This window comes from Barbatula barbatula, assembly GCF_947034865.1.
Source record: "Barbatula barbatula genome assembly, chromosome: 7".
Taxonomy (NCBI): Eukaryota; Metazoa; Chordata; class Actinopteri; order Cypriniformes; family Nemacheilidae; genus Barbatula; species Barbatula barbatula.
Window position 1 is genome coordinate 1,794,362 of NC_136770.1, and position 60,948 is coordinate 1,855,309.

At 40.2% G+C, this 60,948-nt stretch overlaps 6 protein-coding genes across 9 annotated transcripts in view; 3 read left to right on the top strand and 3 right to left on the bottom strand.

Moving 5' to 3' along the window:
- The window catches only part of abcc4 (ATP binding cassette subfamily C member 4 (PEL blood group)), a 20,861-nt gene extending 4,111 nt beyond the window's left edge, over positions 1 to 16,750 (bottom strand). Inside the window, exons 1-22 of the mRNA XM_079460073.1 lie at positions 16,517 to 16,750; positions 15,056 to 15,166; positions 12,966 to 13,086; positions 12,067 to 12,291; positions 11,749 to 11,838; positions 10,899 to 11,062; positions 10,531 to 10,656; positions 9,254 to 9,503; positions 8,697 to 8,801; positions 7,999 to 8,088; positions 7,716 to 7,907; positions 6,879 to 6,973; positions 6,431 to 6,517; positions 5,521 to 5,617; positions 4,888 to 5,094; positions 4,507 to 4,644; positions 4,382 to 4,419; positions 4,173 to 4,279; positions 3,948 to 4,094; positions 1,203 to 1,282; positions 255 to 405; positions 1 to 37 (exon numbers count right to left, since the gene is read on the bottom strand). The exon at positions 1 to 37 is cut by the window's left edge and continues 83 nt beyond it. Of these exons, the coding sequence (XP_079316199.1) occupies positions 1 to 37; positions 255 to 405; positions 1,203 to 1,282; positions 3,948 to 4,094; positions 4,173 to 4,279; positions 4,382 to 4,419; positions 4,507 to 4,644; positions 4,888 to 5,094; positions 5,521 to 5,617; positions 6,431 to 6,517; positions 6,879 to 6,973; positions 7,716 to 7,907; positions 7,999 to 8,088; positions 8,697 to 8,801; positions 9,254 to 9,503; positions 10,531 to 10,656; positions 10,899 to 11,062; positions 11,749 to 11,838; positions 12,067 to 12,291; positions 12,966 to 13,086; positions 15,056 to 15,166; positions 16,517 to 16,590 (2,732 nt within the window). The 5' untranslated portion in view covers positions 16,591 to 16,750. The remainder of the gene's footprint in view (positions 38 to 254; positions 406 to 1,202; positions 1,283 to 3,947; positions 4,095 to 4,172; positions 4,280 to 4,381; positions 4,420 to 4,506; positions 4,645 to 4,887; positions 5,095 to 5,520; positions 5,618 to 6,430; positions 6,518 to 6,878; positions 6,974 to 7,715; positions 7,908 to 7,998; positions 8,089 to 8,696; positions 8,802 to 9,253; positions 9,504 to 10,530; positions 10,657 to 10,898; positions 11,063 to 11,748; positions 11,839 to 12,066; positions 12,292 to 12,965; positions 13,087 to 15,055; positions 15,167 to 16,516) is intronic.
- Positions 16,751 to 29,509: 12,759 nt separating this feature from the next.
- Positions 29,510 to 32,710, top strand: cldn10a (claudin 10a). The gene is made up of 5 exons (XM_079461140.1): positions 29,510 to 29,835; positions 30,918 to 31,079; positions 31,410 to 31,491; positions 31,574 to 31,678; positions 31,775 to 32,710. Exons 1-5 carry the CDS (start codon positions 29,616 to 29,618, stop codon positions 31,920 to 31,922), a joined length of 717 nt encoding a protein of 238 aa, XP_079317266.1. The 5' UTR covers positions 29,510 to 29,615; the 3' UTR covers positions 31,923 to 32,710.
- A 2,249-nt stretch (positions 32,711 to 34,959) lies between these two features.
- cldn10e (claudin 10e) lies at positions 34,960 to 38,107 on the top strand. The gene is made up of 5 exons (XM_079461394.1): positions 34,960 to 35,308; positions 35,505 to 35,666; positions 36,225 to 36,306; positions 36,439 to 36,552; positions 36,965 to 38,107. Exons 1-5 carry the CDS (start codon positions 35,077 to 35,079, stop codon positions 37,320 to 37,322), a joined length of 948 nt encoding a protein of 315 aa, XP_079317520.1. The 5' UTR covers positions 34,960 to 35,076; the 3' UTR covers positions 37,323 to 38,107.
- A 2,500-nt stretch (positions 38,108 to 40,607) lies between these two features.
- On the top strand, positions 40,608 to 43,223 carry LOC306896136 (claudin-10-like). The gene is made up of 5 exons (XM_079459833.1): positions 40,608 to 40,938; positions 41,799 to 41,960; positions 42,045 to 42,126; positions 42,206 to 42,313; positions 42,390 to 43,223. The coding sequence occupies exons 1-5, from the start codon at positions 40,707 to 40,709 to the stop codon at positions 42,604 to 42,606; spliced, it is 801 nt and encodes a 266-aa protein (XP_079315959.1). The 5' UTR covers positions 40,608 to 40,706; the 3' UTR covers positions 42,607 to 43,223.
- Positions 43,224 to 44,252: 1,029 nt separating this feature from the next.
- On the bottom strand, positions 44,253 to 55,655 carry dzip1 (DAZ interacting zinc finger protein 1). Of its 4 annotated transcripts, none has more exons than XM_079459680.1 (18): positions 55,456 to 55,655; positions 54,383 to 54,507; positions 53,512 to 54,123; positions 50,663 to 50,747; positions 50,454 to 50,584; positions 49,529 to 49,687; positions 49,290 to 49,418; positions 49,002 to 49,064; positions 48,777 to 48,905; positions 48,456 to 48,501; positions 48,111 to 48,158; positions 46,664 to 46,812; positions 46,406 to 46,592; positions 45,988 to 46,141; positions 45,343 to 45,641; positions 45,108 to 45,250; positions 44,814 to 44,982; positions 44,253 to 44,659 (listed from the first exon to the last, which is right to left on the bottom strand). In XM_079459680.1, the coding sequence occupies exons 2-18, from the start codon at positions 54,383 to 54,385 to the stop codon at positions 44,577 to 44,579; spliced, it is 2,589 nt and encodes an 862-aa protein (XP_079315806.1). In that variant the 5' UTR covers positions 54,386 to 54,507; positions 55,456 to 55,655; the 3' UTR covers positions 44,253 to 44,576. The 4 variants fall into 4 exon arrangements, with proteins under 4 accessions (XP_079315806.1, XP_079315804.1, XP_079315807.1 ...); XM_079459678.1 differs by having other exon boundaries at positions 45,343 to 45,644; XM_079459681.1 differs by having other exon boundaries at positions 55,383 to 55,633.
- A 454-nt stretch (positions 55,656 to 56,109) lies between these two features.
- Positions 56,110 to 58,208, bottom strand: cldn10d (claudin 10d). The gene is made up of 5 exons (XM_079461222.1): positions 57,974 to 58,208; positions 57,722 to 57,883; positions 57,432 to 57,513; positions 57,230 to 57,337; positions 56,110 to 57,151 (listed from the first exon to the last, which is right to left on the bottom strand). Exons 1-5 carry the CDS (start codon positions 58,200 to 58,202, stop codon positions 56,920 to 56,922), a joined length of 813 nt encoding a protein of 270 aa, XP_079317348.1. The 5' UTR covers positions 58,203 to 58,208; the 3' UTR covers positions 56,110 to 56,919.
- Positions 58,209 to 60,948: the final 2,740 nt, after the last annotated feature.

Genomic DNA, 60,948 nt, shown 5'->3' on the forward strand with positions numbered 1-60,948 from the left:
AGAGAGGACGACAGGTGGGAGAACACTGGACTACGGGCTATGGAGACACAAATATACAGACGTCAACACTGGACTTTGAAAGAAGAATTTTAATAACAGAAAACCTTTACAGGACGTTAACGATACGATACACAAGGTTTTACAATGTCATTCTATATTTTTGTAATGTAAAAGATTGGTTTTCCAAAACATTAACAATTTTCAAAAAAGTTTTTTTGTACAACAGAATTGCCAAAATTGAAGGTTTAACATACTTGTGGATTCGAGGCGCTTGACATCACGTGAGGTCCGCAGGAAGTAACGCCGCAGGAACAGGAAGCAAATCAACAGAGGCAGCACGGGAATCAGAATCCATGGTATTACTGAAGATGCCACAGCGATGACGCCGATGATCTGCAGAAACACCTGATGGGGGATAATGTTAAAGAAAGGAAGTTAGCTGAGGACATACTGCGTCACGACGGTTGACTGCGGGGGTCATTAAAAGCACTTTGTGGTTTAGGTCGCTCCTTTTAACCACGAGCGTTTATCAAAGAGCGCAGGGAAAAACAGTAAGCTTGCTCTGAAAGTGCCGCATCATGCTGTCACTACGAGACCTCTTTCAAATTACCCATAATGCCCAGCTCTTCATCATCACCACGTTAACAACTTAAGGTTACTGTGGGAATAACCACAGACTTTGGAGGAACACAAACTGACAAAAGCACTTCTGTTTCATCAGGTCCTCACCGTTCAGGAGAATAAAATAACGTCAGAGCGAGGTCTCGCTGCTCAAAACTCACCTTAGGGCGGCAACATCAGACAACACGATGTTTATGTTTGGAAAAAATATTAGCGTATTAGCATACAGCCAAAAAAACTGCTTAAAAATGAGAAAGTGGTCACAATTGACCAAAGACTCGAGTTTTCTCATAATAAGAGAGACCAAATGAAGATCCTCCAGATCTAAAGAACGACTGAAAGACTATTCACACGGTCACGTTTGAGACAATAGCCTTCTGAGCTCTTCAAGTGACGCCTGTCACCCACATATTGACCACATTGTCATTTGTCTGGAGAAAAGCCACAATATGTTGTTGCTCCAAAACACTTGGTCTACCAAAGCGAATAATGCACGTCGGCACAAGTAAAGGCTATTCTAATATACCCGAGTCAGCGACATATTTCATGGGGTTTAACAGACACAGAACTACACAACGTACCTGCAAAAAATCCACAAACGTCCAAGGAAGCAATGAGTCAAGCTGCCCGATGTCTTTGGAGAACCGGTTGAGAATTCTTCCTGAAAATACAAGTGAGGAAGACAGTAAACTTTAAACAGTTTTTTATGTAGCAACATATATACATCGTGCCACAATATATCATTACACCCACAATAATAGCGTAATATTTAAAATTTTTGTATGACAGTGCTTTGCATCACAACCAATTATGGTCATTTCAACATTTTATGGCAACTGTTTTATATGTTAAAGGAATAGTTCACGCAAAAATGTAAATGTTGTCATTATTTGCTCACCCTCCTTTTGTTACAAACCTCTATTCACTTCTTTTTTGTGCTGTACACAAATTGAAGATATTTTAATGAAAGTTTGTAAGTAAGTTGTTTTGGGTCACCATTGACTCCAATAGTATGAAAAAAGAATACCATGAAAGTCAATGGTGACCCAAAACGGCTTGCTTACAAACTTTCCTAAAAAAGAAAATCTTCGTGTTCAAAGGAACAAAGAAATGTATAAACGTTTGTAACAACTGGAGGGTGAGAAAACGATGACATTTTGGGGTAAAATATTCCTTTAATGTGGCTGAATATAAGGTGATTTGTTAACGGTCACACGACGTGCCAAGTTTTCAGCCGCATTATTTTATCAATAACAATCACATATTTCCATTTACTTCTTATCTCACTGGTTATAATAATAGCAGCCATAAAGGCCTTTTAACCCATGTCTTGAGTGATCGGCAGGACAATAAATGAGATTAAACACAAATAAAGCAAACAAAAGAGAGCGTGCTAGATTGACACTGGCACCGCATTGGGTATCAGTTTGTCATTTGTCAGAAGCGTTTATGGCTTCTAATGTTGAGATTACCAGGAACGAAGAAATAAAAAGCATTAGGACCAGTCTTTATTACAATTATCAAAGAATCGGTGAATGCAACATATGGATTAACAGTCGTTTCACATCACAGCCATATCACATTCGTACCATTAAAAAAAACATTTCTGTGACTTTCACAAAGTATCAGATTTGTGTCTCTCGCTGTAATTGTGCTTCGTGCTGCTGATAACTGTACCACGGTAAAATGACTCCACCTGACGCGTTCAGAGTCATAAAACTATCTATTAGACTTTTGAGACTTGTAAATGCTCTTTCGCTCACGTTATCAACAGGAACACCCCGATAAGCAGCTCTCAGTGAAAAACAACACACACGGGCTGTTTGCTCTTAAAGTCACCACACGGCGTCCAAAAACTATAACATATTGGGTATACAATAGGCATATCAGCTGTCGTATACAAACTTTGTACTGTACATTATGGCACAAACAACAATTATCAGTGCTTTTTGTGCCAGTCAGCAGAGGTAATTACAGATTATATGTGTATTATTCACGAACATCTGACTGCACGTGATAATAAACGAAACGAACAGAAAATGTTATTAAAATGTAAAGAATTCTCTGAGAGCGAGATGAGAACTTTAAATCACATTACATTTAATCTCTAATCGCCTGACATGACATGCACGTGGATAGCAAAAGCAAAACAGTTTAGGAAAAACCGTAAGTCAAAAAATCTCAGTATTCATTTATCTAGAAAAAAAAGCTTTATTTATAATTAAATACTAAGCACCATTTCACATGACAACTAGTCAAGAGACATGATTGAAACAGATTTTAAGATGCGATTGTGTTGCTAAATTAGCTGCAAATATTATATAGTTTTCTTTTGTTTCATTTCAATAGTCATTTGGATTATTTTAATGATGTTTTTTGGAGCATCAGCATCTTCTGACCTGTGTGTTTACTATATAGGTGTGTTTCTTTTACAAAAACACGTGTAAACCCTTGGCCCATAAACTGTAAATGTATGAGTGTGCATGCAATTAAATAAAATACATTTTAATCGAATTCTGGAAAATTCAAATCACGTTCTCATGAGTTCAGGTTTTAAATCACTATTAAATAGGTGAAATTTGATCTTAAAAGGTGGTATATCAAAAACCAGAGAGTTATAAAGCTCATGAAAGCCTTGAATTTGAGATTATTTAGAGAATGCTATAACCTTGCACAGACTAGAAAAGAATGAACATATCCAGTCAAACAGCCAATAAGAGCTCCCATAGAAACCAACCCAAAGTTTTCCTCCTTACACCCGCATGGTTTAAACACTTCACATCAAACATACGCAATTCCCGACCAAGGGCCTCGGATGATGCCGTTTACTCTACGCTGCAATGTAAACACTGAAATCTAAAGTAAATATGATGACAACACTTCGTCCAGCTTTACTATCTGCTAGTGGACATCACTTCCAGATACTTAAAAACCACCTGAGAGAGTGTAAATGTTCTTATGTACACTACAGTTTAAACGTTTAGGGTCACTTGAGTAAAATCGATCTCTTGACCTCACACATTTTTTGATCTAGGCTAAAACGTCTGAAAATATAAACGTGCCAACATATTAGTTTTAAGCAATTAAAATGTCATTCTTCTCCATAAAAATCTTCGCAGACACCAACAAAAGTATTAAAAAGGATCCCCCTACAGCTGGTTTTAAAGTACAACTAACATTGATCAAGAACTTGTTTCGTAGTAGGAACCATCTTCTAGTACAACTACAACTTTACCTGAGACAGAGACATATTGACAAGACATGCTGCCATGTGCTGCCCTCTGCTGGTCACGTTCAGCACTGGGAGGAAGTGCTGTTCTACTCACCAATGGGATTGATGTCGAAGAACCGGACGGGTGTCCTGAGGATGCAGTTGAACATGCGGGTGTGTAGCATCTGCGCTGAGCTCACCAGACCTTTAAACATGATCAAACTGCGCAAAAAGCCGAAGATGATGGTGGCCACCGTTAAACCTGCCATTTGAAGATGATCAAAATGAGAAAAAAAGTCCCGAAATAGTGAGAGACACAAATATATGGTTCTGATCATACCTCCGTAAATTCCGAGATAGAAGTTCAGGTCCAGCTCCTGAGTGATGTTAGCATTCATCCCACTGGTGGTGTTAGAAGGGGTGTTGAGCTTCTCTTGTTCTGTGGCCCTGTCAATCATAGTTCCTTTAGTGTCAAATTTACATGATCTGCTGCGTGTCAAATAAGAAATGACATGCAAAGTGCAAAAAAACAACACACAGATCACTCACCAGTATGCAAGCCACCAGTCCTGAAGAATGTAAGAAACCTGTGGAGCAGAAGACATTGATAACATCATTGAGTGACAAGAAATTCAGTGTAAACCTCTGTGATGCACAACTGCTGCCTCTCGTACCTGAGCGAGGAGGTTTAGGAGGAAAATGAAGATCAGCATTGCGACGTTGGCTCCGGCTCTGAAGTATTTCCAGTACATACTGAAGCCGATGGTTCCTTCGGATCGACTTTCTTCTGCCATGGTTTGAACATGCTCCACCTTGCACAAAAACACAAATACATTAAACTGAGCGTACATGTACACAAAGCGGCTAAACTTTTTTTGGCATAGTTATCGTCCCTGGCGAGCCTAGCGTCTGGTGTAGAGCTCATTTATCTTAAGGAGGTGTTTTGTCATGACGACACTGTTGCAGGTGAAAGTCACACTCGTCCGCTAGATGGAGCCACTAACCCATTTAACATTTGGTGCGGTATTTTGTTCACAAGTCAACCCAACACTTACCGGAAGCTGATCAGTTTCATCTTTAACAGACAGAACCGACGACGTCTGTGAACGGACGGAGTTCTGAGATAAGGTTCGGCTGCGGGGGGAGCGGGGAGCTTCTTTCTCGCCCGAGGTCTCATCCTCCTCATCCTTCTTCAACAAAGAGGTGAAATCCACTCCCGAGCGCTGAAGCTCAGAAAACGTACCGTGTGCCACCGTGTGTCCCTGAGAAAGTAAGAGACGGTTCGGTAGTTCATTTTGGAATGAACTCTTTCCCCACACATACTTTGAAATGAATGCATTTAAACATCGTGCGAATGAATATAAAGGGAATTTGTTGTTTTTTAGAAAATCGTGTTTGACATATTGAAACCAAGATTTGATGAGAATCAGCCAATTAGAATGCTAATGACCTGCGCTATTTAATAAAAATGGTGCATTTTTACGTTTAAGAGGTGATAGTGAAAGATCCAATGAAGATTTTCGCTAAAAGCAGAGTCTCTGTTCTTTCATTTGGTATATTGTTTCGTCCCTATATTTATTAAAGAAAATGTACTGATAGCCATTCAATTTGAGTGAAGTTTACTTTTTTTAGTCTGACGGGGAAAGAGTTGAAGATCGAAGATTGAAGTGTGCAGTGCCACGGCTCACCTCTTTCAAAACAAGGATCTGATCTGCGGCCTTCAGGTACTGCAGCTGGTGAGTAACTAAGATTCTGGGTTTCGCCTTTAGAATTCCACAAATACACCTGCAGGAATATAAAAACAGATATTAGCAGCTTATCACTTATTCTAAACACTTTTAAATCTTGTTTGAACTGATATCTGTGTGTCAGGAGTGTGTGAACAGAACCACCCTAGAAGTGCAGTTGAAGTCAATTTACACCGAGATGCTTCACAAACGCATGCAAGTACAATTCTGAGTTCATAATGGGTCATGTTTTTAGTTTTTAAACATATGATGCGTTTGTCCTGTAAATTGTCACTTATCAAAAACAGTGTGCAGATTGTAAAGACATAACATGTTTGTGCATTCACTCATAGGAGCATTTTCTCATTTTTTGACGAGCAATAGGAAGACCAGCTTATCAAGATTGGCTGTGGTGTGGGCATGCAGCTTCAGCTCTTTACTTTTGCGATATTGAGAAGTTGTGTGTTTGTTTGTTCACAGCATTTCAGTGATGGATGTTGTATAAACAGAGATATAACGCTGGATTTGAAGATCGTTTGAAACTGATAGATGGCGCGGTCCAGGTGCTAAAAGATGCCGGACATGAAAGTCAAACAAAGTCATATGCCTGTTTTATATATGTGCATTATGTAAAAATCCCAAAGGGATTAATGCGATGATGTATAGTTTGCTCGTGCTGTAGTTCCGTCCCCCTGCCTGCCTCCAGCAGCTCGTATTCGTACAGCTGTATCTTCCTTTTATAAATTTGATCAAACTAAATACTGTTGGAAGATACAACTTATGCAATACTACTGTATAGGTACTCAAGATTCATATGAGATTGGCAGAAACTGTGTGTGTTATCCGATCTTTAATGAGAGGACAGACTCACTGTTCAAACAGGTGACGACCCACTTCCGCGTCCACAGCACTCAACGGATCATCCAGCAGGTAAATATCAGCATCCTGATAGACAGCCCTGAAACACAGTGATGATTCGCTTGTGAATACATTTGTGTTTTATTCTTTTAAGTAGATAATGTTCATTATTTACTCCTATACTCATAGGGTTAGTTCATCAAAGTTTTTTAAATCTATTTACATTTATTTGACCATTACTGTTATTCATTACATTAAACCTAATACAAGCTATTTCAAAAGATTCTGTGACTTAAAATGCCATCCACTTACACACAGTAATTTATTAGAAGGAATTTCATTCAAATTAAAGTTTCAAGTTAGATCATATTTGGTTTCTAGAAACAGTGTTTGTGTCACCAGTTTATAGCTTAAATGGAAAGGATTTATGATCGACTTGAGGATAAGAGGAATTAAAATACCTGGCCAGGTTGACCCGAGCTTTCTGGCCTCCGCTGAGAGTCGCTCCTCTGTCTCCGATCACTGTCAGGTCTCCTTCAGGAAGCAGCTCCATGTCCTAAAGCACATAATTCAAGCCGCATTCTTACTATATCAAAAGTTACAATAACAATTACCAGCCCATATTATTAAGATTAATACTTATATAATTGTTTGAAAAACAGTAATAATTATAATAGTTAAAGGGGTGATTTAACGCAGTTTCATGCACAGTTATGCAGGGATAATGCGATGATGTATTGTGTGCTTTTGATTTAGTCCCCCCCAAGCACAGCCCCATGAGGTCGTCTGTGTTCAGAAATAACGGTAAAGCTCTATCTTAATATAAATGTGATTAAACTAAATACTCCTTAAAGATACAAAGTATGCAAAACTACACTAAAGGTACTCAAGATTAATATGAGAATGGCAGAAACAGCACGTTCTACCGGACCTTTAATAATAGCTGTATTCTGTATGTCAATGTAAATGCAAACTGTATGGTTATGGAACAGAATATTAAAACAAACAAACAAATTTACTCTTGAAAAAAAAAATGGATGAGAGAATATCATAAAAATACAATGCATTCAAATGTAGTGTATTAATATTTGAGTCCAGTCAACAAACATATGGAAGGAGGAAAAAAATGGGTTTGTGTCTGTGAAAGTGATGGATGACGGGCGTGTTCTATAGAAACAGGCCTATACAAATTTATATCAAATACATTATCATTGTTCGTTCACTTGGAATCAAACCCAGAACCGCTGTTTTGCGAGCGTCATGCTCTAGGAGCTGAACTATAGGAACAGGTGTCTCACCCTCTTGAGAGCACAGGCTCTAAGGACCTTTTCATATCTCTTGGGCTCCAGCTCTTTGCCAAACAAGATGTTGCTTCGAATGGTCCCCGGAAAGACCCAGGGCTGCTGTGAAGCGTATGTCAGCTCACCTTTGGTCTTTATTACGCCCTTCTCAACCGGAAGTTCCCCTAAAACCGTGCTGAGCAGAGACGACTGGATAGAGAAGCAACATGGCAGTCAAAATGATAGTCATTTTGTATTTCCGAATATTATGAAATCATAGGGCGAAATAAATGGGACTGACCTTGCCAGCGCCGACAGGACCAATAACAGCCAATAGCTGACCCGTCTTTACAGTGAAAGACACATTTTGGAGGGTTGGAGAGTCCAGAGTCTGCAAAGTAGTGAGCAAATATATTATACTACATTATTATTTGAATTTATATACATGACGAAAAATATTAAAGCTGATGACTTTAATCTTTAATCTGTGACTTTTGCGGTTAAGAATGAACCTAAATCAGTTACTGAGTAAGTACATGAAAAAAATCGAAACTTTCAACTTTCTCATCACAACAGTAAGCTAATAGTTATGAGTTACAGTCTGATTAATCCGACTTTGCATGGAAATCTGCTTGACGTCATATAAGGTAAAATTAAGTTTGTAAAATAACTGTAATTTTATGTTTCAAATGGAGATAGAAGATAAGAGGCAAACAGATAAAGTTACAGAATGCAGCTTTAAATCAACAAATAAATGAAATGAAATAAAATAAGAGGGATTTAAGAGTTCACAATTATCATTAATAATAAAATAAATAATAATACAAGTTATTAGATATATAAATTGTGTTATATTGAATATTAGAAATGTATAAGGTAACGTCAAAAAACTATGACAGAGTTCTGGATAAAAATTTCTCACGCACACTACAGCAGCTCGAATTTGAGCCTTTTTGTGTGGCGTGTGCACTTTTCATGACCATGTGACGCTTATCTCACCTGGTCCCAGTAACATACGACATCCTGCATGTCCACAGATGCATCCTTCTCCTCGTGAGAAATGGAACCTTGTGTTTTCACCAGCTCATCCAGCAGGAGAAACTTCTGCAATAAGAGACCACAGATCTGCTGTAGTAACATTTTTACAGTCAAAGACAGCGTATGTATTGCAGAACTTCCGAGTTTCTGTGGTTGCAGTAGGAACGTGGGTTCAATGAGAGGTCAGAGCAGGAAATAAATTATCTGCTTTGCTCATTACTACTGTCTACCATAAGCAGACAGTCCTGGCTTGCGCAACATCAGATGCGTCAGTGGGAACGTTGAGGCAAATCTAAAATTAACTAACTTTGAAATCGACACCGGAATCATTGCAGCAGAGCCAGAGAGAGCAAAGTTTGCCACACATAACATGAAAATTACTGGAAGAATTTCCCAGGTGTCTGACTGTAAACTCTCATCTCCAAAACTGTCACTTTACAGAAAACTGCATTTTTCCAATAATTAAACACTGTGTTGTCAAAGCAACTATATCAAGCCCATCTGACAGTGAAGTTCACCTTGATTCTCCTGATGCTGACGGCCGCCTCAGACAACTTCTCAACAGCAGAAGGAAAGAACAGAGTAACGGTGAGGCGAACAGCGGTGTACAGCGCCACGGTCACAAACACGCGACTGGCCGAGATGGTGTTTCCCACCAGCACGTACACGAGGAACGTCACAAACAGAATGATTTTACTCGCTACAAAGAACGAGCCCATGTTCAGTCCACGGAGATAAGAGCTACTCATGATTTTCGAGATCTCCTTCCTGAAAGAAACACAACATTAGTCAGAGCTTTTTAAGACGTTCCAAGCAAAGAAAAACAAAGCAGTCTTTTACTTTCCAAATCAACCTTGAGAAGTTATGTCTAAAGAATTAAAAGAAACGCACAGATAAGATTGAAGGAATGGTTCGTTGTTTGTATTGCATAAAATATTTCCAGCATCGCAAGGCTGAGTGTAAAATGAGATAAACTTCTATAAGGAAAGAGTTCACCTGAAAATGAAACTTGCTCATCGTGTTGTTTGCAACCTTTATGACTTTATGAACAGAACAGGAGAATTGTTGACATCATGTATAATGAAAACAAATAGTCACCAATTTATTTCATTGTCAGCGTCAATAGCTTTCCTGTAGCTCAGTAGTTAGAGCACGGAGCTAGCAACGCCAATGTCATGGGTCGATCCCAGGGATTGCACATAATGAAAAACAAATGTATAGTATAATGCAATGCAAGTCGCTTTGGATGAAAGCATCGGCCAAGTGCATCAATGTAATATTCTTTAACATCTCACTTTGTGCGTTTTACCAAATGAAAAGTCATGAGGTGGGAATAAAATGAGGGTGATGAAATAATAAGACAGTCTCATGTACATGTAACTCCCGCCGTCTCAAACTGGGGGCCCCCAAAATGGATTCAGGTGGCTTTTGTGGCCTTATATGAAATGTTGACATTTATCATAAATTTGATGTATTTAAACATCAGAAAAATAAGACCACCAATCAAAAGTATTGACGTTCCAGCTTCGTATAACAGAATTTGTTTTTGGTTTAATCAAATTCTAAGTTTAAGATTACATGTTTTTATAATGGGTGGGCCGCAAAGCGATGCACTCTACAAAAAGGGTGCCGTACAACGGACAAGTTTCAGAACCACTGCTATAGAATATACTACGACTCTACGAAACTAATACTCATAATACCACACGAAACCTTCCAGCATTGGAAAAGCATTTCGCTGACTGTGTCATAGTATTCATAGTATGACCATACGCAGGCCTATAGTTTCATTTACCTTCGTACGTCATTAACCAGCGCTGCAAACGGCTTTTCCCATGCATACATCTTAATTATACGTATGCCAGACACCACCTCATTCATGGTGCGGATCCTATTGTCTGTGTGGGCTGCAGTCTCAGCCCTGAGAAAGACACAGAGGAAGAGATACAAGATAGGATTTCAACTTCAATACATGAAGATTCTTCAAATTCTGAAAAGTGAAGCCTCTTCATACAAGGTTTTAGAAACATTGTAACTTACTGTCCTAGAATAATGATACAAAAAACATTATCTTGATCAGCCTTAACCCATAGCTCTTCCAAAAAGTACTTTCATCTCCCCTTTTATCTAACTCTTCATATAAGAGTAATTCAGAGAACATACCTGAACTTAGAAAACAGTTTACCAAACAAGGTCTGGAGCGGCATAAGAAAAACTAGAACTGCCATCCCTGCGAGGCACGATGGTCCAATCTCTTGCCAAAGCAGGCCAACCACAGCAGCAGCCTGGAGCGGCCCGACCCACAAAAAGTGCAGAAAAATTGTCAACTGAGAAAAAAATATAGAGAACATGAAAAGAATGGTGGACACCCGAGAATGAGTCAGGCTACAGTTTAAGCAAGCTTTGGCGTATAAAAACCATTTTTGTGCATAAAAAATATTTATGTGCATGAATGATTTTTCTGTACACAGCTTGAGATTTTGAGTTTTTTTCTGGAATCCAAGGTACTTGACATTCAAAGTTCTAATTTCGGCTAAACTCGGCCGTTTTCTATATAAAACATGCACTTCCTCTAATTCTTCACAGGATCCCTTTGATGTCTGCTGGGTAAATACAGGAACGTGACATTTCTACCTCCTTTAGAATTACTGGGCTAACTTAAAAAACCTTTAAAAGAGCTGACCTGTTTGAACAGGTCTACCCGTCTTCATTGGTATTAAAACAATTCCAATTTGCCCAAAATGTTAAGTTAACCTGCTGGGCTCCTTGCTTGTCGTTCTATACATGTTGCCAATGTGTTACACAGCAACAAAAGTCCTTTTGGTCCCTTTAAACGTCGCAATATGGGCAGCTTTTGACTCATAACCTAAAGTGAATGATACTTCGTATCCAAACAAATGCTCGGAAAAGCACTGGTTAAAAATAGAAAAGTAGAAACTCTGGTTAAAAAAGGAAACGTGCATCTGTGACCGTGCCATAACAGGAAGGTGAAAAAGTTGGGGAAAACTCCTACCTCATCAAACTTGTTGACATCATTGGACAAGAGATTAACAATTTGCCCTGTGGTTGTCTGGCCCATCGCTGTGGCACTGAGGCACAACGCCTGAAAGAAAACATTCCCCAAAAGTTTGTTAAAAATATTGTGACAACAACTTTAGTGTTGTACAAAACCACACAAGTAGTAAGTATTCTCTTAAGATCTTTGAATTCCAATAAAAATGTAATTTGGAACTAACATTATGATCACTTTGGGTCTCAAATTTATTATTTGATACAGGTACTCCCACAGTACTTATTCAGATTAAGATCATTTTTTGGGGGAAAGTCTGACCTTCTTGTAGATCATGTGGCACATTGCGATGCGGATTTTCATTCCAGCTCTTTGTACGTGGTAAAAGTAGCGGTGGTGCGTTAATGTCAGACACAGGACGCAGAGAGAGACGCCCGCTGCGTATCCATAAGCCTCGTTCAACGCTGCCGTGTCATTGCGGTCATAGCGCTCAAAAAACTGAATGAGTTTTCCCAAAAACACTGGTTGCACCACCTTAATAGTCTCCTATAAAAGACGACAAAAGAGAGAAGAAAATTAGATATTGTGCACATTTTGTACCTGTGATTAAACTGAACAGATTTGACTTCTCATTTTGTAGTAGTTTCATTCACCCGCATTTAATAAACCAATTTTAAATGAAACACAGAATGTCCACACAACTCATTACCAGATGTTCTTCAACGAAGAACTCTTGCTCTCGACTCGGGTGCAAAAAGCACAAGAGAAAAGTACAAAACATTACCAGCCTTTTAAAGCTTTTCAGTTTCAGGGGATTTTTGTCATTCTTCATCATGTGGAATAATGGAAAAGAGCTGCTTGGACGTTTTGCAAAACATCTTCATCCAAAAATGTATTTAGGTTTGGAAAAATAGAGAATAGTAAATAATTGTTCAAATCATTCCTGTACCTTCAGTGTAATGGATGTGTGAGAAAACATTAGTTTATATGCAGTTTCACACAGACCTCTATGCTCTATTTATGAAAATAACCCACGTGCAACACTTTTGTTCGACCACATCAGATGTGTGACTCATTAAGACAGAGTTTACAGGATTGTACTGTGTCATTAAACATTAGTCAGAGATATATTTGTTAAATAGTGAAACTAAACATGGTGTAGACATGCAGACTGTCACAAAGAAAGCTTCGCTGCCTTAGTTTAGTAAAACACAACGCACCTCTGTAAAAGTAAAAATGCCCAGTAATGCATACGGCTTCCAGTAGCACCTGATAATAGCTTTGCTTAGTTTGGGTGTCCTCAGTTCTTTTTTGGCTTTCTCCACTTCTTTCTCCCAGTATCTGTCAATATCAAATCAAAAACACAGACAGACCCACTCCATGAAAATAACGTGGCTTTAAAATATTTTGCAATTTATTACACAACAAGATAAAAAAGGATGACATCAACATTTCTGGACCACAAGGGTCACCTGGTGAAGGGGTCACGTGAGTGTAAATTACACAGGCCACGTGAAGAGTGTCATATATGTTATACAGCACAAAATGTCATCAGGCACAAGACATAAAACGCTTCTTACAGGATTTGCTATTGTTGTTTTAGAGAAGGTAAAAGAAGCAAGGAAATATCGTAAGCTAAGCTATCTTCAGAGTTCAGCCAGAGCAGACGTACACTCGACATCTTCAAGGCAGAACATTTGTGTTTATGCTTTGGCCCCATGGCTTCACCACGCTGTGGATGGCAATAAAGCCTCACTAATGAGTGTCACAGACCAAAGCTCTGTGTTAAATGAACCAGAACTGATCCATTTTAAAGCTCATCATCTGAAGCCGGAGAAAAACTGTCCATGGCGGTGTTGTTTTAATGAAAGGCAGTTTCCACAAGAGAAAAAAAAATGCTTGTGGTTTTCATAACTGCTTAGTGAATGATTTATCTGCTTATCTGTTTTCACGTAATAAACCTCAAGGTGAAAAACTCTAAATTGATAGTAAAGTGAATAAAATCTCAGTTAAACAGCGAACTTTGTGAACGGTTCATAAAATACTCAAATCTGCATTAAAAGAACAAATACCAAACGACAGATACCCTTAAACATTAACGTCAATATAACACGGTTGACCATCGGGCGACCCGGATTCGATTCCAGTCTCGTGCTCCTTTCCCGATCCCACCCCCTTCTCTCTCTCCTACTTCCCTTCCTGTCCTCTCTATCACTGAAAAAAACGCTTCACTTGCAAACATCGGACAAGACGAGTCTGACATCAAATTTGTCTTATTTTCTATATTTAATACATGTTTTTGGTATACAAGTGCCCAAAGAAAAGTGTCTTCATAATCTAATAGACTATGAAATAACTTGATCTCCCACACATTATGCAAACTGGGTTTTCAAATTGGGTTTAACTGCCAAGTGCCAACCAAAAAATTATTGCTATTGAATTTTGTATTCATAAATCCCTCTCTGTGTAGCATTATCCATCAGCGCACATAACAATGTAATGTCAGCCAAAAAGGTAAGACAAAAGGTTTCGAAAGGTGAAGCAAGTTATAAGATTCTGATGAAAGATTAATAGGACAAACAATGTTCTATGAAATAACATGAATCTGGCACTATAGTGTGTATATAGAGTAAACTGGGTAAATTTAGTCTTTTTGCTGACTTGCAAAGTTTTTGGCATAATTAAATAAGCCTCCCCGTCAACTCATGGTGTATAATTAAACCCAGCAGGGCATTAACTTTACACATCCATCACGTCCTGTTCTCCGTTCCTTATGCCAAGACCTCTGCTTCTTTAATAGAAACAGATGACCCTTCCAAATCCTGTGCCCTTCTATCATGGCATACAGCTGCGAAAATTATTAGAAGTGCTGGCTAAAACATGCAGCATCCTTATTATCAAACTAAGGGTGAAATATAATAAAAACACGAAGCCATTTGTTTAGCAGAACAATATGGAAGATTATCAAATCTCACCCCCCATTGACTCCCATAATATTTATTTCCCCCAGTATGGCATAAAATGGTGGGTGAGACCTGACATCCTTCCGAACTTCTTCCTCGGTGTTCAGTAAAACAAAGAAATGAACGCAGGTTTGAAACAATCTAACGGTGAGTAATGACAGAATTTTCCTTTTTGGTTGAAGTATCCCTTTAAAGAATGAACCAACCAATGGGGCCAATCGCCATCCCAACGCTGCTTAATGGGAACCACCCCGGCTTGGCTTTTTCACATTTCACACAAAGGTTTCAGGGGTCTGTTTAGAACCCCCTGTTGTACGGTCACGTGTTATTCCCAGCGGCTCACTCACCTCTGTAGTTCCTCCCCAAGTCTTTCAGACCGATCTTCCGGAAGCACGTTGTACATATCATCTTCTTCCAGTCGTCGCTTAGATCCGATGCGGAAAAGAGGGTTCAGCCAGCTGATGTCAAAACAGAGAACGTGAACACTGAAAGATGCTGAATTATGAGTTATGACAGAAGCAAACGGCGTGCTTCACAACAGTGAAAGCAGTCATTCTACAAAAACAAGGCAAGCACTTTAAAATGACATTATTACACGGCACGTTGGAATGCTTGATTCTGATTGGCCAGTCGAGACTTTTGCAGGTTCATTATTCCCAGATAACAACCTCTCGAAACTAATAACACACAGTAACCAAAGTTTTTTTTTTTATGTAAATATATCTTTAAATAACATTATATTAACAAATGATAAAACCAAACGTCGTTTCACGCCTTGTTAACGGCCTTTCCTCGCGAAGGGTCTGCATTCGGTAAAAAATGTGCTTATTCAAATATTTCAAAATCACATTTCATGTCACGTTTTTTTCCTCAGGTGGCAAGCAGCCGTCTAGTTAGCAGTATAATGTACAAGCAGCCGGTTGTTATCGCAGAAATAAGCCACGGCGGTGTGATCACAAAGTGAAGGTCTTGTATCACAATGAGGGGCTTATTTCTGCGACACAGCCGGCTGCTTGTAAAATTGTTTTGATTAGATTAGATTAAACTTTATTGTCATTACACGTATACAAGTACAGTGTAATGTAGTTTAGGTCTAACCAGAAGTGCATACGGTGAATAAATACAGAATACAATATTAGGAAAATATTATACAGTAGGTATGCTCTATGAAAATATGACAGTAGGTTTGTACCGTGAACAATATATACAGATGGCTATATACTATGAACATTAATGTACAGGTGGCTATGAACAGATATAATTTAGACTAAACAATAGTGCAAGTGACTTAAGTGTGCGTACGTTATAGACGTCGATCCCTTACGTCATACGTAACATGTGCTCTCCTTTACCGGGTGGTCGTACATCTGAACCAATGACCTCAAATAAGACGTAATCACATATTCTGTTATAAACAGCTATACATTTAAACACGCACATTTAATGTAAATCTTCTGAGGAAGATTATTTTAAAAGCTCCGAGGAAGGAAAGCTGTGTGCGAGCAGGACCAGACCCCAGATAAAGGTAATCCCGGGTAAATAATATCTTAGTTTAGTACACTTGAGGAAACAATACAGTCCATTATACATTTTATAAACTGTAAACGTTTATTTATTAAGCAGACTTACAAATGGAGGATTAGCATTTTACCTCAGGTACCAACACCAGGTACACTTACGAGTGTAAAGGATTTAGTTTCAATTTCTAAGGTATTAATAGGTTCATTTAATCAGCACATAAACTTTCAAATGACCAACCATCCGTCCCCTTCTGACCCAATGAGAGTCGCGGGCTGATAAACACTTACCAGAAGAATATCTGAGAAAAGAGATTAGCTCTGACGGCCGGGTTGCTTTTAGCATCTTTGTTTATTGGCTCCATATCGATCGACCACCTCCCCGCAGTACAGCCGGACACTGGCAGTCTTCACGTAGCCCTCGACCGGCGCGGTACATTAACCTTATTAACTGTTGTATAACTTTACACATGTCCGCGACTTCCCGTAGACCTGCGCTCCGAAGAAATAAGCCCCGCCCAACGCACCTAAACGAGCAGCTATAGGCTTCTGTAAATCCTACGCTTATGATTGGCAGCTAACGAGCAGGGCGGGAATATACGTCTTTCCCACCTACGTCATGGTGATTGTAGGGTCGCTACCATGGCGAAGGCTGAATATATTAATATTAAAACCGAATCACGTCCTTTTTTAATCCTCATTCGGCCAAGCAACTTGATTTATATTAATGAGCTCTTAATTAATTTGTCAGCTTCTCGCAGTCTCAAACGCCGGTCTGCGGTGCGCACGTTACGTAATTAATATTCATGAATCAGACCTTTGCTTTAGTAGGATTCGTACGTCACGTGAATGGATTCGCCGGTCAGATCGGGGAACGAAAGCGGTGAACGTGAGAAGGAGACGTGAAACTACACGTTTTAAGGACCTGCAAGGACACGAAAGTAGTACCGAATGATCATTATAAGTTAACTTAACCGGCCATTCTGACCCGTGAGATCCGCATGCGTATGTGTGGATGGGTAGGCACGCCATCTGTTCTTTATTAGCTGTGCATACACGAGCCACTTACGCAACGTGCTGGAAGCAGTCGTCTCGAATTAGATTAACAAAGGCAAACATGAAAAGTTCCGCAAACTTTACGCACTAAGTATATGTAGCCTATATGTTAATGGTGTTACAAACAGCGCGTGCCGAACTTCCTCATTTTATTTCTATTTCTGTAATTTCCAATAGTGAAGAGAAGATGAGAGATCCCACGACCCGCTGATTTCAGAGCAGGTGGCCACTCCACTGATAAAGGCGATATTGACAACCACACAAAGAAGAATAGTGAGGGCCTATTTTCATACCAAGATCATATTTATCCTTCTTTAATTATGTAACAAAACCTGATGACGTAATAAAGCTGCCGTATGAGCTGATTCGCTACATTTGTGACGTGTTCAAAACTTTCTGCCTTCACGTGGTCTTGGAAATTCGATGATTGGACGGAAGTTACGTCTGGATTGAGTAACGTTAAAACATTTATGATGACTAATGATTTAGTAGCATTAAACATTAGATGTATGAATGTTCCTCAAAGATATAAATTAATCTATTTTATTGATTTCATTATGTATGACTACACCTGTTGTTATTATTGTTATTCTTGTCTTTTTTCTCTCTCTTTTCCATCTGATATGTGAATGTATATGTGGCAGCTTTGATTTGAGGTACACTAAAGATTTAGGAAAATTACCGACTACGCCACCCCGGAACCTCTGTCCGGGGACATGCACTGAATACAAAGAGCAAGGCTCAGAGGTTCATTAGATCAGAGTCAGGTATCAGACATGGGTTGGGTATAAAACAATAGAAGCTTTATTTTCTCCTTAATAAATATATATCATTTTTATTTAACACGACAACACAGATAAATCAAAGAAAATGATCTATACACAAAACAATCCACAAACACTCACTTCAGAATGGGGCATTCACACTCCTTGGCAGAAAGGGATCAGCAATCATACGTGCACACTCACTGCACTCTCACACCACACCTCACCGTGAGCACAGCATTCAGGCAAAAGCACCCACCACCACAATCGGGACGAGAGGCTAATCTTCTGCAACTGGCCGCCCCAATTCTGAAGAGAGAAGTAAGTAAATAACAAAACACGAAATTCCACTTATCACAAAACATTAAGCAAAACAGACAATTTAAGAGACACTTTTAAAAGAGTTGACCATATCACTTTGGCCCATCAATTAGAGATGCCGCGTCCGGTCACCCCAACAATTGCCAGGATGGGCAGAATATGGGTAAAACGACAAACAAAATTACAAAAGAACAAAAAAAACAAAAGAACCACCTTCCAAAGGGCTACCCTTTAGTCGCCCACACACAAAAATAAATAAAACGAGAGACTTGAGTCACACAAAATATGTAATGAATAATATAGGCTACTTAGCACAACTCAAGTCAAAATAAGAAAAATATATAAACCACACAAAGAAAATTAGCTCAAATAAATCAAATAATGTTTAAAGAAAACCTGCAGAAAGGAATGGTGACCGCTAGGTGGCGGATCTGACTCCGATTGGTTACTCCCAATACATAATCGGCACAAAGCTCTCCGCCAAAGGCCCGTAATTGTCGGTCCAGCTGATGGAGCGCGTTCGGCACCGCGAACGCAAGAGATAAACGAGGGGCAAAGTACAGCGCGTGCACGCGCAAACTGGAATTAATGACACTTATGTCTTCCGGATTTAATTGAACAGTCACAGCCAGAACAATCCCGTCCCACTTTAAACCTGAGATTTAATCTCAGTAATCAGATGATCGCAGAACAGGCAGCAATGACAATGCAGACAGCAACAGTAAACTCCAACAGTGGCTTTGATGAACCAGAGCCCACTGTAACGTCCCTCGCACGTTGGCCCGCACCTTAAATATAATGAAATATTAATTTGGCCAACCAAGCTAGCAATCCTATTTTAGTAAACTGTTAAAACGTACCTGTAGTGCGATTCACACGGCACAAAACTACTGTGTATTTAACAAGCAAATCGACCGCCTCCCACAAGGTTCCTCTGTCCAACCTTTAACGAATAAGATCATGTAATCCCTGTGAGGCAAGTCCACGAACAAACCATGCTAGTATAGTCACTGCCACAGCTCTTACCGTAAAGACGTTCATCCAAGCGTCCCGCCGGAAACACGGCGTCTCGCCCAAATGACGCAGAGAGAGACGCACACACATAGCGACACCCTTATATACGCAAGGGACGCAATTAACGGGCACTCCCCCTTCATATCCCTATTGACAGAGCACCGTACTGCTACAGTCTACTCCCCCCTTTGTCATCGTCGTCCCGACGGTGAAACATCTAAAGGGTATTACACCAAAAGATCCTAATTCCAGGGCCTAAACAAGACAGCGATAGTGTTAACACCACCTACCGGAGGGTCCGGAGTACCCACCACTCCGGGCCCTACAGTTCGCGGTAAGCGATGCACATTGGAATGTTGACCCGCCCCTACTCGTCCTGTGCGGCGAGGAGCCATCACCAAAGGATCAGAAGGTCCTGGAGAATTGGGCCTTAGCACAGGCACTGGATCTATGCTGGCCTCTGCTATAGGCACTACCTCCAACTCAGTCACACGAGAAGCTGTGGCAAGTTCTTCTAATGGGAGTATACTTCCAGCAGTTCTCTCACCAGCCAAAGAAGGGGCCCTGGATGCAACATAGGCCATATCCTCATCTTCAAATTCTACCTGAGCCCCCAAGGGCACCGGTGGCTCACCCAGACTCTCGGGGAGATCAACAACCGGTGCCTCCCCCTGGACTCGAGGTTTCAATGCGGTACGATGAACATTCCGAACCAGACTCAGGTCGCTTACCGGAGCCACTGTATACACCGAACCACCAGCCCGAGGGGCTCGGACTACCCGATACAGAGTGGAACTCCACAGGTCATGGATCTTGTGCCGACCCCTGACCCCGTAGTCTCGCAGGTAGACCACCTGGCCCTCGCTCAACGGCAGTTCCTTCACACGTTGATCGTGTCCTGCCTTACGGCGGCCTGCCACAACCTGCTGCCGTTCACGAGCACCCTCCATGGCAACCTGTAGCCGTGCCTGGTGCTCCTCCATCCACCTGTGTACTCGGCCTGCAACAGGTTCTCGTATCTGGCCAAGCAAGAAATCTATAGGCAACCTTGATTCTTGCCCAAACATTAAAAAGTGAGGTGATTCACCAGTGGCCTGGTGGGGAGTGGTATTATAACAAAACAACACTTGCGCCAGACATGATGCCCAGTCCCTTTTACGGTCGGTAGGCAAGGTTCGCAACAAATTGTGTAGGGTTCGATTAAACCTCTCACACTGGCCATTACCGGCTGGATGGTACGGAGTGGTGCGAGACCGACCCACGTTGTAAAGGCTACACAACTGCTGGATCAAATTGGACTCGAAGTTGCGGCCCTGGTCGGAATGAATCCGGCCAGGGACCCCAAACTTAAAAAACCACTCCTCCACCAGGACCCGGGCCACAGTCGTGGCCTGCTGGTCCCACGTGGGAACCGCCATGGTAAATTTGCTGAAAACATCAGTCATTATCAACACATTCTCCTGCCCGGCTTGAGATGGCTCCAACACTGTAAAATCAATAGCCACAATTTCGTTTGGGCGGGAGGCCAATAAATGCCCCATGTAGCTTCGGGCGACTGGTGCAACATCTTTGGCTTGCTGACACCGTTCGCACCGCTGAATCCAGCGGGCCACATCAGCGGACATACCCGGCCAGTAGCACCGCTGCCGTGCCAACTCAAGGGTGCGTTCAACGCCCTGATGTCCATGATGCTGGTGTAATGATGTTAACACCTCTGACTGCAAAATCTCTGGAACTACCAACTGGAGCATCACTTCCCCTCCGTCAGGACGGAAAGCCTTGCGATACAATAGGCCCTCCTGCTGTACTAACCGATCCCATTGGCGAAGGAGCATAGTCACCGGTTTAGGGAAAAGCCTCCGCTCTTGCGGCCCTGGGTGTTGCCCTTTCCCCCAAAACCTTAAGGCTTCCCCTATAACAGGGTCTGCCTCCTGTAAGGCCATAAGATCAAGTGCTGAACGACTTGGCAAAACCTGGATTGCACTCAACGTGGTAGCCTGCACTGGTTCTATACTCACAGCTCGCCTCAACAGCTCCGGCACCACAGACCCCGATGAATCACCGATGTCAATCGTCTGCCCCACCGAAGGTAGCCGCGACAGTGCATCAGCATTCTGGTTAGTTTTACCTGACCGGTACTGAATTTCAAAGTCAAATGCGGCCAATTCCGCTGCCCACCTCTGCTCTGTCGCACCCAGCTTGGCCGTAGCCAGATGACTCAACGGGTTGTTATCTGTACGTACAAAGCACTTATGCCCTAACAGGTATTCTCTGTATTTTTCGGCCATGGCCCACTTAAGGGCCAGAAACTCAAGCCTCATAGAGCTATACGTGGCAGTGTTTCGCTCAGCCGGTCGAAGGCTACGGCTAGCATAGGCAACTGGTCTAACCTTCCCATTAACCTCCTGCGACAACACCGCCCCGAGCCCTGCGTAGCTAGCATCGACTTCCAGTATGAAAGGTTGCGTGAAATCTGCATATGCCAAAACTGGTGTAGTCGTAAGTTTGCGTTTCAAAGACTGAAATGCCTCCTCGCACTGTGGGGACCACACAGCTGTCAAGTCCTGACTACGCTTGCCTGACTTACCTCGAGTTAATTCGGCCACTATTTTGTGTAACGGGGCCGCTAGTTTAGCGAACCCCTCTACAAAGCGTCTATAGTAGCTGACGAAACCCAAGAAAGTTCGCAACTCCGAAACTGTCCTAGGACAGGGCCACTGAGCTACGGCCTCAACCTTACTTGGGTCTGTCGCCACTCCCTGGGCCGAAATTACATGACCCAAATACCTGACCTTCTCACGGAAAAACGTACATTTCTCAAGCTTTACTTTGAGGCCTTCGACTCTTAAGCGATCCAACACCACCCTTAGCCTCTGCAGATGTTGTTGCACAGATGAGGAAAACACTATGATGTCGTCGAGGTATAACATGACAGATTGGTGCCGCTGGTCGCCAAAGAGCCGCTCCATCAAGCGTTGGAACGTGCTTGGTGCGTTGCACAACCCAAAGGGCATCCGATTCCATTCGAATAGCCCAAAGGGCGTGCAAAAGGCGGTCTTAGGACGATCGGATTCAGTGACAGGGACTTGGTTGTACCCACTGGCCAGATCTAAAGTAGAAAACCAGTGGGCCCCTGCCAACGAATCCAATGTTTCCTCAATACGGGGCAACGGGAACGCATCCTTACGCGTCTTGGAGTTAAGCTGACGGTAGTCTACGCACATGCGCAGGCTACCGTCCTTTTTCCTCACCAAAACGACTGGAGAGGCATATGGGCTACAGCTCTCCCGAATTATCTGTGCATTGAGCAACTGGCTAATGTGAGTCTTGACCAACTCGTACTCTGACGGTGGGATACGTCTATAACGCTGTCGGACCGGAACATCATCCATCAAGGGGATTTCATGGGAAAGAAGGTTAGTACAACCCAAATCCCCTTCATGCCTTGAGAACACGTTTTGGTACTCACGAAGGAGAACCCTAACCTGCTCCTGTTCCTCAACCGATAACCCTCCTAAATCGACCAATTCTAATGGTTCTGACATCACAGAGGCGTTGCAAGAAGCCACCCGAGCGGTCACCGATGAGACTTCAGTCAGACCACTGGGTAGACCCACCAAATGTACTTCTCCCAACTTTCCTATGACTGTAGTAGGATAAAGCACTACATCGATGGTACCGACGTTAACGACAGGAACCAAAACAGTACCACCATTTACCTGCACTAAAGAGGGTGATGCCAATAATCCCGCAGGCAAACCAGTCTCAAGAGGCTCAAATAACACAGCTTTGCCCGCAAGGGAGGATGAACAAGTTGCAGTCACAAACTTCAAAGTGCCACCTGGAATGCGACACACACTACGCCCTCTTACCTTAGCGTTACTGCTGTGGTCTGAAGCATGAGTGACCTGTTGACAATCTTGAAATGCCCGGGCGATTTTACAATCCTGAGCCACGAACGGCAACTCAAATAAAGTGGATCCATGTCGGCCGAAAAGCTCCCGGTAGCAGCGACTGAGCACATTCATTCCCAGAATGCCCGGAGTGTCAGTGACACCACCGGGGGGATCACGGACCACCAGCACACCACAATCAGGAACTGTGCTACCGCACAATTCAATGTCTAATTCGAGGTAACCGATATATGGAATTTCAAGCCCGTTAGCGGCACGGAGCTGCAGCCAGTGACACGACTGCAGGCGATCCTGGCCCCATGGCTCAAACCTCAACCGAAAACAAGTTTCTGTAATGGTTGACACCATGGAACCAGTATCTATTAAACAGGGAACCTGGACACCGCCAATGTTAACAATAAGGTGTGGACATGAGGAAACCAAGTGGGATGCCAATTCGTTACCATTAAAAACATTAGAGCCACGCGCTCTCTCTACCGAACTATGGCTCTGAAGCACGGTAGGAACTAGTTTTCCGAAGAATTAGGGCCGGACAATAACCTTGGTCGACTAGACGAGGGGACAACAGGGGGGCGAGGGGGACAACGTTCCCAGTTGCACTCTCGTGCAAAATGACCTGGTTGTTGACACCTTCTACAGATCAATTGGGTTGAATGCGATGCACGACCACGTGAAGAGGTATTTTGGTTACGGGTCATAGTTTGGGTGAGCAGATTTATCTGCTGTTGCTGCTGACGCAGCATCTCTCGCAACTCACCTAGTTCAGACAAATTACCACCCCGAGCCGGACCAGGACCTCCCCGAGCCGGGCCAGGACTTCCCCGGACCTCAAACTGAAACCCACCTATTAAAGGGACCGACTGAGTTCGACTCCTGGCACCGCCTGGCATTCCCTCCCTTTCCCAACGGATTGCTTCCCCCCGGACTTCTAACAACGTTACAGTGGGCTGCCGTCTTATCAACTGTTTCAGTTCTCGACGAAGTGCATTATCAAACACACACTCGACAAATTGATCTCTCACAACAATATCGCCATTAGAAATAACGTGCGGCGACTGGCTTTTCACCTTCTCAAAAAGACTCAACAAAGCCAGGGAGAACTCTAACAACGTTTCTCCCTCATGTTGCCGCCGCGAAAAAAACGTTTCTTGTAGTGTGATATATGACTCTGCACAACCGTATACTTCACGCAGCGCAGAAACAATTTTGTCTGGATCACCCCTATCAGTACTAGACCGATATTTAATCTCGTCTCGGGCTTCTCCTTCGAGATGATCATACAGGAAAAAGGCCTGCTCGGCGAGTGTCATATTACGAATGCGCATGCACGCTCTGGCTTCTTCAACCCACTCGTCAATACAGATGCCAGACCTGCCATTGAAATTTGCACAACGTCTGTCTCTCGGAATGAACACAAATCGTTCAGCAATGCTAGCACCCGCATCAGCTGACCGAGGCGTAGAAGGCCGCGCTGTACTAGTAGAAGCTGCACCAGGATCGGGCTGCTCAGTCGCCCTTTCCTGTCGCAGTCTCTCATTATCTGCCCTTAATTGGGCTACTAAATCCCTCATCTCTTGTAGTTCGTTCTCCATAGGTGTGCTGAAAAGGAGTACTCACCCAGTCAAAACCCCACTGCACAGTCACCAACGTTCTGCAAACAAAGACAACGACAAATACCGCCCAAGTCTGAATCTGAACAACTGAATATACCCTGCCGACTAGTACGCCAAATGTGGCAGCTTTGATTTGAGGTACACTAAAGATTTAGGAAAATTACCGACTACGCCACCCCGGAACCTCTGTCCGGGGACATGCACTGAATACAAAGAGCAAGGCTCAGAGGTTCATTAGATCAGAGTCAGGTATCAGACATGGGTTGGGTATAAAACAATAGAAGCTTTATTTTCTCCTTAATAAATATATATCATTTTTATTTAACACGACAACACAGATAAATCAAAGAAAATGATCTATACACAAAACAATCCACAAACACTCACTTCAGAATGGGGCATTCACACTCCTTGGCAGAAAGGGATCAGCAATCATACGTGCACACTCACTGCACTCTCACACCACACCTCACCGTGAGCACAGCATTCAGGCAAAAGCACCCACCACCACAATCGGGACGAGAGGCTAATCTTCTGCAACTGGCCGCCCCAATTCTGAAGAGAGAAGTAAGTAAATAACAAAACACGAAATTCCACTTATCACAAAACATTAAGCAAAACAGACAATTTAAGAGACACTTTTAAAAGAGTTGACCATATCACTTTGGCCCATCAATTAGAGATGCCGCGTCCGGTCACCCCAACAATTGCCAGGATGGGCAGAATATGGGTAAAACGACAAACAAAATTACAAAAGAACAAAAAAAACAAAAGAACCACCTTCCAAAGGGCTACCCTTTAGTCGCCCACACACAAAAATAAATAAAACGAGAGACTTGAGTCACACAAAATATGTAATGAATAATATAGGCTACTTAGCACAACTCAAGTCAAAATAAGAAAAATATATAAACCACACAAAGAAAATTAGCTCAAATAAATCAAATAATGTTTAAAGAAAACCTGCAGAAAGGAATGGTGACCGCTAGGTGGCGGATCTGACTCCGATTGGTTACTCCCAATACATAATCGGCACAAAGCTCTCCGCCAAAGGCCCGTAATTGTCGGTCCAGCTGATGGAGCGCGTTCGGCACCGCGAACGCAAGAGATAAACGAGGGGCAAAGTACAGCGCGTGCACGCGCAAACTGGAATTAATGACACTTATGTCTTCCGGATTTAATTGAACAGTCACAGCCAGAACAATCCCGTCCCACTTTAAACCTGAGATTTAATCTCAGTAATCAGATGATCGCAGAACAGGCAGCAATGACAATGCAGACAGCAACAGTAAACTCCAACAGTGGCTTTGATGAACCAGAGCCCACTGTAACGTCCCTCGCACGTTGGCCCGCACCTTAAATATAATGAAATATTAATTTGGCCAACCAAGCTAGCAATCCTATTTTAGTAAACTGTTAAAACGTACCTGTAGTGCGATTCACACGGCACAAAACTACTGTGTATTTAACAAGCAAATCGACCGCCTCCCACAAGGTTCCTCTGTCCAACCTTTAACGAATAAGATCATGTAATCCCTGTGAGGCAAGTCCACGAACAAACCATGCTAGTATAGTCACTGCCACAGCTCTTACCGTAAAGACGTTCATCCAAGCGTCCCGCCGGAAACACGGCGTCTCGCCCAAATGACGCAGAGAGAGACGCACACACATAGCGACACCCTTATATACGCAAGGGACGCAATTAACGGGCACTCCCCCTTCATATCCCTATTGACAGAGCACCGTACTGCTACATATAGTTTATAAAAATGTATAATGTACATGTTAATGTTTATAGGTGGGCCATCGTCTACAATTTCCAGGGCAAAGATCATTCGAATACAGTAATCTGTAAGGAGATAGTAGAACTAACCGAGGAATCCCTAAATGTTGAGTCATTATTACGTTGGTTAAACATCTTAAATACAAACTTTACTCCAATGGCAAAGATCCAGTAGGGGATCATTTTTTTCTGGTTAGAGCCATGACTAAGCAAAACAATAAACCACGGTCATGGCGTTTCACTTATTATAAAACCTGGGTATTTTATTATTTAGGGAATTTGAGGATTGCAAATAACCTAATTATTTGAACCATTAATATGTTTTCAAGGCTAATTTAATTTCAGGACAGATAATATAGTTTTATGTTCATAGACTCTAAGTTATAGTTCACAATATAGACGTTTTCATCTTAACAACATAAGCAAACGTTACTGCGCATGCGCACCTTAACTTACGGTACACATTCACAAACAATAGAGTGCCTGTATATTATTTCTGATATCAATCAAAAGAAACCGGGGAGAACCATTCCTTGCCCGAGCTTGTCTCTCCTATATTTTGAATTTAGATTCTGATACCAAGTTCAAATGCTAGAAGTCAATGTAATAACAGTTTCTTTAAATGCATTAAACCTACAGGACCCATTCAACAAATTGTTTATTTAATAAAATGAACATACAAAAAAATTCTACAAATCATTTATTTAATACAATTATTATACAATAAACAAATAATATACATTAATATTAACATAAATAAAATATAAATAGTTAAACACTAGCCAAACACAAACCGGAAGTTAAGTGGGGGTCAAGTTCGTGCATGTCCGATTAAACGGTCTATAGTCTACCACAGCCTTGATAGAATTATTTTTTGTATTGTTGTTACTCGAAACTATGTCTCACGTATATTTTTATGGTTTGTAAATAAAGTTTATGGTCTATATATGGGTCATTTTCAAAATCTGGTCATAAGCCAGTCCTTAAGACTAGACTAGACTAGACTAGACTAGACACAGTAATTTACCAAAGAACCACAAAGAACCAGCACAGGACAGAAAACACAAGAGCATTAAATAGGGAGATATCAAGAGGGGAACAGGTGTGGGGCATGGAAAATAAGCTTTTCATGGGACTTTGTCACTGGTTTTATTGTCACTTGTGTTACACCAATGACAGAAAACTCTGTAAAATAAAATAACTAAATAAGGAACCAGATTCAAGTTGGCCATTATTATTGGTAACAATGTCAACATGCCGGTGAAAACTAATCATCAAACTTCAGGCATGTAAACTGAATTACATTTTTTGAAGTCAGAAAGCCACAGTTTTTTGAGAATGACGCAAATATATTCAGGAAGTCACGTTTTCTCAAATCGTTACGTGAGGATTATAACCTTTGAGCTTTCTGCAGATGAATAACCACATTCATCACTCAACATGTCTCAGTTTGCCCCGTCTGAATCATTCTGCAATGATAAAACTGCCATTACCTCTCTATATTAAATGATTCCTTTCACTGACGTAATTTGCAGATCAATATAATGGCGTGATATGATAACACATGTGCTTCATTTCACTTGGACCAGGGATTTCCTCCAGGGAAACTAAACGGTTGCTACGGTAGCAGATGTGTTTTCTGATGCTCTCGCTGGCCTTGTATTAATCAACAACAGCTTACCTGAATAACATTGCAGGCTATGTTGAGTCATACTGGTGATGGTGATTTTGATTCATTATTTACTTTGTTCAAATGTTTTTTTTCTGAACAGATTATGAGAAATGTCTCTGTGGTTTTGTGTCCAGGATTGAAGTCAGTGGGACTAATGTTGTGTGATTATACCAACATTCTTTAAAATATCTTCTTTTGTGTTCTGCAGAAGAAAGTCATTCAAGTTTTGGAACGACATAAGGGCGAGTAAATCATGAAAGACTTTTCATTTTTAAGTAACTCTGCAGACCTATTCATGGGTTACTGAAGTAAATTAATTATCCATGTAACTTATACTCCCTTCAAATGTTACATAATTGTAATTGATGTGTTCTTGGCTGAGGCGAGCAGCTGCTGACTGAAGAAGCCTCAATGTTTTGGTCAGGTCAGATTCAGTTTTTTTTACCTCCCTCTGGTGGGAACAGCGAAGCCATTAACAGGATCTGAGCGAGAGCAGGAAAGCTGATTTGACCTTTGTTAACTAAAACCTCCTGGTAACACAAATACACTGTAGCTCACACGCACAATGCACATTTAAACACCAATATTCATCAAAGGCTTGTTATTTTAACCTTCTGGAAAAGTGAGAACACAGGAAGCATGTCTGAAACTCCAGTCGGCGTTGATATTTTTTGCTGCACTTTTTCACATGCGATATTATTTTTCAACACATAATATGTATTAGTACAGCGCCATTATATGTTGAATTCAATGAAAAAACTTTAAAAGAGTACCCACACTCTAATTCTTACCTCTAGTTGGCGTACTTTCTAGTATTTTGGCCCACTCGGTCCAAATGAATTCAAGTGAACATAATTTCTTCAGTTTCGAAGTTATATCTTCCACATCAGAGCTTTTTTCTTATCGCAGCACTCATTTCCACCACATCCGTTCCAGGCGTTGACATTTAAGGCCCCTCCCATAACACCCATCTTTAATGTACTAACCTACTGACCTCCAGCATCTTTGCCGACTCACTCAAAATGATTCTTGCGGAGTGATGTTTGGGGGTGTGTGCGCATGGTGTTGTGGGTATGTGAGAGGCTATTGGTCAGCTGTTGAAAAGGTTAGCAGCCAGAGCCTCCCCGTTGAATATAAATCAGCTTTTGGGGGTATAGTCCCAGCAATAGACAGTTGGCTCCAGACTGAGCACCCCTTACGAAGTTATTGATTCTGGCTCTGAGAAGTTTTAGCACCTTTACAGCACTTGGAAAATGAGTAACATGGCAACAGAGATTGTCGCCTTTGTGCTGACCGTATCCGGCTGGATTCTCATCTCTTCCACGCTCCCGACGGACTACTGGAAGGTGTCATCGGTGGATGGGACAGTCATAACCACGGCGACCTTTTGGTCCAATTTGTGGAAGACGTGCGTTACGGATTCCACTGGGGTTTCAAACTGCAAGGATTTTCCTTCTATGCTTGCACTTGATGGTACTTCGTTTCTTTTTTTGCGTGTGGAAGATTAATATAACTTCTAAGGTCTTTGAAATCGTGTTTTTGCATAAATTTGGATATATTATTTTATTAGGACCACATTATGACTTGTTACAGATGTGTTAGTATAATAGTAAAGAATTATTAATATAATTATTTTAAACTAAACACATTTTTTTTGTATTTAAAGGGATACTTCACCCAAAAGTTTAAAGTCCTTCAAGTTGTTCCAAATCTTTATAAATGTCTTTGTTCTAATAAACACAGAGAAATGTATTTGGAAGAATGATTATAACCATTTTTAGGTGAGGTATCCCTTAAATTTGTACGTTCTAAAATGCTTATACTTCTTTTACACTTAAAGTATAAAACACGGCAAATGTAGTAGTACTGAAATAGTACACTTACAAGTATAATTATACTTACTACATGAAGTATACTAAAAAATAGACAATAGTTGCATTTGTACACTTAAAATGCACTTGAAATATTTTTCACTTAATGTAAATAATGACTCCGTGACCTCAACTTTTATTTCCTTCACTCATGACCTCTGTTGCAACCTGCAAGTGAGGAATATCCCACAGGCAAATTATAAGATTTAACAATCCTAGCGTGCCACAATGTGTTCCCTCAGGGCATCGCAAGTAATGTATATGAATGTTTTTGAGGCAGTAATTGTTTTTGGCTTGATTCATTGAAGTGAATGTATGAACAGAATTTCCCCAGAACTGCAGAATAGCTTTATTGTTGGGTGCTGCCACAGGTTTTGTTGTCATGACATAATTATGCGGTTGAAGTTCTGATGGGTTTTTAGCATGTTGTTATGCACTTGATAGGGTTTTCTCGTTGCTAAGTGGTTGTTTACTGCTCACTTTCTACACCGCTAAAGATTGTTTTCAGACGATTTCCCCAAGCAGTCCTTACACCTTGTTGACCCCGCCTCTAGTCCCGTAGTCCCGCCCCAAACATTTGCCATTGGTTGAGCCAAAGTGAACCTGTCATGTTGCTCATACAAAGAGAGCCACCATATAGTTTACATAGTTTTTAGTTGACCTTTTGTCGTCCTGTTTCTGCAGCTTATATCCAGGTATGTCGAGGGCTGATGATCTCAGCTGTGTGTCTGGGATTCTTCGGAGCTATTCTGGCTCTAATTGGCATGAAGTGTACTAAGATTGGGGGCTCAGAGACCACCAAAGCCAGGATCACCTGTTTATCTGGACTACACTTTATTCTCAGTGGTACGTGTTGGCCGAACCTAAAGAAATAACAATTCTGTCATTGTTTATCCACCCTCATGTCATTTAAACATCTCTTTTTTTCTGTGCAACACAAAAGAAGATAGTTTGAGACATGTCTCTGTGGTTTTGTGTCCATGCAATGGAAGTCAATGGGGGTGAATGTTGTTTAGCTTCTTTTATGTTCTGCAGAAGAAAGAAAGTCATACAGGTTTGGAATGACATGAAGATGAGTAAATGATGAAAAAACTTGGTTGAGCTGAGCTTTTAAATCCCTGTTTCATCTGACATGGCGTTATATGAACAATATTTGAACACCCAATGTCTCTACAGGAATCTGCTCTATGACCGCCTGTTCTCTGTATGCACACAGGATAACAAATGAGTTTTTTGACCCCTTATTTGTAAAACAAAAGTAAGAAATCCGTCCCATTTTAACACAGTTACTTAACATGTGTACTTTCCAATATTAAAGTGTTTGTCTTGTCTGCGTTCAGATTTGAACTTGGGGCGGCCCTGTTTATTGGCTGGGCAGGATCGGTTCTCAGCATCCTTGGAGGCTTTGTCTTCTGCTTCTCTATGCCAGAAGGATTCAGCATCAGGTGAAACATTTTTAAAGTAAAGGAATAAAGTTAAACCCAATGCCATGCCAGAACCAGTAACACTTGACTAGAGATTTTTCCTCTTCTCTGGAACAGGGAGTACTCTTACAACGGCGAAACATCTTTCATTTCAACTCCAAACAAGGTCACCAAGATCACCAAGACCTCTGAAGTTTCTCAGGCACACCCCCCGGATCAAATCAGATTCTCTGGCAGACGGTTTGGGAGGAATGCGTACGTTTGATTTTCTTTCAAAGCCTGGAACTGATAAACTGAACTGAGGGTCAAACAGCATACACGGTGTACAGTCGACTATCAGACATATCCCCGAACGAAGGACTCAGAATACAAAAGACTGATACGTGAGGAAAAGAGTTTTATATTTGATGCATAAAGTATGTTATAGAAATGTTCATGTTACCGTTTACATGTCAGGGATTGTATCTTTTAATGGAAGGGTGCCATTTAATGTTTTGCTTTGTACATAAAAATTTAAAATAACATTTCAATAAACAGTACAATATGTTTTATATGTTTACATATAGAAAAGCCTGAATAAATCTCACCACATCACAGAACATATAATAATACATTTAACAGAAAACTTCTTGAGGATATTTGTAATTAATCGATTAAGTAATTTTGTGTTTTTAAATGTTTTTGGGGGCAAAAATCTATCAACTTTAGTCTCATCAATTTGACAATGACCAGACATCTCTACCTTAAACCGATCTTAAGTCAGATGAACCGATGACAGGCTTCAAAAGAACAGACGAGGACCTCAGCTGCGCTCCACTGACCACAGGAACATGCTGTCTCGATTCGGAAATTGAGTCGGAAACCACTTATTGCTCCAGACCTGGAGTCTCTCCTCACCTCCTGATCAGTGGAAACTTTAGACTCTGACCCTGGAGCTTCCGCAGACCGCTGCCAGAGTCTTCATGTTGTGTCAGATGCTTTCTTTAAAAAGGAATCAGTGTCTCTCTGCTCAAAGATTTAATATTTAAAGACATAATAAAAGGGAAGTTTAGCATTTTGTCTTTTTATTTTATTTTATTTTATTGGGATTGGATTGACTTACTGTTGTAAATAGAAAAGTGATTGGAAGGAAAATGTTTGTGTGGGTGTGTATGAAATATGAAAAAGACAACACATAAACACTTAAAATACATGTCCTGCATTTACATTTACTGTATGTGAAATTAATTATTTGCAAAATGCAATATTATTATCCTGAAATATTATATAATTATACAATATTTATTTAAAAATGCAAAATATATATTTTGTTTATTAATAACTTCGATAACAATTTATATAAAAAAAATTGAATTACAAAACTATGTTTAAGTCAAATCGTTTTAATGATGAATTATTTAATAATAAAAGCAACACTTGTTCACTGTTCATGAGCTGAACTCAAAGATCTATGTACACAAAAGGCCTATTTCTCTCAAATATTGTTCACAACTCTATGTTAGTGAGCAATTGTCCTTTGCTGAGATAATCCATTCACCTCACAGGTGTGTCATATCAAGATGCGGATTAGACAGCATGATTATTGCACAGGTGTGCCTTAGGCTGGCCACAATAAAAGGCTGCTCTAAAATGTGTAGTTTTACTGTATTGGGGGGTCCGAAAACCAGTCAGTATCTGGTGTGACCATCATTTGCCTCACGCAGTGCAACACATCTCCTTCGCATAGAGTTGAACAGGTTGTCAATTGTGGCCTGTCGAATGTTGGTCCTCTCCTCTTCAGTGGCTGTGCGAAGTTGCTGGATATTGTCAGGAACTGGAACACGCTGTCGTATTCGCCGATCCAGAGCATCCCATACATGCTCAATGGGTGACATGTCCGGTGAGTATGCTGGCCATGCAACAACTGGGATGTTTTCTGCTTCCTGGAATTGTGTACAGATGCTTTGAACATGAGGCCGTGCATTATAATGCTGCAGCATGAGGTGATGGTCGTGGATGACTGGCACATCAATGGGCATCAGGATCTCGTCACGGTATTTCTGCCATAAAAAAAGCACCTGTGTTCACTGTTTATAACATACGCCTGCCCATACCATAACCCCACCACCATGGGCCACTCGATCTACAACGTTGACATCAGCAAACCGCTCACCCACACAACGCCATACACACTGTCTGCCCTCTGAACATGAACATGTCATGAACATTCAATTGACAGGCAGGAGCTCTGGTGGACATTCCTACACTCAGCATGCCGACTTGCGACATATAGACACACATATTCACTGAACAAAATTATAAATTAAATATATATATATATATATATATATATATATATATATTACAGTCAACATGGATGAGAGGTTTCTTTTAATTGTTTAATTGATGAAAAAAGGAAATGCAGAGCAACAAAAAGCATCCTTATGAAATTATCCGTAGTAGTGAAAGTGAGGTGAAAGTGACCTATTTGTCAGTTATGGTGAACCATACCTGAAATGTGACCTCTGCATTTAACCCATCCAGAGAGTAGTGAACACACGCACAGTAAGTCGTGAACACACGTACACCCGGAGCAGTGGGTAGCTATCTCTGCCTTGCTCTAGGGCACCTCAGTCGTTACCTGCTGGCCCTGAGGATCGAACTGGCAACTCTCTGGTCACGAGTCTGAATCTCTAACTATTAGGCCACGACTGTAGTAAACATCGGACCAGTGACCCCGATCTGAATTGCAACACTGCACACCAGAGGGCATCAGATCTTGTTTCAGACCAGATACAAAAGTATCTCTGCTGCTTAAGATACGTCAAGTAAAAGGTTTAAAAGAGTCATTCAGAAAATGGCTCAGGCTCTTTGAGAAAACAAAGACTTAATTCAACATCACCGTCCGGCTTCGTCGGTTAAAGCAATGATCTTCAAAAGGTCGCAAACATTTTCCAGGAGATGGGTACAGATAAGATGACCAAAGTTCACAGTGCAAAATCAAACGCCAGAATTCAAACTCTCACAGCACCTTTATGAAATGATTTATTCTCAGTTATGAACACCAAGGCTGTTTTCCTGATATTATAAAAGTCCTTTTGGAAACGCCCATGACACACCCATAAACAGATGATAACCTGCACAAGCTCCTCTGGAAATTAGACATTTGGCCCCTATGAAGTATGTCATCGAGATGTTTGTGTTTTTGAAATGGTAGCTGAAAATCATGATAGTACTTCAACAACTGTGGGAACATGCGGGTAAAAACATTGACACCAGCACAAAAAAGATGACAGCAGGTTATTGTCCCATGTGCTGCTCCCAGAGCAGTCTCAGAGATCCAAGAGATGGATCACGGACAGACCTGAACGAGAAAAAACTTGACCAAGCTCAAACATATCCAAGTAGACGGTCAGTTTGAACGCAGAACGTCAGCGAAGATGAAGGTTCGAGGTATGCAGATCTGGGGCTTGCTGTTGACGTTACTGGGCTGGATTTTCGTGTCTTGCTCCATGGCCATGGAGGGCTGGAAGGTCACATCTATCGGAGGGCAGGGTGGGAGCTCTATCATCACGGTGGGCTGGTACTGGTCCAGTCTTTGGAGGGCATGCTATACCGACTCCGCCGCCACATCCAACTGCTATGACTTTCCTATGCTTTGGGCCGTAGAAGGTACAGACATTTTGAAACGCTCTCAATATAGATACTGTGCAGAATGTACAAAGACAATATAGATTTTTCTTTCGACAATTCATACTAACCCTATACAACCAGATGCAAAAATAGGATGTTTTCACATTTGTTTTTTTAAGGTTTAAAGGGGTTAAAGAACAATCAGACAGACAATAATTTTTGATTGAATATTCAGAATACATCCAGATTGTAAGGGCTCTGCTGATGTCTGGCATGGCTGTCGGAGTGCTGGGGTTCATCCTGAGCTTTGCAGGAATGGAGTGCACTTACATTGGAGGCAAAGACAAAGAAAAAGAACGATCCATGTTCACGGGAAGCATCTGTCACGTCTTAAGTGGTACATTTCATCTTTCAGCTCTCTAAGAATCATAACGTCTACAAAAAAGTATACTTTAAGTATCTGTAAAGTTCAAGTATATTTTTAGATGCAGTATGCTAATATCAATGTACGAGTCGGCCTAGTATGCTTGAAAGTGTGCTATTTTTATTACAGTTGTAGGCTAAACTTTCATCAGGCATATATGTTTTACTACTACAAGTGAGAATACTTGTTCAACACTTGTAGCACATAGTTTATGAAATGTAGTTTAAAAAAGAGTAGTTTGCGAAAGAAAACTACTAGTTAAAGTATATAAATGAACTTTTCTGTCATATAGGTATACTTTAGGTCCAGTCAGTAGATTGTATCTAGCCGTGAGGTTGCGTATTGCAAATGACCCATCCCGTTTGAAGCACGGTGGCTGATACAAAACAAACGTGTCGCATTTATGCAGAAGGAGATCATATACTTACGAAACGCTCTCTGTTTGTCCGTTTAGAAACAACATGTCGGATTCCATGTAAGGGGACCCGCGGTGTATGTAGATAAAAAAGCTCATTGTTTGTGTTTTGTTAGGTTTGCTCTCTGCCTGTGGATATGCAGTATACGCTCATTACGTCTCCGCTGAGTTTTTCAACCCCAGATTTGATGGATTGCAGTAAGCACATCAATCATTTCATTACAATAAAATAGTCGTGGGAGTAGAACCAATCTTTGAATAATTACATTTTAGTAACTGTATTTGATGACATTTATTCATTTAATTGTATTTTTTATGCAAATCTTTCAGGTTTGACTTGGGAACTCCGTTGTTTCTCGGGTGGGCTGGATGTGCCTTTCAGATCACTGGTGGAATCTTTTTCCTGGTTTCGGTTAGAAAGATCAGGTCTCGTACATACAGCAGGTGACTGGGACTGTTTATTTTAATAATAATGGAAATTCTTTAAGACGGTATAATATAAAGGCAATATTTGTTCTTGCACTTCATAGCAGTGGTTCTCAACAGGGGGGGCCAAGATGACTTTCAAGGGGCCTCAGGATGACTAATAGTTGAGCATTAAAATACATTTTAAAACAAAGAAAAAACAATATATTTTTATTATATGTCCACTTCTATATTGAATAAGCACTTTTACAGTGAATTTCAAACTTCAAACTTCAAAATTTCAAATTACTTTCAATGTTTTTGAATACAAGAGTCACCTTGAATACCTGCTTTAGAGCATCTAAAATTGAAGACCAAAAAATTATAAATAAATAATAATAACAAAACTTCATTTAAATTGTTATGTTCTTTATAAAATGTTTGTTCTCAGGCCACCAACGTCCATTGTTCCTGCAGTGGAGCGTAAAGCCTCACGCAACTCCCCCACAAACTTTTCCATAATCTCTGAACTTTCCTCAAAATCTGGCATATCATCAATATCTGAGTTTTCCGCTGAGTCTGGTCCATCAGCTGCGACTCACATTTCACCTGTAAACACACGTGTCTCCAGAACCCGCCGTCCTTCCCGATCCAGACGAAAATCGAGGAGCTCTGTCAAATCTGAGGTTTATCGGCCGGTGCGATCATCCATGTCCTCAAGGTTAAGCAGGCCGGATTTAAACAGAAGGAAATTATCCGCTCCGTCCAGAACCGCCACACATTTCTTTATCAGGAACTCGTACCTCTGAAACATTTCGGTGTGGATTACTGGAGACGTTGAAGTAGACAAAAACACGTGTACTGCACTTCTGCAATGACATATCTAGATATTAAAGAGGCTCTATGCATTCAAAGCAACTCTGGAAATGTACTGAAGAATGTTTTTGTAAATGTTTGAGGTTATGGGATGCTCAGCATAGAAGCTAGACCAATAGACCAAAAAAAACCAATAGAAACCATCACAGAAATTCTCATTGTTTTCCATTAAACCTTTACAAAATTCCTTTTTGTAGGGCTGTTTGGGCCTTTTCCGATAAGATATCTGCCAGATCCATTCGACCAATTGAATATTTCACATCCCTGACACCCTGCAGAAACCATTACTTTTCATATGGTTTCCATTAAAATACCATTATGAACCAATAGCTTTTCCATTAAAACCATAACAAGAACCCAGAAATGTTATGTGCTTATGTAAGCATGACTTGGCTTACTCACACTTGATGTAAATGAACACTCGCCAGGCAAAACATTTAAGAAACATTGACTTTAATAAGTAACTCAAACTTGTCATGGCTGTAACTTTGTTAGAAACTTAATACATAATTAATTTCGCATTGAATGAATGATACACTGATGTCAACCTTCCAAAGCTCACTGACTTTATGCACTTCGGTATGTTTAATCGGACGCACGTGTCTGGACCGAAGTTAACTTTCGATCTGTTTGTTTATCGGCCTATTTTTTATTATATTTAATTTATATTATTATTTTTGTATTTGTTAATTGCAATAAAATAATCTACGGTACAGGGTCTTAATTGTAATGAGGTCTTTTGGAATATACTTCGGGCCACATAACGTGTGTTTGTTGTTGTCTTGAGACCATCTATACTTAATACACATAATTTCCTGTTTACGTTTGATCTGTTGGCTTTTGAGCGGATATAAATAGTCCAAATGAAAAGAAAATGAGACCAGAGGTTAATCCAATGTATGTCCCTACAACTCCATGTACAGGTCCTGAGATGGAGAGAAGTTACAAGTATAGACAGCAATGAAAAAGTTAATAGTTAGATGGTTCTGTATAGCGTGTCTTCCAAAATCCTGAGCTTGTAAACATCTAATTTTCTAGTATTCATCTTGAAACTTCTACGTCTGAAAGTTCTCTCACGAACCATTTGATTAGTAGCTCATAATACATTTTTTGATGTGAAGAAATCTCCACCGTTCTACTCCAGATGTTCTGTTATCTACTAAAGCTGTGTCACCTCCATGAAAACGTAAAACCGTCCTGTGCACTTTTCCAGGATTTCTCCTGCGCTGTAAATGTGTTGTTTTTTAATTGTACGCTGATCGTTCTCTTCTTCACTCATATATAAAGTACACAATCCATTTTTCTATTCTGGCAGATTCTGGCAGCCCAGAATTGATTTGGCCATATTACCAATTGTCAATTCTGGTATCTAGACGAACAATACTGACATCCCGCCAGGATGGGGAAAGGTCCTGTAAACAGTTAGCAGAAGGCATTGTGAAAAGATGAAATATTTACATTTGACGTTTTATTATCAAACACACACAGAAATGAGAAACTCACCCACTCTTAAGAGAGCTTGACAATCCAGAAGTCATCATCACAAGAGGTAAAGTTGAAATCACAACATCACACGTAATCCCCACGTTTAAGCTTAAAATTGAACTCAGCAAAACGTTTGGATAAATGCAAATTCAGAAAATAACCAAATTTAAGTACGTAATCCAAAAAATGTACAAATAAATGTTGTATCAATTCATCTCACATTGGGAGTTGCTTGTTTCTCTTTTGCTTTTTCTTCTGTGTGATCCTGCCACTTTTGGATGGTCTTTATGCCCTCTATTGGCAGGTAGCAGTTACTAGATCAAACATCCAGTCATTGGATCGGATCTATGGATGTTAATATCGAAATGGAAATGCAAATGTTCGGGCTTAAATAAAAAAACTTCAAAGAGATGTTTGAAATAAAATATCAAAGGGACGCCTTAAACATTGCATGAAAAATCATTTGCTCGAATGTTAGGTGCTCTGCTTCCAAGTTTGCCTGGATATTGTGATTTGGGGTTAAAGGGCATTTCAATATTTTACAGTTTTTAATTTTTTTTTGCCATCATGTACTTCATCCAGGATGATCCTGTGTATCCTGGGACACTCTTGAAAAATGAGATCTCTATAAAAGGATAATTCACCCAAAGTGCATATTTTTCAACCAAAATCTACACATAAGTCTTCTGTGGAGCACAAAAGTATATATTTGAAGAAATGTCTTCATGTGTATGTGTCCATGGCAGAACATCGGTGGGTGTTTTTGTTCTTTAGTTACCAACATTGTTCTTTTGTGACACAAGAGTCAGTGAAAGATTGGTGAACTGTCCCTTTCAATATCTCAGTTATTTCGCCTACATTCTCAGATTTCCCAAGGTTGCGCTCAAAAATATATTGATTCATATATAAAGTCAAACATCACTAATCCAAATGTGCCCAAATCCAGATTATTTTCTTTATAATCTTTACACCTTCATGCTCTTCGTGCATTTTAACAATTGTCTCATTTGTTTGTGTTTTTATTTTTTCTAATCAACTTTAAGAGAAACGTCTAAGACTATGATAAGCAATGAAAAATAAGCAAACTCTACACTGTAAAGTAATTACGTATAGATTACAGTATTACTGGCAGTTTGCCAGGTATTTACTGTAGATTTACATTTATCAAAGAAAAATGAATATTAAATATTAACTTTATCCTTAGAGAAAAAAACTATAAAAAAATACAGCCTCATGCCAAGCTTCTGGGAACCAAAATCTGAAGAAAAAAAAACACTTTGTGGTTTATGTGGATTTCTGGTTACCAGAATGCTTTGCATGAGGTTGTTTCTCTATTGTTTTTTTCTGTAAAGATAAAGACTTGTTAATGATAAAGACTGTTGCCAATAAATTTGACAAATATAAATCTACAGTAAGCTACTGGCAGCTATTTGCGTAACTACAGCAAAAACGTTTACAGTGATGTAAGCCGTAAAACTTGGGCTCCAGTCCCTACAGAAAGAAAAGACCCTACAGAGAACAAGCGGCTTTGTCAGCACCTCAGGCCTGGGAAATGATGACTCAATCCCTGACATGTCACAGTGACTGAAAGGTCAGAGATTGGATTGACCTCTCAGAATCTGAAACTGCTGAGGTAAAAGCATGCAGTTTACTAAGCAGAATCTGGGGGCAATGGGTTCATGAAGCATATAAAGAAAAACCTGTCCACCACAGACACACCAGCATGTAATTGTATTCCATGTTGGCTTGAAACATCTCAGCAGAGCATCCACTTCTCTTTCCATACATCTTTCAACTCAGTTCCTCAGATCATCTTATGAATCACAGGCAGCATGAGGCAGCGTACAGCCGTGATGTATGTTGAGATTGGGTGTTTGTTGACCTGTTTATGTGGCTGGATTTTGATCTGTTCTACTCTGGCTACAGAGTACTGGACCTTCTCAGAGGTCGGCTCTGCTGTCCTCACCACCGGCAATTATTATTCCAACCTTTGGATGGACTGTGTGTCAGATACCACAGGAGTATCTGACTGTAAATACTACCCCTCCATGATGGACCTCTCGGGTAAGACGGTCGATTGAAAAATCATCGTGCCATGCTTAAATGGTTAAATGCATTCGGAGAAAATCACATTAAATGTGTACCCATGACTAATATCATTCACATGAAATGAATCAAATTGTTTAGTGGTTTAAAAATATTCAATGTTAGTGATTGAGTATCATCCAACTGGTTTTCACAAAGATCTACCGACATTTAGCTTTTATTGTCAGCAAATGTTGTCCTGTCTAATTTTTGCTATTTTTCTTCTTACATATCCAAATGATTAGTTTTGTAATAAAACATTTTCGAGATGGATTACGTAACATTTCTGAAAATTCTGTAGGGTGGTTACACTGAAGATGCTAAAATATGACATTTGTTTGTGCTTTATTTTGGATACTTTTTGACACGACTTTTCAAGCGTGCAGTACATACTTGTATATGTGTTGAGTCATAGTTTTACATTGATGTGTTATCTCATAGTTTTAATAAAATATTCATAAGTAATTGACACTGAGGCTATACAGGTGTATCCTTTTAACACCTTGTAAAATGAAATGAAACATTTAAAACGATAGTTAAAGATTCAGTCGTCATGGAACACAAAGGAAGATATTTAGAAGAATGTCTGTAACCAAACAGATCTCATCCCCCATTTATTACCATAGTAGGGAAAATAAATGCTATGGGAGTAAATGGGGAATGAGATCTGTTTATTTACTGACATTCTTCTAAATATCTTCCTTTAGATTTGAAACAATCCGAGGGGGAGTAAATGATGAGATCATTTTCATGTTTGGGTGAACTGTCCCTTTAAAATGTAATAAGATTTGTTTAAAGAAATCTTCCAATGACTACTCTCTGATCTCTTTGGCTTTCAGTTTTCCTCCATGTGAGCAGGGCTCTGGCTGTGGTCTCTGTGATTTTGGGCTTCTGGGCGGCTGTGCTCGCTCTCATCGGGATGAAGTGTACCAAGATCGGAGGCTCTGAACTCATTAACGCCAGAGTTACGTTTGCTGCGGCGTTGACGTACATGGCATCTGGTGAGAATGGTTTCTTTCGACAAGCATTTGTCCCAGTATGATTTGGTTACCGTAAACTGATGTATCGTCGTGTCTGTTTGGCAGGCTTCTGCGGTATGATAGTGTACTCCATGTGGGGCAATAAAGTGCGCTCAGACTTTATGGATCCATATTACTTAGAGCAGAGGTAACATGATGTCTTTCAGAAAGTGTATTTATGCAATTTTTGACACGGATGAACCCTGATGGATTTGTGGTTTTGTCAGGTTTGAGCTGGGTGCAGCTCTGTTCATCGGTTGGGGCGGATCGTGTCTGGTTATAAGCGGAAGCGCAGTCATGTGCTATTTCTCTGGAAGAGAGTCGTTCCCTCGAAAGTATGGCCTGTTTCATTGTATTTATAGGAGGCAAAATGTATACAGAATCTAACGCAAGGACTATATCTAACTTTAGGTATACTAAGCAACTCACAAGACCTCCGACCTACATGACGGCACGCACCAGACAGACGTACATGCTGCCCGCCTCCTATAGAAACACAACAGACTTCGTACCTACTATGTACCGATCACAAGGAGGGAGGAGAAATACACAGAGTGAGGGCAGGAGAGGAACGCAAGGAAGTCAATACTCAAGACCCTCACGCCCCCCCATAGATTCAGCTGTGTGACCCGATGTGAAAAGAAACAACTTGCAAATAAGAACCACTCTCTCCTTATCCATTCGCTCAACATCTCCGGAGTTCTTATGATTTAAAACGGGAAAGTTATCAATTTCCTTTCTTCCATCACACAAACCTATTGTCTTGTTTTGTCTGTGCTACGATACTAAGATCCCCTGACACCATAACTATCTGTATACTCTCCATACTGGTGCCGGTCTCCTTTCATCTCCTGGTCCTTTTTTGGCTCCAAACCCCAAGAAAACCTGTAAGAGAAAGTACATTGTGTTATCCAAGAACTGGGTTTACAGAAATGGAACAAGTTCTGTCTTTGAGTCTGTGTTTGCCCTAACATTCTTCCATGGTATTTGTTTGTTCCTTTCTTCTTTGTTTGAAATCTAATTTAAGATTTGTCCCTTGTTTCCTTAATAGTTTTTTTTTGGGTTGTTCCCTTGTTTGCTCTCTTCCTTGGACATTTAAGCATCACTGATAGGCCTACCTTTTTTACACTACCGTCGTTTTCCTTTTGTACATTATCATCAGTTTTCTTTTCAACATTATCCATTTCCTTTTGTATTCCTTTTGTTTTCCTTATCATTATCGGTTTAATGACACTTGTAAGAGAGAAATAAAGACAAAACACAAAAGCGACTTGTGCCTTCGTGCAGCGACAGGAGTTGGAATTTAAAACATCCGCCCACTGAGCAGTGAATGTAAACAAAGTTGGTAACACTTTACATTAAGCTATCCTTTATGGAGCATGTATAAATGTGTTCATTAATGATTAATAAGTCATTTACAAATGCATTATAAAGCGGTTATAACTGCATGAATAATGCCTGCCTGCAGGTATAAAAAACCAACATAACAGTGCAAATGCAGTGTCCAGTCTGACAGCCTCTATTGCAAACAACATAAAGATAATAATGAATCTGCTTTCGAGTCAAATAAATTACGAATAAATACATTTATTAGGCATTTATAACATGCGAATATAAATGGCTCAGCATTTGGCAGGTATTTCATTAGAATCTCTCTTCTTATTCCTGCAGTTATAACTGCTTCATAATGAATTTGTAAATGACTAACTAATCATTCATAAACACATTTATAAATGCTTTATTAAGGGTATCTTAATGGGTGACTGTAACGATTTACTTGTTTAACATGAAAAAATGTGGCTTGCTTTATACGTTTAGGTGATTTGAGTTTGTTAGGTAAGAGCTAGGCTACTAAGTCTTAAAAGTCACCAATAAACTGTGTTTATTTATTTTAGCACATGAATAAAACTTCATGACGGATTAAAACATAATCTGTGTCTGGCAGCAGTGTGTTCAGAGTTAAACCCTTATCATGATTTTACTACAGTAACCAAAGATTCACATATTTGTTGTAAAACTATAGTGATGCATGTAGTTTATACAGCATCCTTCACTTTTATTACTATAAAATAATGGATATTTTTCATTCTCATTGTTCTACCATTTTAATTATGGTTACAATTAAACTAACAGATAGTTCAATGAAACTGAGCTGTTGATTTCTCATCTGTAAACCTGCGTAACAACTTAAGCCATAAAGAGGTTCTTCAATGAAACCTTCATAGATGATAAGCATGTATTGCTTGTACAGGTAATGTAAAAAGGAGTCTTTAAAGCATGTGATAATATGAATTTAATACATAAAATACTTTACATTACAAAAGTCCTTTGTGGTTGAGGCTGCTGTGAAGTTTTATTGCAGAAGAACATTTAATAGTTAAACTATCAAAAAAGTATGAAGACATCATTTTAAAGTGCAATCTCCCTTGGCTGTTTCTCACTACCAGGTGTACACGTACCTTGGTCGTAAATGAAAAAATGAAGTTGTAAAAATCTGGTGCCTGAATAATCACTAAGCCTGAGATACAAGATCACTACATATTACAAATATTCAGTTTAAGGTGTACTGGTTTGTGGATGTTTTGGTATCATTGGATGTCATATTTCATCTGAATCGTCCCAGTCACTGACAGTTACTAAACTGCTCTTCAGAGTGCTGCCGGTTCCAGCATCTGTAAGGCCTAAGAAACAGATACACGTGTCAGACAATTACTAGTTATGATGAGACAATCCTAAAATGAAAATGTTTTATTAACTTAAATTGTACAGAACTGATCATTATATATTTCTTTTCATTTTTAAGAGTATTTCCAGCTAACATGGGATGCTATGTACCTGCTTTTTGTCCTTTAGGTGCGGACGAGCCCCATACGCTGGTGCTGCTGTCCAGACTCTTGTCCAGGCTCCTCATGATGGGGGCGGGGCTACGGTTGGGTTTAGATACAGCAGGCACGTCCTCCAGGGAGGAGATATCCCAGTCGTCATCATCATCTTCATCTGTGTACTGAAAGACGTGACAGCAAATGTTACAACAGGTAAAGAAGTTGTCAATGCGTTACATAATCACCGAAGGCTGACGTACAAACGTACAAACACAAGCCCAGGTTGCTGTTAACATGTTTTCTTTACCTTCAGATCTTTCTTTTCATCTTGCTTTATGTTTTTGACAACCTTTGGCCTCTCTAGAAATGTATTTACGCCCCCTGCTGGTTTCTTTGGGCCTCGCGCTTCCAGCTGCTTCTCCAGGCTTTTACCAAGAGCTTTGACATTACCTACAAAAAAACCCACAATATTATTGATTTACCGTGAAGGACATACTGTTTTTGTTTCTTTGAGCGATGAAACAATTCCACATCCTCCTTACTATAAGAAGTTTTCTCCACGTTTCCATTCTGGTCCATGTGTTTGTTTAGCTGTGAGACGTTGATCTCATCCATCTCGCTGCCGTCCGTTTCCTCGCTGTCGCTCTTGCTCAGTGCGGTCACAGCTGTTCTGTCTGCGGGAGTGGACGTGCGTGGGGTCGGGTACAGTTGTGTTTTAGGCGTTTGGGCTTTTACGGTGGTTCGGGTAACCAGGGGAGCTTTCTTCTGTGTTTGAGGGGCTTCTTCCTCAGACTCCTCCTCTTCCTCGGACGTTTCTTCGTCAGAGCTGAATGGAGGCGTTCTGCTAGTGTGGGAGGTAAGATACATGATGTAGAGTGAGCTCTGAAGGTCTAAAGCCATAAAGAAAATAAACAATGGAACTATGGATAAGAAAATCCACTTCGAGGCTTTCCTGTGGCTCAGTGGTACTAGCATTGTGCTAGCAACGCAAAGGCCATGGGTTAGATCCCAGGGGATTGCACATGCTCAGAAGCAATGTGTATTATAACGCAATGTATTTCGATTTGGATAAAAGCGTCTGCCAAATGCACAAATGAAAAGTAAACAAGTTTTCAAAAACCTTTCCTAATGTATTCAAATGAAAGCAGACGAATGACATGAACAGTATATTGTTGTTTGTACTGTACTTGTGTTGCTGTAGTGGTGTGGAGGTCTTGGGGAGGATGCTGGTCCGACTGCGTGGAGTCGGCTGTGGGGTCTGGTGCTGTTTGGGAGCAGGACCTGACATCACACGAGTTACCGTAGATGGAAAACTGCTGGATCTGGGTTTAGATTGAACAGCTGTGAATGAATGAAAAAAAAAGCTTTATTCAAACCCTAGCGACATCCCAGCTAATAAAAAAAAGTGTTGCCACCATTCCTAGTAGGTTGTAAAAACACGTTTTTGTGTTTGCGGAGTTTATTTTTTATATTGCCATGTAATTCTTATTGATTTTTAACTTTCATTTGTATGCGTTTTAGCTATTAAGTTTACCTTTCATTTAAATTCGACAATGTTGATAAAATGCTGTTTTTAATGTTACAGCAAGAATGGCAAGTTCTGACCTTGTTCTAGTTGTTTTGGTTTGGCTGGTTCCTCTGTGTTCCTCTCCTTCACCCTCAGTTCCAGTTGGCGGCTGATCTCTTTCTGTGCCCTCCGATACGCTGGATCCTCTTCTTCTTTATTCTGACGGTCTGAGGTTATCTGGGCCATGGCGCTCTTATATGCCCCTTTAGAGAGACCCGTGACCCCCTGAACAACATAACATCAAGGTTACATTGTGTTATGGAGTTTCTGTAGATTTTCATGTGGTTTGACACTACCTCGATGCCCAAATTCTTCAGTCTGTCATGGAGGTTCTGCTGGGCGGCCACACGCATGTCTCTCCTCAAGCCCGGGTTCTTCAACAGTTCCTCCACTTGCTGCCTCCACGAGTGGCTCTCTGGCTGACTTTCGGAGATGCTTGAGGATTCTGAAAGTGGAAGATTAACAAAATTCAAACACTCACCATACATGTTGACACATGCTATACAATAAATGTCATGTCATTCTACAAATGCAGGACATCGGAATAAAAGTCTGTGGTGTTACTGCAGTATAAAGACACTCGAAGGACATGAAAAAACACACTTGACCTTAAATGACAAAACCATAAAAGTTTAAAAGCGGTTCCGTTTTATTTGTTGTAGTCATTTGAAATAATTTGTCATTTTAATATGATTTTTCGTTTACATTTGAGCAATTTTGTTATGTGTATTTGTTGTTTTATTTCTTAAGTTTTTTTATATTGCTATTTATTAAGTTTGATATTCAAGTTTCATTTATTTCAGTTTTTTTATGTTAGTGCCTCAAATTTTACTTTTTTTACTTAATACAGTTTTTATAACACACATCTATAAAAAACTACCATCTACAAGAGTACGTTTATTTTCAGAATACTACAGCTATCAAATACGATATGACGATATGATGATATCATCATTAAATATGAAAACAAAAAAGTTTTACTAAAACACAATTGTAGGCTGACAATTAAAATTTAACTATGAATCGAGCACAAGCAAAACATAAAATAAAAAAGAACAAACACTGGAAACACGTTCATTTGCTCTCGCTACATCTCCTGTCTCTGTCTCTTCCTCAAACCTGTCCAGTGACTACACACATGCTGATACTTCTGCAATAATTGAGCAGACATGTGCTGTTTTGGATCAACGTCTGTGAAATATAAACATCTTCAGTAAAGCGGCATGCTGACGGACTGAAAACTGCAGCGACGTATCCATGCAGACAGCATGCGGGCAAGCCACAGACCACTACACTCGATCACATTTACCTTTATCTTCCTCAGACAGCTCCACTATAGGATCCAACGTATGAACCGAGTTGAACTGCTCTAATATGACAGCACAGAGAGCAAGAGGTTACGAATGGACCGAAACGTGTTTGCTGGGAGACTGTACGAGATGAGTTGAGACTGACTGATAATAGGTTTTACCGATAGGGGAATTCTGATCCAATGTTAACAATCTTATTGTTATAAATATCACAACCTATAAACAGTAACAGTAAAAAGAGTGTAGAAACACCTAAATAAAAATGAATGTGCGATGATAAGAAATGTTGTAATGTACGCTAGGACATGGGGTGTAAATTGATGAGAATTAACTGGCCGATGTCGAACTAATTATTCCGGGACTGTGATAATAACAGGTCTAACTAAACTAAACAGAAAATCACAAAGGTGATGGATATCACACGATGACTTACCAATGACCATCACTTTAGCTTTTGTCTCTGGAGCCGGGACAGCAACCACTAAAACACAAATAAATAATGTACACTTAGAAATAGGGCTTATCAACGATTAATCGCATCCAGAGTAAACGTTTGTGTTTACATAATATGTCTGTGCAATGTGCATATCAATTTTGTATTTACTGTTTATACATACGTACAAATATTTGCGTGAATATATTCATATTTATATAACATTAAAATGATATATTCATTTTATTTATATAATTCCACAAGCCATTTGCGCTGCGCTCTTGTTTGTTGTGGTGCGTTAATAAAAAAAAAACAGGTCTTAGAAACTTTGAAATGTTCACATACCGTCACGTTGAACTAACACTGGAGGCTTCGATGAGATCTGTTTCATCTGTGATAGAAAGAAAACCATGTGTTGTTTGTTTCCAAAGTGCACGTTACCAATACTGTACATTATCCTAGTACATCATTTTATCATTTAATCTAAAAACAATTCCGTGAATCTTTCACCAAAAAGAGGAAAGAAAGTACATGATAACTGCTCATATTTCCCGACGGGTTTCCACCCGTGCAGTTCCTGTAGATTAGAGCTGTGGACGGCAGCAGTAATACAGGATATCCTGAACACTGGAGACTCTTCCTGTGCCGCTGGACTTCAGTACTGACCTGCGTATTCTGTGAAGTAATAATCTGCTGCTGCTCCTGAAGCCTGTGACTCAATTCCTGCACCTGACGTCTGGACTCCTGCCTCCCTTCTGACACCGCACGCCGCAGGTTTGACAGCTCCTCCTGAAGCTGAAACAACACACAGAGCAAAATAATCTGTCATCGTGTCATTCAAAACCTCCATGACTTCTGGTTTCCATATGACAATCACCGCAAGGTACCAACCGTAATCTTCTCGCTGTCATGTTGCTCCTTCTGTTGTTGCATTTTGTGTGACCACTTCACGTCCTGAATAGTGAAACAACTTTTATTAATATGGAAACAATATGGTGGACATCTAGAGGCTGAGCTTGCTTTCGCAGTCTAAATTCGAAATATTGGAGAGTCAAGTTTAGTCAAGTAACGGTTCTTCTCGGTTTCTTTTATTTGTTATCAGAAATAATGTACCGTGAAACTGTCTATACATATATATACGGTATATCCCGTATGAATGTACAAGAAACTATTTCTTACCTGTTTGTGGAGTTTCTGCTGAAGTTTAACAGCCTCCTGCCAGTGTTCATTGCTGGCTGGTGAACCGGACTGTGTCTGTACTGTCGCTGAGATTTCCTGTTTATTTAGTTGTTTCAATTTCAGCAGCTCCTGAGAAAAACGAAACATTTCAAAGAAATATATTTGCAGCGTGCGTAGCAAAAGTAGCCTGTTTTGGCCTTTATCGCGTTTCATTGTCAGAAACCAATTGACTTGCATACGTTTTCTAGGTTCATGTTCCTCTGGTGCATTGAATCCATGTCGCGCTTACACGCTTGCTTGACTTCATCTATTTTGCTGCTCATTCGTATGTATTCATCGTCTTTCCAGTTTTCCAACTGTCTCTTGAACTCCTCCTGTCTCTGAATGAGCTCTTTCTCCTGGAGGAAAGCAATATTCTGATTAAAATACAGACGAAACATACCATTCAAGACTTGAGATTTTAAAGGTATCGTTCGCTTTAGAAATTTAATGTTATGCTTATTTATTCACCCTCGTTTCATCCAAGACGTCAATGCCTTTATTTCTTCTGTGGAAACTAATCCAAGGTTGTTGAGGCAAACGTTTCCGGATCTTCCTGCATATAATGGATGTAATGGGGGGAAACCTGATTAAAGGTCCAAATATCAGTTTCTATATAGCATAAAATGGCTAAACACCACATAACCGTGTTGCGCGTTTACGACTTCCCGTAATACGTACTCATGTTGGAAAGGTCACACGTCTGACGTTTATACATCCCGGATAAGGACACGAACAGACTATTTAAAAAAAGAATCTGTCTCAAAAACATAAAATGTTTCGCAAAACCCCCAGCAACAATTGAACGGTCTTCCATCTCGCCACTCGTAAACAATGGGTCGGTACATTCGCTTACGTCAGACACGTGGCCTTTCCAACATGATTACACAAGTAGAATTACCTTATTCATCGGCTGGTGACGCGTTTAGCCATTTAAAGCTACATAGAAACTGGTATTTGGACCTTAAATCAGGTTCCCCCCATTATATCCATTATATGGAGGAACAACCTTTTCCTCAACAACCTTGGATTAGTTTCTACATGGACGTCTTGGAGGACATGAGGGTTAGTAAATAAGCATAACATTTTAAGTGAACGATACCTTTAATACCGGCTCTTCCTAACCTGTTTAGCAGTGTAGTCTTTCTGCTGCGTCTCCATTTGGGACGTGACCAGCGTCAACTGCTCTTGAAGTTTGTGGATCTCATCTTGTAACTTCATGGTCTGGATCTTTTTTTGGTTGTCCGTCATTAGCTCTGAAACACGTGGAAGGGTTTAAATGAAAGAATACACAAAACAGGCATTATGTCGTGAGGTGATTTGTGTGTACTCACTGATGTCAAACGCCGTTGAATGTCTGCGTTGCATGTGACTCTGCAGGAAGGAGGCATTCATGAAGGCCTTCTCACAATAATGGCACTGAAAATCAAAATCTTTACGTAAATGACACCAAGTCTGTAAAGACATTTTGCATCAACTTTCTGTGACAAGAAATGTAAGTATGCAAATATTTCATGCATTCACTGGAAATTGAACCTGTGACATTGGCATCGCCAGCGCTGTGCTAGCATATGACTTCCTGAAATGGTTAGTTGTTCTTAATCATCTTTGTTAGCATCTATCAAAATTCCCCAACCAACCTGGACCAACCTCTTATTTCAGAATTTTTTTATATCTGGGTGACATGTTCCCTTTAAACAAATATTTCAAGTCAAATACGCCCAGCAGAACCGTTGCTAAAGGTCAAACTGTACATGAGCCAGGCTCAGGTGACAGACAGATGCCCAAACACCTCGGCACAACTGTCACTCACAATCAACTCAAGGATGATACCGAGAGACACCGTAGGCACGTTGCCATGGAAACACCGGGTGGCGGAGGAATGATGGTACAGGTTTCCCCCGCTCTACCTCTCGCTGTATTGCACGCTCCAGTTCGTCCACAGACGAGGAGAGAAAATCTACAGAGCCGCACATCACACACCACATTTAGCAGCCGACGTGGCCGTCTGGTGCTCTCATTCATATTTAACCACACTGATACCGATACCCCTCACAAGACTGGGAAAGCTGGCAGACTGTTTCTGTAAGGCATCCTCTGTGTGATATAATCGCATTGCTGCACTGCCATCATTTTCCAAATGAACTGTGAAATGCAATTATGTGTTTAAAGAGTCGGGGCAAACAGGGATTCATTCATCTGTGTCAATCTGCAGCCTCAGCAGGTGCTGGAATAAAACCAAAACTATGTATTACAGAACCTCACTAAACTCTCACGGTCCTATTTTAGTGTCATGTGACAAAATAATGTATATTATTGAAACTAAAATGGTTTAAATTGAGGTAAAAATCGCTGTTTTAACAGAACAATTTAACAAATGATTCATTTTAATATATGTTTTTTTCAGTTACTGGTTGTGATGCTCCACGAGGCAATGACTTTTGGTCTTTTGGAGATTGTTGCCCTTGTCTGATCAAGGTTGATATAGTTTGCTTAAATTAAAACTATTGCAACACTTCTGTTAGTTGATTTCACATAAAATATTGGCCTTAATATTATTTGAAAAAAGGTGAAATGTTGCCATAGCAATAAAATCATAAGATGTTAATAAGAGTCACTTAAAATAGTTGCATAAATATAAAACTAACTTATTTTGCAATATAACGAATAAACAAATAACCATTAGCACATTAAAAATGCAAGAAAACGAAAAATATTAAAATGAAAGCCTTTTCTGTAAACAAAAGTCTAATAATTGTGTCTGATAGCTATGTACATTTTTCTATGTGTAAATATTATTTACTTGCATTGTAGCATATTGAATTATATAAACCTCTTCAGATAAGGTAAACAATGCTAGTTCAGCGCTTGCCCAGAAGAACTTCTAATATTTATAACTGATTCAAAATGTTAAACAAATATCTTTAAGGTTTAATTATATATATTATGTAAAAACTGAATCCGGAAGTGCTTCTGGGCCTGTGTTTACGTTCTGCAAGGTGGTCTATATATTGGATTATATCAGACACCAGCAACCCTGCTCTATTAATATTTGCTATTTATATAATCAGTCATGCACCATTTATAATTATTAAAAAAATGTCTTGTATTTCTTACCTCTATCGTGTATATTTCTTATGGTCTTATATTTCTCCTGCCTCGACTGTTTATTCTACAATGTATGCTCTGTAAAGCAGCTTTAAACAATGCAATATTGTCAAAGTGCTGTGTAAATAAATACTTCTTCATTTTTAATAATAATTAAAATAGTAATTATGACTCCTGCTCTCATTTAGATTAAAACATCCACGTGTGCTGCCGTCATTGAGATGCTGCCGTCAGGCGCCTGTGCTTCTCCTAGTAACCGCATGAAACACCAGTTGTTGCCTTGGCAACAGCTGCCCACTATCAGGGATGACAGTTAACCGCAAATAGACAAACAACTGATATAGCCTTATCATCACAAGTCTCAAACACTGTAACAGACTTTGAGACACGAACGTTCAGAAATGAATGCACCGCGCAATTTAAAGGGGCGGGAGAGGGGGGCAGGGTGCTTTGATTTGTAGCTCCACTTAAATCTCTTTTATAAGTGGAGGACAAGTCATCGTCGCCAGCTGACACCATCTGCTCCACTCGCCAAATCCTGAACGCCGTTTCCAAAATACAAAGCTTCTGGTGATTAGCTAATCCTGTCCCGGCCAGCAGGCGTCATTATGGACTGTGTCAGACAACACTACATGAAGGCCGAATACTGTTTTGCGTACTGTACTCATGAAGTACATACTGGAGGTGTGATAAAGCTTAAACACCAGATATACCAATCGGAGATGCAATCGTTTTTGTGTAGTGCAATGCATTGTGGGTAATATTGGTCCAGGAATATGCATGGGTGCATGGATTAGCACCCCAATTAAATAACTATAATAGATGATCTATCCTGTACTATAATGTACTTTAACAATTGAGAAAAAATGTGAATTCTGGTTCAAGAACTTCACATTGCATCATTTTTGTAATCCCAATGAAAAACCACAAATGGAAAAATACTCCAGCTTTACGGTCAGCGTTTCACGCCATCAACACACTTCCATTTCCTAGGGTTAGTGAACTGGCAGACCGTGGGGGGAGGTGACGGCAACAATGAAAATGCTAATACAAACATTCACACCCCAGCACCGACCTTGTGGTAGTTGGCACTCATCCCTGCGTTAAACATGGCTTGCTGAGAGGAGATGATCTTCTTCCTCTGCTTCAGTTCCTCCTTTAAGTTTTTTGCATCCTGGGTTTTTTTCTGCAGCTGGACGCAGATCTGCTCCCTCTCCCTGGCCTCCGTCACCAGCCTCTCCTCGGCCGCCTGCAGGCTGATGCCGAGACAATCCTGTGAGTGAAGCAGGTATTCCACTGTGAGCTGAGCCAGCCGGAAGAGCTTGATCAGAGCCGGGTCCACGGGGCTCTGACAGCGGGTGCAACGCTCGCCCTCCACGTTACAAAACGTCACCGCCGTGATGTGCTCCTGCAAAGCGTTAAAGTCCATTTCGCAAGCCACCCGGTCCACATCAACGGCATTGAAGCGACGCCAGTCCACGCTCTCGCGCCGAGCTCGGAACTTGAAGGGCGGGGGGACGGCGGTGCTGACTCCGGATGAGGTGAGGGGTCCGGACATGGCCGGTCTGTTCTGGCTGCCGGAGGAGGGCTGACTCTTTGGAGAGCTCAGGAGAGACGGGATCCCTGCTGAGGAATGGGTTCCCGGGGGATCGGTGGGGTACGGGTAATAGACGTTGTCGTGAAACGGCTGAGGAGGAAACGAAAGGCAAGGTGAATTCTATAACAGACACGTGCATTCGAGTGACATCTGACGGATGCGATTCTGAAGGTCGCACACAAAGACATCTTTTTTTTTCCCAATTGATTCAAGCACTGCTGCTAATGGTTACCAGCTAACACACCTCCACATGACTGTGATCATATCAAACACGATGTATATTCACCAAAAGCATTATTTAATCGCATAAAATCCACCTTATGTTGTCGATTCGTGGCGGTCGTCTTACCATCTTGCGTTTTTTGTGAAGTATTGATATTTGATCAGAGCGGCGCGCGCCACCGCTGCCTTCTCAAAGAGCGTCCTGCGCGTTTCTATGGAAACAAGAGCGCGTGTCCCAGTTTGCACAGCACACTGTACGAGAGAAGAAGAAGAAACAGACACGTGTATGTTAAAGGTCTTTGCGAAGCCCGTTACACAATTATTACATTATTAATTTACATTTAAACACCACATTTATGCTCATTACTGTAACGAATGCATTCGGTAATGCTTAGAAAAATACGCCCAACAGGAACCCGAATTGAAGGGTACTTATTATAGTACAATAAAACATGACATCTGTAGAAAAACTAGAATAATGCAAATGGCATTCCTACAAAAACACGGTATTTCACTTTTATTATACCAACCAGCGTTCATTTACACGTATTTCACATACTGTAATGTTTACAATAAACTTAATGTTATTTAAGGAATGTTTACATTTATCCAAAGCGACTTACAGATGAGGAAACGTTGGAAGCAATGATAACAACATAAGTGCATACATGTTTCATGTAGTGTTTTAAAAACAACACAACGATGTGTAAACAATACACGAGTATAATGTCACTATATGGCATACTGTATGTTTGACGCTGTGATAGCGTGTTTATGTACACTTTTTAAAATCAACCCAACATAAAGAGAAAACAATGACGTGAAAGTACACAACATACAACAATATTTTTTCCCCATCGTTGAAACTACTTTGTTTTCTTTAAGCAAAATAATTCTTGACGTTTCGAAACGCAGTTTTCATCTAAGTGACTCCCACACACAGAGACTTAAAATGTCTTTCTCCAGAAAATGTCATCATTCTGCTTCCCAGATTACTGCCCCTTGCTTTCAAACATCTCAAGTCGGGACAAGCTCGCGAACAAAAGAGGGGCACGAAGAAGCGGACGATTAAGAAGAAGGCAAACGAGAGAAAGAGAGACCGCAAACCTAGACACCCTGAAGCTTACCAGCCATCTTTACAGCAAAACGCGACGTTTTGGGACTCTGAGTAACGGGAAGAACTGATGTAATGGCTCGTACCTATCCGCAAAAAGTTCTCTGCGTCGAATCCACGCAGACTCGCGTCGAACCCGGTTCATCCGAGAGTCACGTTCAGCTACGCGATCCGAAGTCGACTTAAAGAAAAGTTGAGACTGTCTAGGCATCGAGCGATCCCCCGAAAGTGTGCGATCCACGTGACGTCACACAGCGCATTCCTGCCTCGCGCCTTGGCGCATCTCCGGAGTTCGAGGAGGGGGAAGGGCACGCGCAGAAAACTTTAAATGTTTGTTTGTTTTATTTATTTATTCGCTTATTTACTGTTTGTAAGAATATTTTAGTCATTGTGAGTTGTGTTTGGGCAATATGTGATGGGGCTGTATTTAATATACAGACGATACTTACTGAACGTCGTAAAACTATTTAAAATAAACTATTTAAAAAACTATTTAAAATAGTACAAATCAATGTTCTGTTTAAACAGTTAAAAGAGCGATTATTAAAAATGGTACCATCACAAACAACAAAGTGACGTGATTGTTTTCTTGGTGAACATCGCCATCTGGTGGTGTCTAATGGATGCGTTCTTTCTGCCATTAAACGAGGCAAACGACATAACTTGGCAGTGCACACAGGTAATAATTTGCACCCCAGTATTCTGAAGGAACTGATTGTTGTTATATTTGTCTTTTACTTGTGGACGTCTTGGAGGAAATAAAACTTAAATAGTGCATGAACACAATTTGCCATGCGGTACAAAACACCATTATCACCTAGGTGGGGTGCAAAAAGGAATCTATACACCAGCGGGTATATGGCTATTTATGCCATAGTGCTAAACGAGTAGAATACAAAGCAGAATGTACATAATATTGTGTCGCTGTATACACAGAGATGCCAATAGCGTCTGCCTTTTAACAATATGAAAACATTTAGATTTAATAGATCAGAATTATGAGGTTAATTTTTGCCTAAAAACACAATGCATTTTTATTATAAAAGGCCATTATAAGACAGTACTGAGTTGAAGCCTAAATATTTATTTTTTATTGATTTACAGCATCCAGGTAGGAAAAGAGGTCAACTTCGAGGACCGCAGCAAAACCTCAACGTGTCATTTTGCAACACTGTACAGAGTATTTTATGTCATCCGTGTAAAATGACCTAGCTGCATGCTTAATGCAGAAACGTTAATGTTAAATGTTGTGAAAAGTGCTATACAGATAAATGTGAATTGAAGAGCAGTGATGTCATCAAACAGTCTCAGACCAGTGATGTCATCACCCAGTCTCAGACCAGTGATGTCATGTTGTCTTACTGCAGCCTTTGTTTCTGAGCTGATTTGAAAACTTAATAGTATTTCACTTTCCACATATTCCATATTGTAAATAGATTTAATTTAATACATTTACTTTATATTAGATACGTACAAATGTTTTGAGAAAACCATCAGCATTAGACACACTCAACGAACGCCATTTTCCAATTTGTTCCTTTTCCGTCAGGTCACACAGCTGAGTCTCTGGGGGGCGGCGGGAATCTGATGTCTGTTCTTGAAGATCGACTTTCTTGTGTTTCCCTCCTGCCTGTACTCAATTGACTTCCTCTGCTTTCTCCTTGTGATTGGTATGTCGAAGGCACGATGACTGTTGTGGGTCTAGAGGAGCCCGGCAGCATGTACAACCGTCTGGTACGAGCAGTCATGTAAGTCGGGGGTCTACTGGGTTTTGCATTCAATCTGAGCAGAAGACAAAACATCCATTATTGTGTTTTTGTATCGATTCCTGTTCAATCTATACAATGATGTGAGTCAGACCTCCGAGGGAACGACTCTCTCCCAGAGAAATAGCCCATGACTGCACTTCCACCAATAATCAGACACGATCCGCCCCAACCGATGAACAGACCCGCACCCAGCTCATACCTGACAAAACCACAAATGCAGCAGTGTATAGGCGTCGTATTGAACTTTTTGAACGTAATGTATTAATGTAATAAAAGATTTAATATTTACATACTTCATTTCTAGGAAATATGGATCCAAAAATTCAATGCGTGCCTTCTCGCCCCACCAAGAGTACACTATAATCCCACAGAAGCCTGTGAAACAGATGTTGTAAGGAGTTACAATAAATATTGAATGCATTCGTGCTTTTAATTCGATTTATGTGGTTGTAAGATGCTTTTGAAAGAAAAAACAAACTGCAGTCAAACAAACAAAAATTAAAGCTACGCCTCTTCTACCAGAATGTGTGCTCCTGGGAATCTACATGAACACTCAATTTATGCTTTAAAGAAAAGTTCCCACCAGATGCCATGTACGTCAACGCCGCAGCAAACGTAACTCTGGCGTTAATGAGTTCAGAGCCTCCGATCTTGGTACACTTCATCCCGATGAGAGCGAGCACAGCCGCCCAGAAGCCCAAAATCACAGAGACCACAGACAGAGCCCTGCTCACATGGAGGAAAACTGAAAACCAAAGAGAGAGAGAGAGACTTAATAACAAACCTATAATAATAATAATCCATTTACACGACGTCTCAGTTTCAACGGACTTACTAGAAAGGTTCATCATGGAGGGGAAATATCTGCAGTCAGAAACCCCAGTGGAGTCTGCGAGACAGTCCATCCACAGGTTGGAATAATACATACCAGCACTGAGAACCACTTCAGCGCTTTCAGAAACGATCCAGTATTCAGTGGCCATAGTAGAACAGATTAAAATCCAGCCACAAAGACAGGATACAAAACAGCCGATCTCTATGTACATCACAACTGTTCGCTGCATGATGATGTGTTCATCGTCTGTTTGTGGTTTTTGCATATTATAGACTGGAAAGACGACATGGGTTTACCTCATCAGCAGTTTCTTATTCCCAGAGTCCATTGTTTGTGTTTATGCAACAGGACAAGCATTCCTGAAAGACTTATTTGATATTTTTTTAAAGCATGTTAACCACAAATCCCATGATTTAAAAACTATTAATAGAAAATAAAAACAAGTAAAAACGTAGTAATAGGAGATGAACATTAAAAAGTATAGCTACACATCAAATACATAATATACAGTTTTAATTTGTATTCAATATTATACATTTAGTTTCTTCTATATTTTTTACATGAAAAATATTCAATTGTTTATCAAGAAAATTTTGTCCCACACTTACATAAACATTATATTCAGATTTGGTTTCAGAAAGATGTCAAATGCATTATAACATAATGTCAAATGAACGAGAACAATATGAAGCAAGCTTGAGCATAGACAAACATTTAACATGAATGCCTAGTGACAAATATTATTTCCCAGTAAAACAATTATAATCTCTCCATTAGACAATTGTTCTCATGCAATTTATCAATATTATGTTTTTAAAAATAAAATCTCCGTCAGAATATCAGCAGGCTGTTGCATTGGACGTGTCCACCCAGGTTTGGACGTTTACTAGGAATATTCTTCATAAATATGATGTTTATGATGTGTTTCATATAACACAACAGGAATGGTTACTGTTTCTGTATAAACAATATGAAGAAAAAGAGAAGCGAGATAAGAAGCTCAAATAACAAAATAAAAGATGAGACAACTGAATATAGAACAGATCTTGTTTAGATAAGAAGTGTGTAAACACTGTGGGTCTGTTTGTTTGAGACTGAGGGTTGAGGGTTTGGATATATGTGTGAATACCTGTATTTTAGAACAAAAATACATTTCTTACAAGCAACATATGAATTGCACATGTTTCAGTGTGTTTTTTCAGTACACTGAAAAAAACAACTTGTCGAATTTACTTACTAAAATCCTCGTGACAATTGGCACATGCATTTTCTAAAATTTGCTGCTACAGTATAATTCCAGAAATTAACCAGAATTAAGTATATTTTACTTATTAAATACTGTACACTAGTGTTTATCAAGTAAACTTTACTTCAAATATATAAATACATTTCGGCGAATAAAATGTGTCTAACATTAAGCTTCACAGATCACTTACTTTCATATTGAACTAAATAATTTTTTTTCAATATAGACGGTCAAGTGAGAAGAGTCTCTGTACTGACATAGGCACAGTAACTCAATAAGTGATTCATAACTAATATCGTGCCTCCCTCAGACTGGTCAAGTCAGCTTTATTTATATAGCGCTTTTACAATTTTCATTGTTACAAAGCAGCTGTACAAGAAAACATTGACTATAAGCAAAACATAAAAGGTTATGCAAGTCAAAACAGCCAAAACAAGCTTTTCTGAACAACTTAAAAAACCCAAACTTAAAAAGAATGCCAAAGCTTAAATCTCAAAGATACTGTCTTTCTTTTTATTGAAAAACACTTAAAATGACTATCCTAATGCAGTTAGATACAAAGCATGCTGGGAACTACAGATCAACGGCCAAGGTTATATCTACAAAAACTCAAAATAAATAAGTAAACTTCATTTGACCAATTTATGTAAATTGGTTTGACATAATAAAATTGAGTTGGATTTACTTAATAATTAGGTAAACACATTTTTATTCCCATGATTTTTAGGGATTTTTTAACAAACAATGGTAGAAAGTATATTTAAATAATTTATTTTCATAAAATCTACTAAGGCATAATACATTTGTTCAGTGTATGTTATCTTTACCATGTGTCTTGGTGTTTTAGGAGGAGTAAGAAATAAGAATAATTTGGTCCACTTTAGGACCCCATTGAGTGTTCCTGGGACCCCCATCTTTTTCCTAAAGTGTGACTCCATTTACTTTTATATCACGTTGGTCACAAACACGCTTCTGGCTCTCCTCCAGCCAGCTAAAGTGTTCCCATTAAAACCAAACAGACATCAGCGGCCAACCATCATTTCTCAAACAGCTCTTTCAGTTTCCCCTTCCTGGAATACTCAATTATCCGCCCCTTATTTGATAAAACACAGCTTTAAATTGATCAATCTCAACATCGAGCCGCTCACGTTCCTCCTCCGGCCCACACCGCTCTGACGTCCATTTACTCTCAGCACATGCTGCTCCTCGGCCCCATTTCCTCCTGGAAGAGTCAGAAAACAATCTTTGTCCAACAAATTTGGAGAAGCATAACTGACATTCGTTGAGAGTGTTAACGCCGAGGTCAAGTCTGTGAGTTTTTAGTAACTAAGCATAAAAACATTCATTCTGATTCTTTCAACAAGATGTTTTATTTTTATTCATGTCCTTAGGCTTTTAATTTGGATTAAATGTGCATTTCAACTCTGGTTAGGAATACAAGACATGAAAAAGAGCAAGCGCTCACACACAGGCATGCGAGTACATGCATACATGTACGAGTGCATTTCGTAGTGAAAAAGCTTAATTTGGAGAAAAGAAATGCTTCAGTAACCACATCACAGTTTACCTGCGCCACACTTTGACAGCTTGATGTGTACACACAAACACAAACACACCTACTTAACCCCCCGATGAGGATGTACGTCTGAACACCCTACCTTTGGGTACTCTCCTCTATGAAGGGTCTCTAGAGACAAAAGATATATGACCGCACTACTGGTGAAACCCT

Bases quoted from the DNA above. Each gene is read 5' to 3' on its own strand.
- cldn10a (XM_079461140.1), top strand. From the start codon at position 29,616: ATGAGTAACATGGCAACAGAGATTGTCGCCTTTGTGCTGACCGTATCC. The intron at 31,492-31,573 runs GTAAGAAATCCG...GTCTGCGTTCAG, and splicing joins CCCTTATTTGTAAAACAAAA to ATTTGAACTTGGGGCGGCCC. The intron at 31,679-31,774 runs GTGAAACATTTT...TCTCTGGAACAG, and splicing joins CCAGAAGGATTCAGCATCAG to GGAGTACTCTTACAACGGCG.
- cldn10e (XM_079461394.1), top strand. From the start codon at position 35,077: ATGAAGGTTCGAGGTATGCAGATCTGGGGCTTGCTGTTGACGTTACTG. The intron at 35,309-35,504 runs GTACAGACATTT...TTGAATATTCAG, and splicing joins TATGCTTTGGGCCGTAGAAG to AATACATCCAGATTGTAAGG. The intron at 36,553-36,964 runs GTGACTGGGACT...GTTTGTTCTCAG, and splicing joins AGGTCTCGTACATACAGCAG to GCCACCAACGTCCATTGTTC.
- LOC306896136 (XM_079459833.1), top strand. From the start codon at position 40,707: ATGAGGCAGCGTACAGCCGTGATGTATGTTGAGATTGGGTGTTTGTTG. The intron at 41,961-42,044 runs GTGAGAATGGTT...TCTGTTTGGCAG, and splicing joins GTTGACGTACATGGCATCTG to GCTTCTGCGGTATGATAGTG. The intron at 42,314-42,389 runs GTATGGCCTGTT...ATCTAACTTTAG, and splicing joins AGAGAGTCGTTCCCTCGAAA to GTATACTAAGCAACTCACAA.
- dzip1 (XM_079459678.1), bottom strand. The intron at 49,065-49,289 runs GTAAGAAATAGT...TTCACTATTCAG, and splicing joins AGCAGAAACTCCACAAACAG to GACGTGAAGTGGTCACACAA. The intron at 46,593-46,663 runs GTAGTGTCAAAC...TATGTTGTTCAG, and splicing joins TGAAGAATTTGGGCATCGAG to GGGGTCACGGGTCTCTCTAA.
- cldn10d (XM_079461222.1), bottom strand. From the start codon at position 58,202: ATGCAGCGAACAGTTGTGATGTACATAGAGATCGGCTGTTTTGTATCC. The intron at 57,884-57,973 runs GTAAGTCCGTTG...TTTGGTTTTCAG, and splicing joins CTCCATGATGAACCTTTCTA to TTTTCCTCCATGTGAGCAGG. The intron at 57,338-57,431 runs GTATGTAAATAT...TGGTTTTGTCAG, and splicing joins CCATATTTCCTAGAAATGAA to GTATGAGCTGGGTGCGGGTC.